Below are 72,089 nucleotides of genomic sequence, written 5' to 3'. Positions count from 1 at the left end.
AGCATCAAACAACTGCTCCTGAAGCAAGCAAACAAATGAATTTATGTGAATTTTACAAGAGGAGTTTTGAGTTAGGACTGCATTTGGCATCTTACTTTCTACTGTCACTATTCCAAAAGCTTAAAAACTAGATTCTCAACCTCAGTCTACCTACTGATACCTCATGTCTTCCGGTTCATGTTTCTGACCTCCATTCAAAAACCCACCCATTTAAAAGTACACAGACTCTACAATTTTAATATCAACAGCTGAAGTAACACCATATTTACCCTCTAAAACTCTATTATTGTAAAAAATAAAAATAAACACTATTTTAATCAACAAAAGAGATGGGTTCATCCAGAAAAAATTGATTTGAATTAAAGTATTTTGTAAATCTATTTGATAAACTGAATGATACTAAAAGATTTTGCATTTCCCATGCTTTTAACTTGATAATCTCAAGCCCATCTGTAAACAAAGATAAATTAATTCCTCGAAACTAATCATAAGAGAATTAAATTCCTAGTAATATATCCATCTACAGGTGTGTGTGCATAAAATATAAAAATATATTCTTTCACATGCATTTGTGCTTTTTTCCTTCATTTTTTTCTGGTTTTGATCAAGTTATTCTAGTGTAATTTCAGAATGAAGATTTATTTACCGTTGTGTCAGTGCCATGGGAAGTTCTCAAATTTTCAAAAACATCTTCCCTCCACTTGACGTCACCAACATGTACACTGTGACAGTTCTGTGAATTTGGTACCTCTTTACCATAAAAAAAGGACTTAGGTTCAGGGACTTACTGACTAAAGTTTCCCGCTTTTACCTGGTTTTCTACAGAAACAAACCTTTTGTGATCATATTCCCAATTTCTATATGTATCTATGTGTGGGTCCTCCCTGTTCCTCAGTAGCTCAGGACATGCTGGCCAGTTTAACTTCACAGATACATACAGAAGTCTCAAAAATAATACATGTGCTTTGAGCGTCACTACTGCATAGAGTGACTCCAGTAGTTACCTTCTGAAACTTCCGCGTGAGCTCACACCTTACAATGCACTTGAGTTTACCTGGGAAAGCCGAGAGGAAGCGGAGAGACAAAGAGCAGGACCCTCCAGTGGGAGGAAAAACACCCAAGTAGGTCATGCGTAAGACAAATATGCAGGAAATCAAGTTCCCCTGGTTCTGGTGCTTGCTGAGTGGCCTGTAGGTGTACACGCTGCTCTTTTTGTTCCCAGTAACACTGCCTAGAAAACAGTGCCTATCAAACAGGATTAAATACTGAACTATCTATCTGGTCTGCCTTTGTTTAGCTGCTGTTTGGTGGCTATGGCCAGTGGTCACATTCCTAGGGCATAACTCAGTTATGGCACTTCCTTTCTATGTGATTCTGTCCTGGACTTCCACAAGTGATACTTTCCTCTTGCACAAAGCTGAGTAGAAAAGTGTTCAGTAGCAGGTGTAGTGTAAATTCACTGGAGTAACCTAGCTGATAATACCTGGTGTTTACATCCTTGAACTTGCTCTGATTGTGGACTGAGAACAACAGAAAGTTTTATACTGTGTGTGGTTATAGGCTGTTAAATCAGTATGCTGCTGGAGGGGAATCTTCCACATCATTTATAAATAATGGCGAGAGATACGCTCTCAGCAGCAGCGGTGTACATGCAAAGTGCCTCAATTGACTTCTGCAGTGTTATACATTTTGCTGCATGATTAATTTAACTCGATCCCCCCTCGTGAACTGTCCACATTGAGAATTACTGCTTTAACCAGAGACTTAGGTATTGCAAAGAACTGCCACCCCAAATCAGCCCTTCCAAAGAATCAATGGACTAAAATACATTTAAATGTTAATTGGGAAACAAAAGAAACTATGAAAATCAGGGGGACAGGATACTAACATCAGATAGCTTCTGAACCATAGGCATCTACAGCAGACTGGCTAGGACCGTATGCTCGCTGCTGATACAAAATGTTTATCTGCAGTCCTGGTGTTTCACAATACATCAGGTTTCAAATCTATTACAGGTCTCCTTCCCTAGCTTTGTACTTTGGTGTTCAGCACTGAAAATGTCAAGTCCTCTACTCCACATGCATCTAACTTTCTGACCCTGAACTTTATTATTCTAGCAAATTATGGCCTACAGCTGAACTCTCCTGAAAAGTCATCATGGAGCTGATGCAAGAAATGAAAGATGTCGAAAGCATGGGTGTGGGCACATAGACTGTAGTATTACTTCAGTAGTGAACAAAGGGAGGAAGTATACGTGATCACAAATAGCCAAAAAATCCCAGTCAGAATAATGAGCAAAATAATGACAAAAAATTATCAGACTTGTCATATCCAAAGAAGTCTGAAATTATAACAATATATTCATGAATTACTCAGATGTTTTGGTGAATGGAATAAAAGTTTATTTCAATAGATGAATGATAGAGGTATTTAGCTGAAAGTTATCAAAGTAGTTAAGTCTTGTGGAGCAGTTTTCCCAAGTAAGAGGTTTACTAACTGTGTATATTTTCCCCCAGTCCCATCCGTACCAGCTGCTATTGCCCAGATCTGCTTGTCTCCTGATTCTCCTTGAAAATACTCAACCATCACCTGAATTACTAAATTGTTTTGTCTAATAAAGATTTCTAATTAATTGGAAACTGATTGACAAAACTGTTAAAAAACGTTGAGTTCCAGCAAAGTATCTTATTAAAACTTCCTGTGTCGATTAATATATTTGAATAAACTAAACTGAAAGTTGGACAACTTCAGGTTGCACTGTCAACTCAGTGAGATGCATTCCTTTCCTTTGCACCTGAAGTTCAGTTGTAAGCTATTCCCGCTTTTCTGACATGGTACAGAAGCTACACTGGGCATGTCTAAATGTCAGTAAATTCATACATTTTCCTAATGTAAGCCAAATTGTTAGCCTTCTGATGAGGGGGGATTATCCAGATTCTGGAACTCCTATACATGAGCAAAAAGAACAAAGATTATTTTAATTGGTGTGTAGCCAACCAGCCATTTCAGCAATCTCTTCCCAAACACTAGCGCTCATTTCCTCATAACAAGTCCTTTTGTAATTGAAGTTATTTTGGCAGAATAGAGAGCAAGGTTCCTTGTTGATCTAGTGACCAAATAAACCACAACAAATGATGAGCTGTGAAACACCACCAGCAGCAATCTCTCCTCCAGCATTTTCTTCCAACATTAAAAGACTGTTCTGCAGCGCGAAGAAAACAAGCCCGTAAGATTATGTGCCATCTCATCACCTAGTCCCTTTGTAGTACCGCTTCAACGTGCAGAACCCGTGGACTGTAAGGTTTCCAGGTGTTAAATGGCCATGCATGTCTGCTCAGGCAGAACCAAAAGGCTGCTCTGCCCAGGCAGTGCCTGGAGACTCGCGGAGTCCCCGGCTGCAGCAGGAGGTGCCTACCCCCCCAAACCTCTACGTGCAAAACGTGCAGGAGCCCAGCCTGGTGCCCACAGGTCGGAGGCCTCGCGTGGGAGGCCAGGCAGCGTAGGCGGTCGTGGAGAGGTGGCTCTTGCCCCACAAACGCCAGCATTCGGTGTGGTCCGTAGCACCCATAGCCCGGAGAGGACGTAGGCAGGAGTCCGGAGGAGCAGCCAGCGGTGCAGCACTGGCAGCAGAAAGGCAGTGCCACCCCTCCTGCTGCACCCTTTTCCCTGGGTGCCCGCTGTCCCCCCTGAGAACCCATGCTTTAAACAGGCACTGTGCTTGCCTCCCAACAGCGGCTGAGCATAATGTGTTCTTCTCCTCCCAACATCTATTCCCATTCTCACCCATTAGGTGTTAGACACCCCACATTTTCCTCTCATCTGAAGACTGGTTTTCCAGTATTTACAAATATACGCCACAAAGAGATTAAATATTCCTTCTTTAATAAAACGTATTTATGCAGAACTACTTGATCACTCAAGAACACTCTCTTAATAGACAACCCCAAGGCTGTTGACGCTATCTGGTAAAGGTCCACATTTGTCTTGATCTGCTTTATGTTTTCTAAATTTTTCGTTGCAATTCGTGTGTTTGGCTGGCAGGGCTAGCACCGGAATCTCAGCTGAACTGCACTTAGCTGTGTTTCATCCCTGGTTCTGACTCATAAAGGCTGTCTGGGAAAGTTTGTAAACATGAGAAATTGCCATTAAAAGTAAGGACCGTATTATCAGTCTTACAAATCAAGGAAGTTCTTGCTGTGTTAGGATGAATAACAAAGGGCATAGAGGTATATTTAGAAAGTAAATGCGTATGTATGATGAGTTACATACATTTCACAAGCAGCAGAACTGAGAAGTTTGTGAAGGAACCAGTTCTCATAGGACTCCACCCAGACAAAGACAGCAAATAAGCAGCAACATACGGTGAACTAGCTAAAGGAAACGAAGGTATACACACCCAACCTGGGTTACTTTCAGCATCTGTATGGTAATACATAACCCAAATTGTTAAATGGGTTTATAGCACTGTGAAGTATGAATCTAGCTAACGAGAGCATTTTGTATTTTTTTGAGGCAGGAGTATTTTATAATGCAGCCATTTACCAGACACTGGGAGGCATGAATGCGTATATGCAGTATATTTAAGCTTTATAGATAAATACCCCATACAGTAGGAATGAAATATGAATTTATTTTTTAATTTTAATTCCTTACGGCACCTTCTCCTATGTCTCTCTCTTGTTTTGCTTTCTTCCTGTACGTTTTGATTGCCAGTCTCTCTTAATATCCGCATTTTGCTTGTTTCTGACGTTCTGAGCAGTACCGCTAGAGAGAAAGAAACAAAAAAAGGGGCCGGGGCGGGGGGGGGGGAGGAGGGAGGGGGGGGGCTGTAGGGGGGTGGAGAGAGAGGAGAAAGAAAAACGAAAAAGCCAACCAAACCCTGGCGCTGCTCCTGTTATCTGGTGCTAATGATGCTGCGAAGACCGGATGCCTCGAGTGGAGCCCGGGAGCTGCCCGGCAGCGGCGGGGAGGGGGCTGACAGGAGCAGCCCCCCCTCCCGGGGCTTATTGCAGCTGCACCGCGGGAGAGGGCTCCGGTCCCGGTCCCGGTCCCGGTCCCGGAGGGGTAGAGCCGGTAAAGCTGCTACCAGTGACAGCAAGGGGCCGAAAACGCGCTAGGAGAGACAGACCTTGAGAGGCAGTCTGTAAACGTGGTTATCACCGTTAATACGTGATAAATAATGCATGGCAGGTACTCGCGTGTTTCCCTTGACAGCAGATGCAGGCTGCATGCGTTAACCCTCAAGTCACGCCGCTGACCTCCTTTTTCTTAAGTATCTGAAGCAGGAACAGATAGCCGGGGGTGTGGTAATTAGATGCTGGGTTACCACTAACGCCGTTTTTCTGGTCCGTTTTACTGTGACCCGCGCTGGGGTAGTTACCCAGTGCGGTTTTAACTGACCATTTTTAGTCCATGTAGATTTATAAAAGCACAAACAGCAGAGAGGCTCGTTTTCTTCAAAATAAGCTAGTTCGTTAATCAGTTGCTGAGGTAAGGATATAATTGTTTTCCCTGATCGGACATAAAAATTCCCAGAAAGCCTCATATCTCATTATCAGCACCAAAGGAAAACAGCAGCATTGTTATTCTATGGATTGCACCTTTTCAGTGGCTGAATTGCCAGCCCGAGGCTGTGTCTGGGTGTGAAGGGGCGGGGGGGAGGGGGGGGGGTGGGGAAGGATTTGCCTGAAGTTCTTTGGTTTCAGGCTGTGCCATTTGTTTTTCTAGAAGACGATAGTGTTTTGGCAGGCTGTTCCAGTTTTTGTCTGGTCAGCTTTATCTCTGTATATAGAGCCCCGTATAGCCACTGCCCGCTGAGTTCTCAGTGAGCTGGTTTTGTTTATGTGCAAAGAAGCCTGAGAAAAATCTGAGAAATTGCTTAGTAAGTTCGCATGGTCAATATGGTGTTCCAGTGATATCTTTTGAATATTTTATTTTCATTCTGTTCATCTTCTTCACCAAGCTGTTAGTTAGTAGCCATTTCGGTTGAATGTTTGTTATTGTGTTTTTCCTTTTTTTTTTTTTTTTTTTTTTCTTTGTCTGAACCGTGCACATTGAAATGTGATTCAGAGTTCAGTTTGCTAATCATTCCTCCCTTGACCAAGAAGTGCTTTACGGAGGCTACATCCATCTCGGTGGTATCAGGTTTCAGTGTGAAAGTGCTACATTCCTGGCTGCCCTGCATTCTCTTTGTGTTTGATTTTGCCTGGTAAAATAGATGGAATACTTAGAAAGACTAATCCCATTCAGAAAAAAAAAAAAAAAAAAAAAAAAAAAAAAAAAAAAAAAAGAAGACTGGGAGAAAAAAAATACAAAAAAAAAAATCAGCTGTTTTTTTTTTTTCCATGCTTAATTCCACTTTTCCATTCACGGTATTAATTGTCATTATTTTTTTGTTGCTGCCCTACACTCATTTATTTCTACCCTTGATTTACTTCAGATTTGATTCTACTTCTTGACTCCTGGTTTTAGCTGAAGAAAGCACTTCTCTAGATCTCAGATATTCACAAAAAGACATATTTTTTTAATTAAAAAGAAATTACTTTGGAAGACAGCTGTAACTTTCACCTTTTGCTTCTTGCTGTAGTTCATGACAGAACTAGCTCACGCTGGCAACAGTGCTTGCGTTATTTCAGAATCTTAAAAGCACTCTGGATTTTTATATGTAATTATTTATTTTTGTTTCTTTTATAATATATAGCTAAGGCCTGCATTTCTAGATGTATCTTTTATTTTAAATGTTCATTTTTTCCTGCCTTTGGTCTTGTTTGTCTTGTCTGGAAGGTATTTTTTGAACATAGGCACTTGAAGGGGAGAAAGAGCATTTGCATCACTGTAGCTTTTTGTCTGAATGCAGTTCCACTGACACAAAACAGTATAATTAGAGTGCCACTATAAAGTGACAAAAATGTTGCCTAATTCTTAGAAGAAAATGGACTTTAAAATAATATTTGCTGTGAACTCCTAATGTGTATTTGAAAATCTGAAGGACCTTTTTTGTAGATAGTGAATTCCTAAAGTAAAGAAACAGGAACATTTAAAAAAAAAAATCCTTTCTGCCCATGTTAATGATGATAGTAACAACAAAAAAATCACTAGAGCATCTCTTTGTTTTGAAAGTTACATCTACAAATTAAGTAGCACCACAGTTTGATTCAAATATCAGAGAATTGCTTTGTTTTGTTTTGCATGCAATGGAATATTTGTGTAAGCTGTTTTTTTTTTTTTCTTGGAAGGTTGGGCTTCTTTTACATTTTAAAGGCTGTCTTATTATTATCTTCTTGAACAGTATGTTTTTCTCTGCTTCTGTATCTTATTTTTTCCTTAAGTAGCCTCATTCAATTCAGAGACACAGTTAAGAACCTGAAGACCTTCAGAAAAGGAGCTCTTTAAATGAGTTATTCTGAATATTATCATATTTTTAAAAAAATGTTTGCATTTCTAAGCATCCCTCCTGGTCTTTAAAAACTGAAGCTGGCATCCATGTTGGCTTGGATTTAAATGGTCCCTGCAGGCTCTTTGACTCAAAGAGTTATTTTATTCATTTGGTTGTTTCTTATTTCTTCCCGTAGGGTAACTACAAACCTAGCTCTTATATTTGTTTACTTGCCTCACTTTGTTAAAAGATTATGTCTTCACCAGCTCTTATGAATTTATTAGTGCTTAAAATGCACTTAAATTGTTGAACTCGGTCCAGTTTTCCTTTATCACCCCATTTTACCTGAAGCGTTTTTTGCTGTGATGGTTCCCCATGTAGCCCTAACCATAAGCTCCCTGAATGCAGAAACGTACCGAGTTAGCTGAACAGAGGATGTAGGGAAGTGTCAAACATTATTTGTCTAACTTTACTTGCTCCTATTAATATATACTTCATTTGTATGCCTGCAGTCCACCTTTTCAAATACAAGAGATTATAACTGGGTACCTTGCCTTTACATCGATTAAAAAATGTCACCGACATTTTCCTTACCGGGGACAAGCCCGTCTCTCAGGCTGCGTTTCCTCCTGCCCTCTCTCCAGTCTCTGCCGCGCTCAGGCCAGCGTTCCCTTCCTGGGGTGCAGCTGGAGGACACGCTGCGTTCCCCAGCCCACCCCTAAGCAGCTCCTCATTTATCTGCCCCCTCCCCTCTTGCTCTTTGCTTCTCCCGGCGGTCCTGCGGCTCACTGTCCCCGCAGTGGTGCTGAGGCAGATTTCTGAGGGGTTCTTTTGGACTACAATTGCCTGAAAAGGCGTGAGCTAAAGAAGAGGGAGACATGGTGCAGGGTAAGACCAGAGGGGAGCGTTTGGTCAGTGGTGTTGAACTGCACCTTCCCGTACCAGACGTCAGCAGCCTGACCTCCAGAGTGAAGCATTTCTTCTAAAATGCCTTCTCCAATCCTGTGCCTGTAGTTGCAGTGGCCAGAGAGGGAGAGCGGGTGGGATAACCGCCACCGGGACCGTTGGAAATCCCAGGACGAGCCTTTGCTCCATGTCATCAGCGTTCATCAGCCTGCCCTCTCCCGGGGCCGTCCTCCGCCGGTGGCACAGCTGCTGCGCCGGCAGCTCCGTCCAACCCGCCAAGTTTCACGGGGTCATAGTGTGCTTCCAACGCATTTAAAACAAATGTCAAAATCTCCTAATCCCTGTTTCCAACCTGATCAGCCCTTGATGTGTACAACATGGCTGTGTTCTGCTCAACTCTAAGGTACTTCATCATTTTATAACCATGAACAAATGTAAGAGATGACAAATATAAGAGAGAAGCAGTGGAAACATGAAGATCAGCATCTAGCTCAACCTTTTTCCTCTCTGGAAAGAAAGAATAGCTTTTGAGGGTTTTTGTTTGGTTTGTTTTTGTAGTAACTATCTATCTCATCTGTGATACTGAAGAAAGTACTGTGTTGGAGAATGGCTCAGAGACAAGGGTCCTGAGCCCTCCGAGCAATTGTATGATCAGAGCCTGCTCTAGCTGCTGATGCTGGGCCTCACTAGGGTTTGCCTGAAGCTGCTCGCAGCTGCTGATACATGAAGAATGTCAAGGACGCTTCAGCCCTGTGTACCGTGGTGTGTTGAAAACAGGTAAGGGGAATTAGGAATAGTGGTCTGAGAAACCCAGTGTTATGGTAACGGTGGTCTGAGAAACACTGTGTTACGGTACTGTCGTGTATTGAAAACAAGTCAACAGGAATCAGAAATAGTAGCATGAGAAACTTAGTGTTATGAGAAGCTTGTGCTGTAAGCTAACTGCAAGTAGGTGGACCGTGCGAATACAACCTTTAGAGCTTAAGCCAATCAGCTAGTGACTAGTAGGCATAATAATTATCATTGTCTGTATAAATATATGTACCCTGGACCAATAGACACACGTTGATTGATGCTCTATCATCCACACCGAACCCGTCTCAATGTGTCATTCGTCCGCGGCTCCGCAGTACTGAAAAAATTTAGGTTTATATTTCTGCCAACATGGGCAGGTTTGAAGTATTTCTGGTGGAATAAGTCTTGGACTAGGTCCTGAGAAAAATCTTTCTTCTGCGTAACGGTAACAGACCCTGTGCTAGCAACAGATTGTTACCGGTGGCAGTGGAGGTCCTGAAGGTTGTTAAGAGTAACTGCTGCGCACTCAGAAATACACAAATATTGTAATATTCATAATGGGCCACCCAGTTCCCTTTTGTATGTGAGCAAGGAGAGAGCAGAACATGTTAAGGGCGAAGATACCTGAATACGAATTGGTGAGGGGAAGACTGTGTGGTCTTCACTTTAAATCCAGGAAGCAAACTATAAGCCCATCAAAACACCAGGACTGTTTTGACTATCTGAAGAGATACTATCAACTTCTAAAATGCTCTAAAATATATACATTTACAGAGAAAGGCAACAGATTTTATTAGAAGAAAGCATAAGGTGTCTGGAAAGGATCTCATGAGGCAGAGGTAGCACAAAGCCTTATCCTGGTCCTGAGAGCACCACAGGAGTCCTCACAGCCTAAGACACACTTGAGGCTCAGTTTATTCTCTGTCTTCAATTAGTTGCAAATTGTATCTGCGTTGTAAGTAACTGTTGTGTAACTCCATGGTAAGTGAAGTTGAGTAGACAAGATGCTGCCATCACTTTTCCCCCAGTTTAGTAGATACAAGCTTGTTTTCTAAATTCTATTATAAACACATATTTCTTCCAGCCTCATCACTTTGACCATACCACGTCTGCTTTTGTGTCTCTCCATTATTTACTTTTTCCCATCACGTCAAAAATACTACTTGTTTTGGTCCTGTGTTGGTTGAGATTTACTCTAGATTTTCTTATATCCTTTCTGTCTGTTCACCTTCTTGGCCTCTGCTTTGTCAGGTGGCATCATCTTTTATTGGATGTAACACCCTTCTGCTTTCTCTTTTGATCATCACTGGCATCAAAGGATACCCCCCACCCCAAAAAGTAAGTATAAGGCCACTAAGTTAATTTATTCCACATCTGTGCTTAAAGCCTCTCTCTCTCCCAGGAAGCATAAATAGTTTGCTAGTAAGTAGGCAGTTAGGTGTTCTTACTTGTATCATAACCATCTCCTCCTGTCTGTTTCATACTTATTTTAGAAGCACTTAGAATTTTTCCTCACTAGGCATCTTAACTTTTTGCATACACTGACTAAATTACAAGTCTGTGTCATACCTTGGGTTGGTTTTATTTTACAAAAAAAGGTCAGTTAATTTATGGTATTAAGTCTATTTGTAGGGAGAAGTGTACTCTCCGTAGTTCTAGTCAAGATTATAAATATTTCGCTTTAGTTCTGATACGCCTGCATTGCTAAAAGATAGCATGTATAAAATACTTCGCTTCAGGCCAGCTAAAGAAAATTATAAACACTTGCTTAAAAAAAAAAACAACCAAACAAAAAAAACCTCCAGAAGTTAGAGTATCCTGCTCCACACCCTCCACTAATATACCCCCCACCAGCCTCCAGCCACCAAAAGTTATGTCACACAGCAAAAGCAGGAACAAAAAGAAGGGTTGTTCTCCTCCCTTCCCTTTTCTGGTCACTTCAGTTCATCCTGAAGCTGATGAGCTGAACGCTCTTTAATTTGAAAGATTTCCATATAGTAAACTGGAGAATACTAACAGTGTAACTGGAGAATACCAACAGTAAACTGGAGAATAAACTGTGGACCTGCTTGCTGTTTTGGTGCTTCTGCTATTTTCTGCATGAGGGAAAAGAAGGACATTCAAAATAGTACCCTCTTAAATGACTGCCAAAAAAAACACACTAGGAGGCTATAGCCATAAGAACAGCCCATTATGAAATAAAGTCACACTGAAAATCAATCATGTTTGATCTGGTATGAGGTTACAATAGCAGGTCAATTATCATCTAAGTAATATTACTTTGTGGTAAAATTAAGGTACCATATCTCCACTGAGAATGTATCTTGAAATGGCTGGGTTCATTATAACAGTTTAATTGCACACCTTTAGGAGCACTAAAAAGAAACACTAGCTTCAGAGAAGGGAGTAGACACATTACTTAGGTCACAGATCAACATTTTGTTATGCATACTTGGCATACTTAGTGAAACAGAGTAACGACCTAGACCTAGACACCACTGTAGCACAGACAATAGCGTACATAGTTTTGACAGTCTTTTAATAGCAGATTTAGCTGAAAAGACAATCACTTTAGCTGATGTAATAATCCCAGCCACATGGTCATCCTCGCCTTTTCGCAAAAAATCGATCGTCCTGCTATCAGGAACGCGTGTGCTGATCCTCATACTCGTCAGCAGCACTGTGTGCGCACCGATGGCTGGCGGGAGCCATGCAGGCGCCGATCCAGCAAGCGGGTGAAGATGGCGGCTGCCACTGTGGGGCTGCGGCCGGGGGCCTGACACGAACCCGAACCCTGCCAGGGGAAGAAGCTCTGACCTCTCTGAGCTCGGCGGGAGCGGGGCCCTTCATCCCAGCAGTGCCAGCAGCCTGTACTTAGGTGAAGCATCAATAGCTTCCCTCCATACGTTATCAATAGCATTCCCTCCATCAATAGCTGCCTCAAGATAACGTTTCACAAGACAGCTGAGCTGATCTGAAAGTTTGCTGCTGCTGCTGCTGCTGCTGAAAGAGGCAGGCCCCAACCCTCATCTGCCCTGGGTTGGTGCTTCTTTCCCTCCTCCTAAATTGCAGGATTTGCCTGATCCCGTCTCCTCAGGGGCTGCAAGGCAAGGGGTGCTGCCCGAGCACAAAGGAGCAGCAGGAGCAGCGAGAGCACGGGGAAGGCAGGGCAGGGCCAGGACTGCCGCTTCTGGTGTCACTGCAGACCAAACATCAGCCTGTGCCACCCTGAACTGTAAACAGGTCTCTGAACTTCCAGTGCGAGGTCATGAAATGCATTAAATTGTCCCATGAAATGAACATTGTAGCACCTGTAACATTTCTTGCACTTCACTATTTCCTGTATGATGGGGTAGGACAAAGTGTTTTGCCGAGTTATTGATTTTAGTTTTTCATACTGTCCCTTTCAGACAAGCAAAGATTTAATGATACAGTTATTCAGATGAAACAACTGGGGAATAGAAAGACGAAGCAAATTGCCCAGAGATTTCAACAAACAGCAAAACTAGAACCCTGGCTGTCCTGCCTTCCCACTCTCCTCTCCATGTCATGCCATTTGCCTTTGAACTCCTGAATACAATTTGCTCATCCTCCTTGAGCATTTCACTAATTGATGAAAGATTAAAATATAATTCAGGATGACATTCACCACTGAAATCTGCCTTAACAAGAGACAATAAGCTGAAACCATGGAGGAAAGAGAAAAAATGCTTTCAGAAAAAATGAATTACAGAATCTGAAAAGTAGTTTAATTTCTTTGTAGAGGACTACTTGCAGAATGTCCCCAAATGCACCACAGTTGTGCAATAAGCGCCACTTGCAGTGACGTTATGATAGTGTGCCATTAGGTTAACAGTGCTAGACTTCCAGTTAGGGGCAAATACTTTGCACTGGCTCTCTGTGAGGCCATTTAAAACAGGTTTAATTGTAAATAGTTACACAACACATTACAAAGGTTGTTATCAGTAAAAATATGTATTCTTTACACTGTCAGCATTTTTTCCTGAGCTAGTGTAATTACAAAGCCCTACGGAAACCAACCCAACCTGTTTATACAGTAGGAAGGAAAATTACATAACCCTACCTAAAAATACAAACAAACAAAAAAAAACCAACCCACCAGAAAACCCCTTTACCAACTGGAATTTTTACAGATGTTATAGCAGTGTGATGTTAAATGATCCAGCATCTAGAAATGCACCCAAGTCAACCTGGAACACAAACTGAAGTCTCCCTTACAACAGGATGCTGTTTAAATGCACTGGGCAGGGAAGAAAAATCTCAGTGAAGGACACCTGCACCTTTAAGAGGGCATCTCTTCAGGTCAGTGAGCAATGTCCTTTGCTATCTCAAGCACATGTCATATGCTCCCTTCCAGAAACTGGTAAAGTTCTGCATTGAAAGTTGCTAGACCTTTATTTTTGCCTCTATAGGGAAGGCTCCTACAGAACTTCTAACTTGGACAACCAGAAACTTGAGTCTGGAAAAGAAATGCGGATTCCCTGGGCCAAAGTCCCTGGCGTACCCAGCGGGTGTGGCTGTGTTGAGGGAAGGAATGAAGGGCAAAGGACAGTTTAGTAAAGGGCGAAGTGTGGTTTACCTTACGCTTGCCAATGTATCAGTCAGCTGGACCTACTCTGAGGGTACATGATCAGTACCCAAGGTAAGGGAAATGGAGGACAACACAATGGAAGTGGAAGAAACATGGGGCCAACAGCATGACTATTTCACTCGCAGTTTTCTATTTAGGTAGTTACATCCATTCTTTTGCTTGTGCAGAACTCCCTTGATATACGGTGTAATTTAAAGCACAGACATGTATAACTGTCTCACAACAGCAATTTCAGTGTTCTCAAGCTCCTAAACACTGCCAGACAAAATATTGGGATTTTAAGGACTGCAATATTTAAATGTATCCTGGTTACATGTCCACCTGAGAAAAAATGCAATTTAAGGAAGGGAACCTGAAGAGGCAAAATTGAGGGTTAAGCAGAAGAGGCGGGAGTGTATGGAAATGATGATCATGAGGAGGAGGTGGCATCCATCTCAGAAGGGGTTAGGAAACCCTATTATGTATTACTGTCAACCAAAAACTTAGGAGTAAATCCATTCTCCACACACGCCTGAATACTGAGGCTACATCAAAAAAAAATAATTATTGAAAAAAATAAATTTCAGAGTATTTTTATTTGGGTTATGACAGTAGAAGCTGATGCTTTAAAAGAAAAGACCAAGTAGCGTAAGTGGGGAAAATTGCCATTCTTCAATGATCTCTTGCATAGCGACAGTAGGTATTCAATGGAAGTACTGTCAGAATCTTTGTAGGTCCCAACATACAGATCCTCAGTGTTATTTAACTATTATTTTGGAAACAACAGCAGTTAACACTGAGATACCTTTGATGAGCTTGGCTGTAAGAACTGTTGCACTTACCCTGAAACACCTAAACTCCTGTGACAAGCAGGTTTTACAGCCCTGAGCTAACTAACCAGTCTTCCCTGGGGAAGGGGAATATCAGACACCTACACAATAAATATTTCAGAAAGCAGCCAGCTGAGCACAGAGTGTCTCATGCTGGTAAAGAGTGAGAAGTGAAGCGTGGGACAAGGAGTAAAGTGTAGGCATCTAAGCTACTGACTCCGTGTAACTAGCTGACGGGCCTGAAATGGCACCTACCTACCTGCTCTTGAGATCTACAAACAGCATCAAGGATTACTTACATCAGCATCAACGATTGGCTTGCCAGTACCAGATGAAACACTTTCTTTTCCCATCCAGTACTTGGCACTCCCTATCTCTTACATTTGCCCTGTAGTTTTATTCCTCATGCTGTCTTCTGTGCTGATACTCTGTTCTCCCATCCACTGTTGGCTTGCACCCAGACTTTCAGGCACGTGAGCTGGCAGTCCACAGACATTAGGAGTGATCTGGGTATGCCCGTGGGATCTGGTCTCACTGGTAGAATAAGCAAATGAATGTCAGATGAAGTGATTGTTACATGCAGTTGGCTCCTGTCTTAATGCACCTTCTTGCTTCTTCCACTGGCTAATGGTTGTATCACAACCCAGTTGTTAAGACAGTCACTAAAAATACTACTGCATAGCAGGCTTGTGCACTCCAGGTCACAGGCTGTCCCTCACACCACTTCACACCTCCGCCTCAAGCTTGGTATGAAAGGGTAATTTCCCCTGATTATGCTAGTGACTGGGCAATGCCAGCAGTGACAACCAAGAGAAACTTGGCTGCCTAGTAGGATAGTGGCAGCTGATTAGCAGTTCAGAAAATGTCACCGGTGTCTTAAGTGGTAGATACAGACACCAAAGAGGCTGGTAAGTGCTAAAGCACCATTTATAAATGCCTTGCACAAACAGAATAATCTGAAAGTTCATGATGCCATCCAAGCCACCGTCAGCTACTAGTTCTGCACTATTAAACCTGACCCGAGTTAATTTTGGGATTAAGTATGAAATGTCACTGCCTCTGGCATATCTGTGATTACCTTCCTGTTCAACTGTACTCCCTGAAGGGTTGGAGAAAACCCTTCCCACTACTCTTAACTCATGAATGCTCTTGGCTTTCAGATACAGTTTCTCCTCTCTTCTTTGCAAACATGGATCCTGTTCACAATCTTGCCTGTTTGATTCTCACAAGACAATCCCTTTTTTTCCTGGGCACTAGGAAAATAAGCTTGAAACATTCTCCTCCTATCGACAGACGCCAGCTTTTACACCTTCCCACTTATTTATGGGTGGTTTCCAGATTTACCTTGGCCTTTCAGATCTCTAATAATCACTTCCAGCCCGGCCATGCAAGAATCCACCCCCCCCACCCCCCCGCCGAGTGCTGAGCAACTCCAGTTGGAGAATACAACCCAAAGCAAGCATAACCTATGCTAACTCTGTGAGGAAGTAAATAACTGCTGTCTTCTTCTGGCTGTAATTTTAAAGATCAACGTTAGGGGTATAGCCCCTGGGTGGATGATGGGTGTCGATGCTGAGTTCCCTCCACAAGGAGCCAGTTGTAGGAGTGGAAATGCAGCACTTCTTCACAAGTGTAGTTGTGCTTCAACACAACCTCCCCGTTGTAGCCTTGGAGCCCACACCAAGCACAGGGAACACTAATGACCGGCTCCAGTGTGTAAACCCGATACTTAGTGGCTCTATTGTGTAAACCTGATTCAATGCAGGACTTGTTAATGACTTCTCCATTGAAGAGGAGATGAGAGATGGATAAGAGGTTAACATCCTGCCCCAGAAAGCACCAGAAGCTGGATGATTGCTCAAGAAGCATGAAGTCAACAAAAAAAATCTGTGGTAACTCAAGGAATTTGCCCCCACACTTGTAAGAAGCATGCGTGTTAATTCACGCAGCAAGGGAGGCTAATTCAAATATAACTAATCACTAGCGGATGGAATAGTAATTACAGATCAATGAGTGTAAATTTAGGTTTTTACTAATCATGTAATAGGATAAATAGGCTGTAGGTCCTTTGGGTAGTGTGCTAGCTTTGTGGAATTAAGCCCTAGCACCTGTCTTTATGAAACTGTGTAATAAATGCGTATCTCAGCTCTGTGTGTGAGATTGGCTTTTTGCACACAGGGTAACGAACCCTGTTTGAGGGACCACACTGTGGTATAGCTAATTTCACTCTAAAGGACAAATTTCATGAGGCAGCTGAGATCTAGTTATTGCTACAACCAACAAGCATGGACCTGTTCTTCCAATCTTTTTCTCACAATTTCACCTCCCCCTAGTTTGTGCTTGTGCTGCTTTTGTGGCACCAGCACTGGTCAGTAATCTATTCTGCAGATAAACCAAGCTGATAAAAAAAGTGGAGAGGAGTAATTATTTGCCTGTCTGGTGAGCTAAATTAGCTCACTAAGTTGTGAGGTAACTATCAAAACTCTTATCAAAGCTGGCATAAGGGGAAGTCTGTTGACCGCAAAACTGAAAGTGGCAAGAGTGGACTAGGATTGTGCTTTCTGTGAAATGCTGTTGCTGGGTCATAGTGGCATCAGCAAATGTCACAGATGAAATTCAGTGCAAAGAAAGACAGAAAAGAGGAGAGAGGAATGTGAACATTTCCTCTTTTGGAGACAACAAATCTTCAGCTGCTAAAGAAGCACTTCCTCGTCACTTCAGGAAATCATATCTATTTTTCCTCCTAAAGGGAGTTTTCTTCAATCAGGTCGTCACTTTGGTGAATATTAGCTCAGAAAAAATAGTTTGCTTACAGGACAGATTTGTATTGTCTATTGCATAAATGTTGCAACCAACAGACATTGCACTTTTAGTGCCATGTGCATATACAATGGATGTTTGAATACAAATAAACCTCCAATATGTAACTAATAAAAGATGGGTAGCACTAATGCTTTTCTAAAGACAAATCACACGAAGCACTCCTGAACTTCCAACAAAACAATTGTATCATCTATTACACAGATTTTGCTTCCCTTTTACAGTGTAAATATGTAGCTTTACATTTGGGTCAACCCTAACTGCCACCGGTAGGGGACTGGAGTGCCTTCTTTCTTCTTTCTGCTGTTTCTGCATCTAAATGATGCAAACATTCAACTAACCTCTGAGAGAAAACTATTCGAGGCAAATTATATTTCTAAACTTTAATATCACAGGGACACAAAGGTGTAAATTACTGCTCTCTTGAAACGTCTTTGCTCTCCAAAAAGAGGAACATAGCAAGGTGTGAATTCTACCCTGATAGCAACTGTCACTTGATAAATGTGAAAGCTGTTATTTTAACTCTGAACAAGACAGTCTGTGAAAAACTTTAACCCGGATTAAAGATAATTAAACCTCAGCTACTGTTGGATAACTTTTCCTTTACTTCTTATTATTTTCCCCAGTAATGGATTGCATTTAGTTATCGTTATAAAAAGTCAGCGAGCACATGAAATCTTAACTGGGAACAGCCCAAGGTTGTTGAAAAAGGCAGAAACAGGTTACCCCAGCACGCAGGCAGATCAGATCAGCGATTTCTCCAAGGCCTGACCAGGGTGCTCTCCCTGTGGAAGCTGAGGCGAGGAAGGGGGTGGTGACACCTTGCTGGACCCATCCCAGTGGGAAAGCGGGAAGGCTGTGCTTCCCCGCCTCAGGACAGCTGGGACATAACATGAGAGCCTAGGCTCAAAGCTTTAGCATGTGCTTTGAGCTCTGTAACTTGGCCTTCTAAAATCCTTTGCTGTAATCTCCCCATGTTGATGAGACCTTACTGTAGTCTATCTTTTGACTCTGGCAGCTATTTTCAGCACATCAGCCTGATTTGCCCTGGGCTGGTTTAACTAATGCTGATAAGGACAGCTAGTGCCAAAAAGCTTAGCAGTGCAATAGTGCCTGATCCTCACATCGGGGCATGGACACCAGGACAAGCAATGCCAAAAATTATTTTGGAAAAAAATGGCTGCACAAGCTAGACCTTCACCTTCTCACAGTTCTAGATGTGGTGCCACAGCAGTTTAAACTGATCTCAGCTGATTTCATGGTTCTGCCCTTTCCCTGCCAGCCAGCCAGCACCCCACCCCCCCCCCACCCCCTTTTTTTTTTTTAATGACGGCTGGCACTCAGGCAAATAAGCAGGAAAACAGTTCAGGGAGCTCAGCTGGCTGAAAACAAAAGATACTCATTTTTGGCTGGGCTGGCTTCCCAAACTGCCTTATCAGCTAGCGTGGTGAGCCCCAGTGCCAGCACCAGCACACCTGTGGGAATATTGAGTTTAGGGGGGGAGCAGGGCTGTGGCACCTCTGGTTTAAATGATCAACCTCCAAGTGGATCCACACCTAACTGGGTGGATCCAGCTGCCTGCCACTGCTGAACAGAAAATGGTCCCGTCCTCCTATCCCATCTCCCCTCTCCTGGCCAAATACCCCCGCATCCTCCCTCGTGCTGGCTCTGGCCTGAATTACAGAGTAAACCGATGGAGTCTGCTGATCCAGAAGAAAATGTGTGCCAAAAAAAAAATGCAATGACAAGTAGAAATCCCGACCCAAAGTCCCAAAGGTACTATTTGCTCCTTCTCTTTATCTTTCTTCCCTATTTTTTTCTCTTGCCCTTCTTGAGACATGTTGTTATCCGTGTTAGGAACTGTATGGCCTGGTGGGGAATTTTCCCTCAGGAATTGCAGTGACTGACCACAGCAGCTCCACCAGTACAGGATAGAAACTGAAACAGAAAATATCCCTGCTTTCCTTGTATGGCATGGTCACATCCTGCGTGATCTGTGTAACGCAAGCATGGATGACTTCCATTTCATGGATTCCGTAGGTCAGGCCCGTGAGTACCTTCACTTGATACTCTTCTACTGTTCCCCTCAAAAAAAGCAAACCAAGCGTAATTTCATTTTGTGGAAGGTCAGGCAGATAAGGAAATGTTTCCAAAGCAGGAACACAAATTATTCACAACCCAAGGTTGAAATTAGAGGATTATTTCCCTTCAAAAAGTAGAGGGAAGTTGCAGAAATATGCAAAACATTCTATTCAGGTTCTGAAAGGTTTAGTTTTGGATATACCTAACAGTCCCACCACAGCATTTTGTAAATATATTTTAAAATTTCTGAATCTGTGCTTTTTGTGTAAAAAAAAAAAAAAAAAAAAGTAAAAATTTTAAAAATATTGATTTTACTGTTTTATTTCAAGCTATCTATAATTTTAGGCTGACAGTGATGTAGGGGTTCTCACACTGAAGTTTTTCTTAACTTTAAAGACGTGAAGTTAATTTTTTATATTAAACATAAATCTTAAAATTCCCGAGCACGAGACAGCATTCTTCATAAAAGAAATGCTGAGCGATTATCCATTTACAAAATGCGGGTCTGGACTGCAGCCCTCTGCTCCAGTGGCTATCTCTTCCTTGTTGACTGGATTCTGCCTTCACCCTGGAGCCTCTTTTGGGCTTGATCCAAAATGCTGGCACTAGTAGAAATCTGTTCCAAGAGTTTTGAACCTGGCCTTTTCCTTTGTGAGTGGTCATTTTCACAGTTACCTTTTTTCCTCATTGTGTTTAATGTTCCAGGAAGTATAGGCAACTCAAAATGTACAGAATGTCACATCCTCTAATAAATCTGGTAGCTTTATGCCTTACTATCTGGACCAACATTTGCAGTGGGGAAGTGGGGACTTTTCGCTTTTTAAAGATAATTATTATTTAAACATTGTACTCTGATGTACTCTTAATCTGCAGGAGCGTGAACGATTTTCAGGACTGTGAACATGACTGCAGCAGTGTTGCTTTTGATTTAAATGAGACCAGGAATAGGTCTGTCTAGGCTCAACAAAGTGTGGACCACGTTTCCTAAATGCAGTACAGTATTTATTTTAATTACTAGGTAGGATTTATTTCACAGAAGGGTGAGCATCTCCATTCTAATGATGAATCATTTTCTCTTTCTGTAATGACTGTGATTGCCTCATTATGCTTTCCATGGTATATAATTTCTGTGTTGACACAAGCGGAGATACAGTAAAAAACCTCACTCATCCAGTCAGCCTAGGATACTCGCATACCTTTAAAGCACAAGTCTCCAGCACATATAAAGCATGAGAAGAAAACAAAATCTTAATGAGGTTCTGGTTCCTTTAGCTTCATCTTACATTCATATTTTATTTCCTTCACAGAAGGGAAAGATAATTCTGTTCTGCCATTTAATTAAGTGCTTGAAATCTCCTGATGTAAAATTCTGTGCTTTACGTATAGTATCCAACATCTTACTGGGTAGATTTGATTTTAAAAGGAGATCTAACAGAGACTTTGAATTGTCACGTCCTTACAAGATGTAAGCGGTGCTTATCTGAACCTTCATGGAAAATGACAATGCATTTACCCTCCTTATCAAAAAAGTAATCCTGAGCTGGCAGGTAGAAGCTGCTGTTTTACTAAAGAGCAACCAACCATTTTGAAAGACGTCAGTGCATGTTCATATATTCGTAATTCCAGCAGAAATGGAGACACCACCGACTTCATCACTAGGATCCCTTTATTGAATGAGAGGTGTAACACCTCCTCTTCAGCTAAGTATATGGGAAAATACCCTTACGAGTGGTTACCCATTTGATCTGTTTTCAACAAGGGCAGGAAGAACTTTGTTTTTTACACTCTCGTACAAGCCGAACGTAAGGATATGAAAATGTATTGTATTTATTATGGGCATCAAAGAAAAATAACAAACACTAATATGATCCCTTTAAAAATTTGTTTGGACTGAGATACCTGGACTACATTGCTTTTGCATCTGTGTGATTATTGGGTTATGGGGACATTTTCTTAATATCGACACAGCTGTGGACCTAACAAAGGAGACGGTACCAATACAACTTATCCCTTTGCAAGAATAAACCATAGCAACAGAAACACACGTACGCCCGCTAACAGCTTCGCTACTGCAGGACGCAGAAGTACGTGCGCAGCGGTACATTCAGAGAGCGCGCTCAATTACGGAGAATGAACCTCGCCCGGCCTGCTTTGTCTTCTGACAGATGGAGCTGGCGGTTTTGTTGTACGGGGAGCGCGAGCCGCGTTCCCCTGCCCTGGCTGGGGCTGCCATTTTGGGCGTCTCGCAGCAGCTGTCCCGGCGGACAGGCCGATGGTCCCTTGCGGGTGCCAAGGGCCTCACCTTCCACTCGCCGCGTTGGCCGGTTTCCTTCAGTTCCCGACCTCCCAGCCCACAGGCCTGCGCTCTGCACCGGGGAGGCTCAAGCCGTTACCCCGGCGTTGCCATGGGGACCGATTAAGACAGGTCCATCCCGGCGCCGCCAGCAGCGGCGCGGCCCAGAGCCACCGGCGGGAGCGGTGCCCGGCCCTCGCGGCGGCGGCGGCGGCGGCGGCGGCCCGCCCGTCACCTCAGCTGCCGCGGACGCCCTCCGCCCGCTCCCACGGGGCTGCTGCCGGTGCCGGTGCCGCTGCCGGTGCCGGTGCCGGTGCCGGTGCCGGTGCCGGTGCCGGTGCGGCGGGGCGGGCCCCGGCCCGGGGTGGAGCGCTCGGCGGCCGCCCCTCGCCGAGGGGCGCGGGCACGTGGTGCCGCGCCGGGGGCGCGCGGCGGCGACCCGCGAGAGGGCGGGGCGGGGGCAGGTGCCGCCGCCGGAGGCGGCGGGGGGGGGAAGGGGGGAGCCGGTGGGGCGGGTGCCGGCCGGAAGTGACGGGCTGGACTGATTTACCTGCTGGGCGGTGCGGGCGAGGTGCCCGCCGGGAGTCGCGGGGCTGCAGCCGCCGGTGCCGGGTGCCCGTCGCGCCATGGAGCCGCCGCTGCTGGTGTCCTTCGTGCTGCTCTGCTGCGCAGGTGGGCGCAGGTGGACGGGACGGGACGGGACGGGACGGGACCGGCGGGAAAAGGGCGGGGCAGGGCAGAGCGGGCGGGAGGCGGCGGCGGCGGCGGCGGCTCTGTTAGGTTGGGAGAAAAGGCGGCGGGAGGCTGCTGCCCGCCCGGCTTCTCCCCCGGTGGCCGCGGGGCGCCTGCCCCGCCGCCCCTAACCTCTGTGTGTGTGTGTGTGTGTGTGTGTGTGTGTGTGTGTGTGTGTGTGTGTGTGTGTGTGTGTGTGTGTTTGGCGGCGGGGCGGGGGAGCTCCGTCTCCGCCAGCCCCTCTCCCGGGCCGGTGTGTGTCGCCTCCCGGCCCCTGCCCGCCGGCGGCCGTGGAGCGGCGCCCGAGGCGCGGTGCCGGGGGCCCGGGCGGGCGCTGGCGGCGGGGCCGACCTGTGCTTTGTTCGCCCGCCCCTCTGCCGGGCGGCCCTCGGCGTGGCGGGGGGCGACCCGCCCCGCGGCGGGATCCGCCTGTCTCGCGTGGTGTGCCCTTCTCCTCGGGCGGCGGCGGCGGGGTCCGTGCGTGGCGGGGTCTCGGCGGTGCGCTGCCCGCCCGGCGTCCCGCCTGTGGGAGCGCCCGCTGCCCGCGCCGAGGCGGCGGTGGGAGCGCCACGCGTGGGAGCCGAAGTGAAAGGAGCAAAAAAAAAGAGGGGAGAGAAAAAAAAAAAAAAAAAAAAGTCGGATTAAAACCGCGAACCCCAACCCTGCATGTGTAATACCTCTTCGGTACCTGGCTCTAACTTAGAGGCGCGCCCTGCTTCGAGAGGGGGAAGGGGCCGGGTGGCTTCCAGAGGGCCCTGGGAACCCGGTTGTCCCCGACTGCATGGCCATGATTGAACTCTGTGGAGAAAACTCCAGAGAATTTGAGGGAGGCCGAGGGGAAAGGAGTTAAATTAGGTGCATCTAAATTCGTTTGATTTTCTTGCTGAGAGAGAACAAAGGAATAGATACTCTCCAACAGAAAAAAAAAAAAAAACAAACAAAAAAAAAAACCACACACACAAAAAAAAAAACCAAAACAAAAAAAAAAACAAAAACAAAAAAAAAAAAAACAAAACCACAAACACCAAACGCGAAAACAAACCAAATGTGGCTGGGCTACTAAAAAGCAGGCAAACTGTTTTCATCTCAAACGTTAGGTGTTATTAGGTTCCTGTAATGAACTCGGTTGGAGTGCCGCCATGTTCACGTTGCCTAAACATACATTTTGAAAAAGGAAATTTCCACTAAAGGCGACCCAAACTTTTGTCAAACTACAAAAGATGACAAAACACTTATCGGAGGTTCAGGCTCACAGTAAAACACGTATCAGTGGTGTCAGGCCAGTTTTTGTTTCCTGTTGAAATGTTAATGCTTTTGTTGATGTCACTGTTGTTTTGGGAAATTACTCATGGGATCAAAATTCTGTGTCTCTAACGGAACGATGAACTCTCATCTCCTGCATGAAAGGGTATCGGTAGTTCTGCATTAACCCTCTTTCACTAAGCAGAGTTAGAAACAAGGTAGATGCTGTAGAAGAACTGTGAGTTACTAGTGTTTAGTTGACAGGGTTTGCAATGAAGACATTGAAACACTTCATGTAACTAAAGCTGCAAAAAAAGCTTGTTGTGAGTAGAATTGCACGTATTGTGAATGTGTTGGATCACTACTAAGATATCAAAGGCTATGACCTTGTAAAGCTAGGAATAATTAATGTACGAGGAAATGTAAAGCCGGAACAAAAATTTACACTTTAGCTCTACTGAAGTCTACAGGTGTCTTCAGACTTCACTGTGAAATTGGGTGACTGTATAAAGAAAGTAATATATTTGAGTTTTGATTTGGAACATCTTTTGCTGGTGATTTGGATGACTGAAAGTCACATACATTTCACAGTCATCCAAAGGAAATGATTTAATAGTCTTTATACCATAGGAGGTGATACATCCTCTGAGCTTGCTTCTGTTTTTTTCTGCATTAGATTGAGTTAATATTTCTGGGTCTGTGTTCCAGATAAATGTTACTTCCGCCACTGAGGGGGGCGGATGTCAGTAAGTTGCTGTTCTCCATAAGGACCAAACTTATGGGAAGCTAAATTTTGTGCTGTTGGCAGTGGAGGATTGCCTAGGTGCTGAAGTCTTCACTTGGGTTTGTGGAACTGGAATAATTTGCCATGTTATTTTAACACCATATGCTATTTTCACAGCTTTTTTTTTTAATTCCCCTGTAAGCCTCATCTTCCTCGCTTCACTATCACTAAAGGTAGAGGATTCAAAATAACTGATTTTATATAAGTAAGGAGGCTTATTCTGACTGTACAAAATACACCTTCAGCAGTCAACGAGGCTATACCATTACATGTTGAAATAGGAAGGCGTTTGGATTTAAGCTGTTCCTGAACCCTGCTTAGGGGTTTAATCCCCATGTTAAGGTCAATTTCACAGTCATAAATAACTGAATTGTGAACTTCCCTTTCCCTTGCAGGAAGGGAAGGGTTCATCCTTGAGCATTTCAGGGTACTAGGGGAGAACAATTATTTTCTGTTCCATCTCTGTTATTAGTAATTAATTAATTCTAGAGACTGCCTCGGTATTACATGGCTGTGTAACTGGTAAGTAACTTGGGGCAGTTTCTCTTTGAATTGGTGCTTCTGGAAGATGATCACAGAACAGGCTGGTGTAGTGAAATTCAGTCTTCTCCTGTCTTGAAGGTTTTTGGTATGAATTTATATTTGGATAGCTATTTCTGCGCTCATAACAGCTCTTCTAATTGTGCTTTTTATCTACCTAAAAGTGCACTCCAAGCCTATTGTGAGGGAGAACTTGATGCCTGTCTGAAGGGTCTGTTGGTATCTATTGTACATGAGTATTATCAGTCATTTTAAGTAGTTGGGGATTTCCAAAATGTACAAATTCTGTTTAACTCAAATGAGCATTGTATAGCTGTCATCAGCAAATCCTGGATGAGGATGATAGAAATGATGTGCCTCTTCGGATCTTGAAATGTTCTAGCGAGATAGCAGATAGTAAACTGCTTTCCAAAGGGCAATACAGAATTGGGGTCTGAAGATGAAAGCTCAGTTGTGATAATGTCCTGGGTTGAGTGAGTGGTGGAGTTTTTTGGTGGCAGGGGAGGGGGCTATCGGGGCGGCCCCCTGTGAGAAGCTTCACTGTGCTGGCACATCATTTTGTTAGGGCTTATGGATGTGTAAAGTGGTGTGAGGTTTTTCTGGTTAATTCTAAGTTTTCCAGAATGCGTGGTTGTCTTAAGAGCTAATGTAAAGAAAGTCTATTGTTTCTTATTGTTAGTGGCACTGAGCACATATTTGCCTATGCTGTGACTTCAGGGGCTCATATATTTACGTATTAGTAACTTTTTCCTGGATATACTGTATTGGGAAAATCATTTAATTCCATTTGGAGCAAATTCAGGTTTGTGCAGGATTGTAGAAGACTGAGAATAAATATAGGTGCCTGACTTGTGATCCTGATTTAACAAATAAGATAGTGACTTGCCGCTGTTAAACTTTTAAAAATGTGTAGTGGCAGAACTCAAATTTTCAATAACTATGAAATGTTAGCATAGCCAGATTAGTATTTATCTTTGTATAGGTATAAAAAAGTGATTACATATGTGGTGATCCATTTAATTTTCAGAAGATAAGTTACACAAAATAGTAATGCTGTGCATCTAAATGCTCCAATTGAGGATGAGAGTTTGAGTAGAGTTTTAATGTGCATAATTAGGCAGGAATTTCTTTAGTCTGTAGTGATACCTCTTATTGCTGCTTTTGTGTGTGTGGCTTTTTATTTTAACAATAGGAATAGGAGGTAATTTTGTACTGTATTGAAATTCTGCAATGTGGGATGCTTTATTAATAGAATACTGAGCTTTTAAATAAAAATAAAGTTAGGTATGCTTTAAGAACATTCTGTGGTTACTGCCCTATCATTAAACTTGCAGAAGTATTTCCAATAACATGCATACATGCAGGAGCAGGACCTAATGCAGACATGGTAAGTCAGTGTTTGGTGGCTGGTACACTTTGTCAAATAATAAGGAACTTAAGCCTGTTCATGTTTTTATGCATGCAACAGGATCTTACACAAGCTTAAATTAGGAGAAATTTGACTACCACAGGAGTTAAATGATCATTCCTATCCCAGCCTCTTAACTGCTAATCCTGGTACACTTCGTCCGTTATGGAGTAATTGTAACAAGTTGCAGGGTTCACGTTCTTCTTAAGTGTCCCTTGACATGAAAAGTTAACTGAAGTTCAGGACTCCTTTCCTAGGTTTCCTGAATCTTAGTGTTTCAGGAAGGATGAAAAACTAACCAGAGATGACTTAATCAGCTAGTTACTGCTGTGATGTCGACCGTGAGATTTGAATTAGTAATTTTACCTTAACTAATCCGTGTTTATCAGAAGGCATTTTATGCATTTAGTGTGCTGCTGCAGAGATTATTATAGCTTGTCACTTTGGTCTCCTATGCCCCCTGCCCCAGACTGCCCCTGTGTTGCATCAAACTTCAGCTGCCTATCTGTCTTCACGTCCAGTGCTTGTCACAGCCTCTTCCAAAACCAAGTCTGCTTAATATAGAGATGAAACTGCCACTCCTAAATGACTGGTTTACCTTCTATTGCTGTTTTACAAAAAATACATTTTCATATGAGCGCTTGTATGTTCTCCTGCTGATTCCATTCATGCTTTGAGAAATTCCTTGTAAATATTTTAAAATCTGCCTCAGTATTGGAGCATTTTAAATCTCATTTGCCACAGTGCCTACAGAGATTTGTGCAAACTAGGGAACTTGTTTTTGGGGCCAGTATTGTTTCATCATACTTCCTAAGTTAGTATTTTCTTGCTTGCATGCATTCTTAAGTTTTTAATGGCAGGGATTCTTTTCTTGCTCTTGTTGCAACTCCTGGTTCATTTCATGGAGCTTTTAGATGCTGTGTGAAACATTAGGGAGAAATTTCTACAATTGTGTGGCTCACTGGCTTGAAAGAATGTCCCCACCACCCTCCCTTACACTGGTTTAGTTGCTCTTCCTTTTTTTTTTTCCCCCACCCCCCTCCCCTTCGTTCTTTTTAGGGAATTCCTCTTTTCACTAATTTGTGTCTTTCAGGGGATGGTTATAAGAAGAGCCACTTCAGCCTGTTGCCATGGGAGTAAGTGGCAGTGAAGCTGTAGTTCTGTGGAAACCTGTTTCACTAGGAGCTTGAACATAAGCAGGTCCTGCATCCTGGCTGGTCATTCCCTTTACTATGCAACTGCCTTGATTTTGTGAGTGCGTGGTGAATGGGTCTGAGTTGAGGCTGCTTAAAGCTTTCATTAATTTTTTTAACCGGTTAGATTTCACAATTTGAAACAAGAAAGACTTTCGCCAGCAACTTGTTCCTGCCCCATACCAGGATGAGTCACAGGAAGGATGGCAGAAGAGCATTAAGAGGAAACCCCATTCTGCTTGGTCAATATTCTCCCTTAGGACAGAAATGTCATCATAACCTTGGCCTGGGGGACCATAGCTGGGGAGTCCGAGTACATCGCTGAATCAGGCAATCTGTTGAATGGCTGGATGTTACATCAAAGATTATTTTTGTGTCCCATTTCATGTCGTACCTGGCATTCATCTCATGGTGAGCCAGTTCAGGGAGTTTCAAAATCAGAAAAATACTATATTTTTGTAAGGTCAGTTTTCTACCTGTTTCTTTTCCTGATCCAACTCAATGAGATCAAAGCTGAGTTGTAACAAAAAAGAGTCAGCTGGACCCTCAGACTGATGTGGGTGGAGTATATTACCTTTTTTTTTGTCACCTCTTAATCAGATTGTATATGCAAAACTTGTGATGAGATAGGCAAGATTTGGAGCTTTATTGGCTGTAGGCTGGAGCCATTCATCCTTCAGCTACTGTTAAGAAGCATCTGAGGTACTTGATGGTTACAAGTTTTGCAGTTCTACTTTCTGCTACAATTTTTTTTTTAATAGGTATGTTTTTCATGCCCTGTAGCTAAAATCTACAGTTGGTATGCTGAAAGATGTTCAGTCAACAACAAATATTTGGTATGCATAGCAGGAAGGATGAGAATTTCATAAATTCACAACTGTTTCAACTTGTGCAGAGTAAGTTTGTACAGGGAATTGAAATTTCATATGTTCACTGATCCTGTGTTTTCAGTTCTTCCTTTTAGATGTATTAACAGCTTCAACTACAAGGAATGTTTCATCTCAGTTGTTTTAAGGTGTGTGAACATGTATTTTAAAGCCTCCCTAAATTTTTAAATGACTAGTTAACTTTGTGGCTATTTAGGGTGGATATTTTTAATTTTTTAAGCTTATTCCTTTCTGGCTGTTTCTTATGGATTGGGGGGGTGGGGCAGGGCAGGAAGCAAAAGCAGGCAGACAGCAACTTCTTTCTGACATTGTGATGCTTCACCTTTTTATTAAAAAAAAAAAAAAGCAACAACAAAACAACCCAAAACCAGAAAACCCAACCCTGAATGAAATAATTTTCAATCTTAACACAAAACTTACGTGTAGTAGGAAAAAGCGTTGCTTGTTGAATAGCTCAGAAGATCCAAACCTCCTTTACTCGAGTGAAAATAATATGGCTGCCCAGTTAAGTGTTTGATTGTACTTAACTCCCTGATGCACTGACACATGTGCCTAATGCATTCACACTGCAAAAGAGCTACTTCATTAAGTTTCTTTTTACATGCCATCAAATTGTCAGGAAAAAAAACTTGCATCTTGTGACTTGATTGCTTAGTGACTGTATAACCTTCAATATCAGTTTGTAATGGGAAAATAAGTGACTTGCAGGGCTAAAAGCAAAACCAACCCATGTAGTTGATGTAGACTTGGTAGAGGAGAGGCAGGCTTTTGTGTAAGTCATGTCAGGATCTGGGTTCTGATATTTTTCTTTTCGTTTGCTTTAGCGGAAAAAAGTCTTTGTAATGGTTGGCCCTCATTTAATTTTACACTTCTTAATACTATTTCTGCATGCTTCCTTAATGACTCTTAAGTGCAGGCTCTGAAGGGACAGCTTCACGTTATGCCTAGCCGCATTACAGATGTGATGTGGTTACATCTGGTGTGACTTCATGGGTCAGTCGAGGTTGTTGCTACTTCCAGCGATGGTGCCGGGTTCCTTCCTCCTTCCCTCCCTCGTGCCAGGGCAGCGTCTCACAGCTCTGCCCGAGTCCCTTTGGCTGATACAGAAGAAAACATTGTTTTTTCAGCGGATGCTGTTTTCCTCTCGGGTGGTTTCAGCAATGCAAACCGCGTTCTGGCAGCGCAGTGCCGCGCCGCTCGCTCCCAGAGCGGGCCGGGGAGGGGGTAATGCGAGATGGCTCTCTGCAGGTGGGGGCTCCCTGGCAGCCTGAGCAAACCCTTAGCAAGGCGAGGGCAGCCTTTCAGCTTTTCGGTTTCTGGCTTCGTGCTCTCACCACATACCTTGTGCTTGGGGGGACCCACGTTTGGACAACTCCACCAAGAGAGAAGAAGCAAAACTTCGTATGAAGCGTAAGTTTTTTGGGGGAGTCAACTCTTCTGGCTTTCTGCCTTCTTGCATAAAGTGTTACACTGGTGTAGAGGGAGGTGATGGGACGGAACTTGAGGACAGGAAGGCAGGACCTCTGCAAGTCCGAAGTATTCTAGTTGTCATTCCCTTAATACTGCAGGTTGAATTAGGTCATGCTGGATCTTTTAAATGTGACCAAGCATTGAAACTCAGAATTTATAGTGACCTTCTGTAGATGTTGGGCTAAACAGTACTCCTGTGTTTAAACTTAATTCCAATTTGTGTTACAATATCTGCTCCCCCTTTATGTTCCCCTCCTCCAAAAGCATATCCTTTCCTTCCGTAATGAGATACAAATGATCCCTCTCTCAATTTGATAAACACTAAGGTCATCAACTGCTGCAATTGCTAGGATACTTGGCTGATGACTTTGGGTTTAGCAACAAAAAAGCTTAAAGAATGTGCTGAGCAAGTAAGGAGCGCAAGGACAGTTGTGAAAGGAAGGGGATGTTGGGTAGAATATGAAGGCAAAGGGGATGTCAGGGAAGAAAGGAAAGTTGGGGGAAAGTAAAAGTTCAGTAAAGTTTAAGCTTGTGATTTTTAGGTTTTCTTAGTTGCATGACTATTCCAACTGATCTCAGTGAGTTGCAGTTGGGAATGAAATTAAGCTTATGATATGTATTTGCAGGGTTGGGGTCATTTGTAGTTTTTTTTATATGAGTCTTAAAGTGAAGAATTTTTTTATTAGATTGGGAGCAGGAGTAGCTTCTAACTTAATCGTACAGTATGTTTTAAATGGGGGACATGGGCAACAGTGCATGAATTAGGGCTAGGTATTAATTCAACACTGTCTGAGAACATCCAGACTGAAAGAGCGCTTTTTTTTTTCTGTCTTTGAAGAAGTATGCTTAGCCTGTTTCCTGTTTTAAGTGTTTGTGGTGTGGTGTTTTGTTTTTTTTTTTTTTGTTTGTTTGTTTTTGTTTTGTTTTTTCCTGTGTGATTTGACAGAGGATTTTGTGGATTCAGGTGAATTCTGATAGATACTCAGTATAGTTACTGTTGAACAGATTTATTTAGTCAGATTTTTCAGACTAGACCAATGCAGGATTGCTTCAGCTTTGACTTCTGTTCAAAGCAGATCAGTTTAAAGTGATGGTTTTGGTATTCTGAAGAGGAATAGAGCTTTTTGAGCTGTTCTGCAGAAATTGAGGCTTAGTGTGGCAAAACTTCCATTTTTGGGACTGGTCAAACTTCAGTGATTGATGGAAACCATGTTTTTCTGTGAGTCTGGGGATCAGACAGTAGAAAGGAATGTAAGGCTTAGTAGTGGAGTCTTCTTTAATTGTGGAAGCAGATGAAAGGAGTCAGAAATAGGCAGGGAGAAAGTAAATCCATGATTTGAAGAAGTAATGTCATACTGGTCACTTTAACTGTGAGACTGTCCACTAAATGTGTCTCAGAGGAGTGGTGCTTCCACCTCCCATTGCTCAGAGGAAGTGAAGTTTGGAAATACAAACTCACTGTTTTGAGAGCCAGCAGCAGCAGAGTTGACTACCCAGGTGGTCGAACTTTGCCAGGCTTATTCTGACATGGATTCCCCATGCCCCTCCCCAGTATTTTGCTTTAAGTGCTCCTGCTGTTTCATCAGCCTTCTCTGCAGCACCTTCCTGCATGCACATGAGTCTCTTAGCTGCACCACCTGTGAAAAAAAGTGTCCTGAAACTTAACCAGGTCAGAGCTCTGGGAGTTTGGTCATTCAGCTTCATGGTGCTATTGGTAAGGCAGCTGAGATGAAATGTGAAGAAGTGAGATTTAAAATCTTGTAATGGTTTAAGCCCAGAGGGCAACAGAGTGCCACACAGCCACTTGTTCACTCCATCCACCTCAGGGATGGGGAGGAGAAAATACAACAAAAGGCTCAGGGATCGAGTCAAGGACAAGGAGGGATGGCTCACTAGTTCTGGTCACAGGCAAAAGACAAACTCGATGGGGGAAGAAAAAGGACATAAATTTGATTTGAACTCCACTACCACTTAATTTACCAATCAAACAGAGCAGGAGAGTGAGAAATACAACCACATCTTAAAAACCCCATCCCCCCACCCCTCTCTTCTTCCCAGGTTCAGCTTTGCTCATGATTTTCTTTAATTCCTCCCCACCAGCAGCACGGAGGGGCAGGGGAGGGAGGTTGTGGTCAGTTCATCACCAGTTGTTTCTGCTGCTCCTTCTTCTTCAGGGGGAGGACTCCTCACGCTCTTCCTCTGCTCCAACGTGGGGTCCCTCCCATGGGAGAGTCCTCCACAATCTTCCTCTGACATGAGTCCTTCCCCTGGGCTGCATCACTTCCTGAGCTGCTCCAGTGTGGGTCGCTGCCATCCTTCCAGCAACGGACACCTCCAGCATGGGCTTCCCTCAGGGTCACTGACTTCTTTGAGTGCAGCCACCTGCTCCAGCATGGGGTCCTCCACGGGCATTTGTTCCACCATTGACCTCCATTGGCTGCAGGGGAACAGCCTGCCCTGTCACCATGGGCTGCAGGGGAACGTATGCTCTGGCACACCTTCCCCTCCTCTTTCTTCAGCTGACCTTAGTGTTTGCACAGGTATTTTCCCTCACTCCTCTTCCTCCTCTCAGGTTTCTCTTCTTAAATACATTATTACAGAGGTGCAGCCACCATCGCTATTTGGCTCAGCCTTGGCCAGAGGTAGGTCTGACTTGGAGCTGGGGAAACTTTGAGAAGCTTCTCACAGGAGCCACCCCTGTAGCCCCTTCCCTGCTACCAAAACCCCAACACATGCCTCTACTAACATATAAAATACCAACATATGAAACTCAAGCTCTTTTCTCTAGGAATTGCTTTGTGGATTTAGTTTCCTAAACTATTTTTATATTTAGTTTGGAACTAAATGGAGTAGGAAGGGGAAGACTGTTTGGAGCAAGGACGGGGAGTGAAATCTCACCTCTGCTTTCTCTGGTTTCATAAACTGTTTTCTCTGCATAGTAGAAGGGCTTTACCGAGATCTGTGACTCTCATTAGCTTAGAGCGCACTATCCTGGGAGGTATAAAATACAAGTGTGAACGTCTTTTGTGTGAATGTTAAATCTCTGTCTTTGAGGATTAGTCAGTGTTCTGCCTAGTGGATTTAGGCTAGTATAGAGAGGCAGGTTTTCATCTTCTTTCTAACCTTTTTGGATTGGACCTTTTTGAGGTTTAAGTAGAGGGATATGTTAATGTCAGTAGCTTTGGAAATGTTAGATTTGGAAGTGCTTGATGCTTCTGCTAAGATGGTGTGGGTTTTGGTTTTGTGATGTTTTGTTTTTTAACTACTGTGAACTGTGCTTTTCTATGAAATTTGTATTGTAGCATTGTATGATAACCACAGCTAGTGTCAAGCGTGGGAAAAATGTGGTCTGTGGAACATGTGAAACATTAAATGTTTAACACTTGATATTAGCAGGACAGTACTTTGTCAGAAAAAGCTTTGCAGTTGGCCTTTATCAGCAGCGTCTTACCCTAAAAATTGTAATTCTTAGCAAGTTCTGTAATTATTACATACTAAAACAAAACCTGCTCTTTGGATTCATATCCACTATACATTCAAGTGCAGTAATGTGCTGTTTTTTCTTCTCTTGTTTTAGTCACTGCTGCATGATTATCTAGCTTTAGTTAGGCATTGCCTGTTGCTTGCTTATTCCTTTCCCTCATCTTATGCTTATTCTTACCTCAGGTGAGGTTTCTGTGAAGGTTAAGTGTTCTTCACTACCTAGGTGCCTGACTAAATTAATAGGACATGTATTGAGCTAATACGTATTTTGGATTCTGTCCTAAAACATTTGATGAGAGTATCTGTGTACTTTGGCTGTAAAAGAATTTTTGAGTTTCATTCTCACATCAGAAGTCCCCAAATACGTCGATCTGTTAAAAAAAATTAGCTGTCTTCCCATTAGAAAGTAGATTTTTGTCCTCCTATTAAACTACTGCTTTTCTTTATTGCCGTTGTTCCTTCAGTGTTTACTAAGTTAAAGAAGGCTCTTTAGCAACCTTTTTTTGTGGTGTTCCATGTCATGTGTCCCATTGAAAAAACAGTGAAGTTGTGAAAATAAATTAGAGCTGACTGAAAAACTGGAATTGACTGTCTTCCCTTCACTCTCTGTCCCCTCAAGGTGCTCAGTTTGAATTTCCTAAGCCTAATATAACTTCTACAGAAACTAAGGTGGGGTTAACTCAGCCTTAATCTGTGTTATACTTCATCAAGACCAGGGACACTGTGTTTTCAGGATCTTTTGCAGCATGGTGATGACTGACAGAAGTTGTAGGGTTTATGACATGTGGAAAGTTAGATGCACCAAAGCTTCATAGCGTTTTTGGCCCAAGTTCCAGAAAGCTATGACTGTAATGGGGCCTTGCTCTTGCTGTTGGAGGTAATATGCTGGAAACTGAGAACCCAAATCTGAAGCTAGGGTTTTTTTAGCCTTTGGGGGTTTCCTCTGGTAAAGCTCAGGTTTGGTTTGTGGTGCAGTTATGATAAACTGTGGCAAAACAGCATAAGGAGACTCTACAGTTTGTGGCCATCTTGGCTGTGCTGATGTGACTCAGCTCCTGGGTGCTGTGAAAGTCACTAAAATGTCTTGTGGAGATTTCAGCCACGAAGGAGACTTATGTTTGTCTTCTGATTGTGCCAGTAAACACTGGGAAGTCTCCCTCAGCTAGGCCCTCCTCAGTGTGTACCTGCATTGGGTGCGTACTCCCTACTTGCCAGGGGTGTAAATTTAAGTTGACTCCCTCAGTTCTACAGGACCTAATTTCAGAAATGTGGCTTTTAAATAACACATTGTAGAACTTCTGTCTGAGTGGAGGTGGGAAAGGGGAGTGTTAAGGAACTTTGCTCTATAATACCATTAGAGGAAGCTGAAAAAAAGTAGATTAACTGTGGATGAGAGGCATATTCAGAGGTAAAATGGGAATGGTGTGGGGTTGGTTCTTGAGTCTGAAGTTTATCAAGTGAAAAGATTTGATCACAGGTACATCTAAAATCTGTATTTGAAAGAAGAGTTTAAGCTGAAGCATCTCTTAAGTCAATCTTACAGCTTGTATCTCAAAGCACTAATATACGTTCCTGGTTATCATTGTTCTTTACTTCTAAAGGCCTCGTTCTGTGAAGAAAAGCATTTAGGTATTTACAGCCATTCCTTATTTACAAACAGGTACTGGCAAACAAGGTGGTTTTCGGAGAGCCTGCTAGTAAAGTTGAAGTGCTGTGCAAATGCAGGTTGGGGATGGGTCACGTATGGCTTAAAGTACAGCAACATCACTGAGCTCTAGTCTCACCCGATGCAGCAGCAGTCTGTGCTGCTTTGCAGTTGTGCTTCTTGGTGGCTGCCATTTCAGACATGGGTTTGAACCTGGCGGCCATCCTGCCTCGGTGGTGCGTCTCCCCTACGCCTGCTCCTCCGTGTGTGTGCGCCAGCCGCCGTGCTGTCTGCTGTTCGAGCCGAGTGGGATCCTGTCCCGGGTGTCACCCAGCTAGGCAGGGGCTGTCTGCTGGGTTACATCGCGCTTCTGTAGCATAGCGCTGTCTGATGCCAGAAACGTTCATGACAAGTTTAAATTTACACCTAAGTTTGTGTAAACCAGCAATCCAGAATTTCAGCGTATCCTGAACTTGTAAATTTTTTCATTTAATTAAGATGATATTAAATGTGTAAGTAATTAACCTAGTGAAAAGTTGCTTTCTCTTATTTTTTCAGTGTAGATCACAGCTCTGCTAGTATCTGTGTTGGAATGGAAAAGGCTTTGTTCTATTAAAATTTGTCTACTTTCTGTGTTGAAGATTCTTTTATAGTAGAAAACAATTTCCATCAAATTCTATCAAACATTCAAATTTCCCTAGATTATTCCTAAAAATATTAATAATGTCGTTTGCTAAACTGTTCCACTCAAGTGGTATTTGAAGGTATGTTCAGATATTCAGAAGGAAATATATACCATTTCTCTAAAGATGGTATACTAGTTTGTAACCCTTCAGAAATAGTACGAAAAACTTCTTCAGTCATGGAGATGCAGTTTGCAGTGTTCTTTAGGGTCAATTTCCCAGAGAAAGAGTATTTTATTCCACATTAAGAAACTTAAATCTGAATGCTCAGAATCCAAAATGTGTATTAACCTCTTACCCTCTGATATAAACTTCTATAAGGGATAATACTTATTACTCTCCATTGAGGAATAGTGCTTGTCTCTTCTCACCCAGTCCCAAAGGTCCATTCTTCTCTTTGCCCCAATGAATATGGCACGTGTTCTCCTTGCAGAGTATTTGGAGAATAGACACTTATTTGGACCAATTGCACTTCTGTGTTGATTGTTTTCAGTTGTTTTTTGAGAATCTGTTGCATGCTTCTGAGTCTAAGCTTTGCAGTGATTTGTTTGCTGCAATTAAACATTACGTATTTTAATGCTAAGCATCTCTGAATAAGTGGGGTAACTGACTTGAGGGATCTTCATCTTTCTGGTGTGTTAAAACAAATCTGAAAAAGGCCCAAAATTTTATTCACGCTAACAAAAACAAATCCAGATCTTCACTTAGGTTGACAGAATGTCTGCCTGTCATGTACTAGCAGTTAGATACCACAGTTGATCCACTCGTGTTTTGAGGAGCATACTAAGGGGGTGAAAAGAAACTGAGTCTTCCTGATTTGAGTGGAAACTGAAGGAGGTGAGGCTTGGGAAAGGTTGGAGAAAATGTCACCTTGTCACTTTGTATCGGCTTCGTAGAGATCTTTAATGCAATTACAGAATTGTTTGTGTTGGACGTGACCTCAGTCATCCAACCTTCTGCTCCAAGCAGAGTCAACACTGAGTCATTTGTTCTTGACTCTGTCAGCTGTCACTAAATCACCTGTCCTATTTTCCTTTTTGTTTCTTTACTGCTCATGTAGTAGTAGCAGCTTTTCATGTTGCACTGAAGCCCCTTGCTTCTTTCAACTTTGGTTGTGTTTTGACTTCCCTAGCCAGGGACATTGCATGCCTTAGCAATATTTCTATATTCCTACTTTGGCAGACTGTTCTCACTTCCTCTTCCTTAGGCTGAGCTGCTGATGGATCTGCTTATTTTCCTGAGTGTTGGGATGTACTTTTCATGTGGCTAGAAGTAGTTGTCCTTATATACCTGCCAGCTTTCTTGAGCTCTTTTGCCTCTCAGAACTGGGTCTCCAGAATTCTACGTACTGAGTAGGTCGGCCTGTACTTCTGAAGTGCAGGGTCTGTACTGCATATGCCTTCCTCACTCCTCGGGTTTTTAAACTCCACTATTTTCTGGTTACTACAGTCAAGGCTGTCATTGATCTCATCCCCAACACATTCTTCCTTTTTTTGTTGAAACCAATTCCAAGAAAGTGTCAGATGGGTTGACCCACTTAGCATCTGTTTTTCCCCGAGATCTCCCAGAAGCCTCCTGGATTGTTTGTGTCATGCTGTGTTGCCCTTCCAGTAGATGTCATGGAGGTTAAAGTGTCCCACAATAACCAGTCTCTCTGATTTTAGAGACTTTCTGGAATTGCTGAAATAGACATCATCTGCTTTCTTACTCTAATCAGGTGATTTGTAACAAACTTTGACTGTGGTGTTGCCCACACGGATCTCTCCTTTAAACCTGACCTACAAGCTCTTAAACCAGCCTGTTGTCCAGTTGTAGAACAGCTTTTTGTGTTCCAGCTGCTGCTTCAGGTAGACGGCAATTCACCGGCTGTTCTTTCCTTCCTGGCTTTCCTAGAAAGCTTGTGTGCTTTCCATAGCATCCAGGACAAAGCTCCAGTCCTGAGAACTATCCCATGTGTCTCAGTTGCTCCGGTGTCATAGTTCTGTGTACAGGTACTTGAGGTCATTCCCCTTTCAACATGTTTTATCCTTGCCAAGGTCTCTCTTCCTCCCATGAGCCTGACCCATGTACTTAATATTTCTGAATCTCTGTTTTCCTCCCTTAGCTGCAAAATTCTATCACCATTCCCTGATAGACATCTCGTTTAAAGTGCTTGTCACCAGATTTGATGAGGATGTTCCTAATGCACTTTGTCAAGTGGATTCCATCTCTAATTTGGCAGCCCTCATTTCTCAGGAGTACTTGTGGCCATAAAAATTGAAACACTGTCTGCAGCACCAGTCCTGCAGCGGGTTGCTAACTTGCAGGATGTGTTGGAGGACCCTCAGCAATTTCTTGAACATGCTGAATCTGGCCAACCTAGCATATCTGGCAGCAGATGTGTGTGTTTCCTTTTCAGAAGGGAATCTCCAACTAGTATTACCTGCCACTCCCTCATTGCTAATGCTCAGTTCAAACCCAGCTAGCTCTGACAGCTACTTTGAGATGCTTGCTGCTTCTGCCTGTCATTCTAATGTTGACCAAAAAAAAAAAAAAAAAGAGAAAGAGGAAGATAGATTCATATGTTTGTGTTCTTAGTGTACGAAAGAGACTGTGGAGCACTAGTATAATAAAAATGTAAGGTTGGGGGACATGCAGTAAGAAAGGAATTGAGATTTATGAAAAATCGATGAGACTTAGAAAGCTCAGACCAATGTTTGGGTACTGCTTATATCAGCTAATGTGTGCTGCAAGCTTCACATTCAGGAATGATTGAGAGCTATCCTGAGGTTCACGTGCTTCATCTTCCATTGACATGTTTGTGCAGTCCATGTACATGAACATACTATTCACTTCAAAAGCTTCAATTTTTGTAACAGTCTTCTATATGGGATAAATTCACTTTAGCCTCTTGGGTTCTGCTTTTATTTGGTTTATGGCTGATATGTTGTTTCATATGTTTTTAGATTAGAGAAATGAGTGCTGTAGTAGAAGCTGAGACAGAACTGCTATTTGTGGCTTTTAAAGCACTTTAAGCAAGCTGCCAGGTGATAGGCAGGACTGTTGGAGCCTAGTTTCGTAGGAATATGTCTCTGAAATGTGTTACTCCCAGCTTTAACATAATTTTTCTTCCTTATTCCCAGTGTCTCTCAGTGTTCTGCTGTCTGAATGAAAAACAATTTGTGTAATATCCACTTTGAAATTATACTTGCATGGAGTTGCCAGGCAATGGAGAGGCAAGAGCTAGTTGAAGAATCTAATGCTTCTTAGCTATGTCAGAACAAACTAATAACTTCAGGGACTTCTGGTTGCACCGGACTGTTATTTCTGCTTTTGTATTTGTTTGAAACTACCAGAGAGATGAACAAGTAATGGCCCAAGAGGGAAAGAAATAAAACACTGATTGTACAAGTCCTATTTGTTTAGAAAATTAGTAAAAAAAATATCAATCACCATATGAATACTCATATGTCCAGTTTGTTTTGGCCATATTGTGTGTTTCAGCAGATGTCAACTAAAAATTAGAGGCTTCATACTTTTCAGAAGTACAGGTGTGTCATAGCATCTCCAAAGTATGAATTCTGTTACCCCTTACCCAGTGTGAAGAGGCAGATGACATTATGCTCCTTTTACCTGAATTCCCAAGAACCTTGTGAAATTCTCAGCAGGTCCCCTCACAGGGAGGGGAAAGCAAATGCATGTTCTGTGGTCATCTGTTGTGGAACTTTGAATGTCAAAGTCACTGTTACTGGGGATGCTGTCACAGAGCAGAAGTACTGCTTCAGTGATTAACTCTTACTTCAGAATGAAAGCTTTTAATTTCCCTAGTTACAAATTTGAGACTTTAAAGGAAGTAATGTATTTCATCATCAGTCACTAAGCTGTATTTGCCATCCCATCTCAATCCTTTAATACAGTAAAATGAAAATGCACAGATGCAATTTGAAGATGAACTTGAGAATATTGTATTACGATTTCCTAATGAGGCAGCGGGGGAGGGGGGAACAGAAGAATGTGGAAGTCACTGGAAAACTGATAAGGAATTTGTGTTCTTTGCTACTGTGCTTTATGGAAACATGAATGTGCTCTGAATCTACCCATTTCTAGAGGCGATGGCTAGTAGTAATACTGTCTTCGTTTATGCAAAGCTGACCAGATTTAAGGGTTGCACTAATATATTTCACTAGAAAAATGACTTTTTTTAAGAGGTTTAGGATGACTAGATTTTCTCTTGGAAATCTGAAAAGATCCTTTAGAAGGGGATAGCATCTGTGGCAGGTCAACCAGTATTCACGGAGATCAATATAATTTAGGAAATAGTATTAGTACAGCCTAGTAGCAGAGAATTAGTGGCTCAGATATGTTTACTGTGCTCATAAGAGGTGATACAAACCTGTTAGAATTATCTTTGAAAAGATGTGCATGGGTTGATGAGAAACACTGCACCTAAATCTCTTTCATACCTCAAAATGATGTTTCTTAGGGTTTGGGGTTTTTTTGCTTTGTTTTATCTTTCTGGAATGAAGGTAATGTCCTGCAAAGTAATACCATGAATGGTAGGAAGCTAAATAATCCAACCTAATTTGTGTGTTTGTAATTGACAGTTGTGAAGGTCTTTTCTTGCATGCTTTTGTCTGGAATTTAGTATGTCAGGTGCTTTATTTTTATTTTTTTTTTTTTAAATGGCTGTTAAAGATCCCTGTGTTTTGACATCAGGAAGAGGATCCAAAGATTTGATGCAGAACAAAATTTCAGTAAGGTAGAATTGCACACAGGTTCTCTACTGTGTGGAGAAGTATAAGTTAGGTAATAATTTGAGCTAGTGCAGAAGTGCAAGCTAGAGCATAAATGCAATGCTTATAATAATTTTAAATTTAATTTCATCTGAGGGTATGATTCTGCAGATGCATGAGAACATTCTATCTTCACACTGGCCACTCTCGCGGCCTTGCATCTGTCATGGCTGTGGTGATACCTGAGTGACTGTCTAGCTATGATGGATAGCAATCAACACACATAAAATGACTGTGAAAATCTGAGCTTGGTGCCCAGCAAGGTGGGAAAAACCGTGGATGTACCAAATACCGAACCTGTTTCCATAATGAATAAAGGGAGCTTTACACTTCCTGACTGTGATGTATGGGTCTGTATGCTTGATCAGGGAAGCCTATGTTTGTCGTAAAATAGGAGGAATCTTGCTGCAGGCCTTTTAAGTGAGTCTGTGTCACTATATGGATTCCTTATCAGGGCTGAATTGAGAAACACTTGTTTGAAAACATGTTTTGCTTAGAGGCATGCAGTTAAGGATTACACAGACTTTTTTTGAGGAGTAAGACAAGCAGAAAGGGCGAACAAATCTAAAAAATTGAGATTTTTGGAAAGGATTCATTTGACCACTCCCTGTAGATAGAAGAGGCCTTATACGTCAGGGCAGCATAACTTAACTTCATCTAACCCAGGACTTCGCAACAATTCTGTCCATCCTGGCAGACTTCATCACTGTTCCATGCTTTCATTTTATAGTGAGACAGTAGTGGTAAAGTTATTACCTAATAACTTGAACCTGCTGCTGAAAATTTTTGGTTTAACTTTGTATGGGACTTGAATTGTACAAAAATATTGTACGGTTTGAAAGATGTAACTTTTTGAAAGGTGCCTGTTGGATATGATTCCAAATGAATAGTACATGACTTTGTATTGTGTTCAGTGATATACTGCATAGGATCTCTTAAGGGGTTACAACTCTGTCTAATGGCATGATTTCTAGACAAGAAAAATATATGATGGATTTTTAAATATACTAGTATATAATAGAACACTTATGGTGAAAATTGCATGTGAAGTGTTTTTAAAACATAAAAATATATTTTTATAGGTCTAACAAGAAGCCTAAGTATAACTTCAGCTGAAAAATCATTTGAAACAGCACAAGGAGAGAAAGTTACATTGCCATGTACTTTTGTACTCTCAGAAGAAGATGAAGGTCCACTAGATATTGAGTGGGTATTGATACCAGCAGATAATCAGAAGAAGGAACAAATAGTAAGTAGAGACTTTTTTGGACAGTGTTAATTCAGTTGTTTGAGTAGGTCAACAGATGAACTTTGTTACTGACATTTTGAAGTTCCACCTTTTCAGGTTGGGATGCTTGTGATCTTAAATTACTTTGAAGCACCAGTCATATCAAATAATCTGTTATTCCAAAACTTCCACTGTAAATATGAAGTATCAAGAAATTTCTCACTATCAATTTGTCTTCTAAAGAAGAACTCTCAAATTAAATACTCTTCAGTTCCAGCAAACAAATTATGCCTTTCTACCTGGCATTATTTTCCTGATTGAAAACTGATTTATGAGGATTTAATTTTAAATACATTAGTTCTTTTAGTTATTAACTCTTCCCTTTTTTTGGAAGGCTTATCAATAAGATGATTCCTTTTAATAGATGAGGTTTACATAATGAAATTAGAACAGTTTTTCAGTTAGAAGTCAATGGTGGCACATTGCTCCTTGGGCAGGTGTTTAGTTGGATTATCCTCTAGAGTGTGAATTCATTAAAGTATTCATTAGAGGGTAATATTTTGAAGATTGAGGTATTTGGCTATGTCATACTTCTGGGACTATTTAAAACAGTAGAAAGAAACTGTCAAGAATATGGACACACTAAATTATTTTGAATGTTTACACATCAAGTGGATTTCTGAATCATATTTCTTTTTTGTTATAGATAATTATGTATGCTGTAGACAGGATTTATAATCATTATTATGCTGCTATGACTGGGAGGATGCAGTTTACTAATCCTGATCCCAGATCTGGTGATGGTTCATTGGATATCCTGAATTTAAAGTCAGCAGACACTGGCACATACCAGTGCAAAGTGAAGAAGGCTCCCGGAGTTCAAAGCCAAAAAATACAGTTGACTGTACATGGTAAGAATGCTTTTCTTGAGTTTTCAGTGGCATTTTTGTGTTTATTCCATCCTATCTTTGATGTCTAAAATCATGACTTCTGTTGGGCAAAGTCATACTGAATCTATGATGATGCATCCATTATTGAGGCTTTGGGAGGGATGGACATCATTTTGTTCATCATGAAGGGAATAATGTTCAGAATAATGAGCATTTTAAAAAATTCTACGCCTGGTTTGCATTTCATAGAAAATCTTTCCAGGCATAGAAATGGTTTGTTTCACAAGCTTTGTCTTTAGCAAAATGGACTGACAAACTAGAACACAAGCAGTAAGCATTTTGATTGTGACTGTTATTAATTCAATGATACTTTGTTTATTAGTAAAGCCAGCAAGAACTAAATGTTCCATTGAAGGATCACAGGAGATTGGAAAAGATGTCATCTTGAAATGTGCATCACAAGAAGGATCCCCACTTTTGTCTTATGACTGGAGGAGAGTATCTGGCACACGGGAACTTCCTGCCACTTCTGTGCTGAGTACTGTCAAAGTTCATTTATTACTCTGAAATACCTAAGAAAGATTGCATTTGTATTTTTGGCTTATCTTGACTAGTGAGCATCTCATGTTTAATATTAGTATAGAGTAGCCAAGGTAAGTGTCACTTCTGCCCTATCACTGGGTACTAAAACTGACTTTGAAACAAGTTGATTATCTTTTTTTTTTTTTTTTTAATTCATCCTGGGAAATGTTTCAAGCTTTAGGATGAGATTCTTACCATTAGTCTACAGAATCATGCTTACCTATGTCTGAGTGTTGTGAGTTCTCTTGCTTGCTGGTTTTGGCCGCTTTTGTGCTCAAGTGGGCAGTAGAGAAGAGTCAGACCAGAGTCTAGACGAGTGGTTAGAGCTGCCTTCAGGGAAGTGGAGATAAAAGCTTGGATTTTATTAGAGGTTGAACTGAGGCCTTTACTTGATGAAATGACAGAACTTCTTAAAAAGGGATACATATCTTCAGAAGAAAAGTTGTCAAGAGTAATGGAGAAGGCTTACCTTCTTCATACAAGAGCTAACATACAGAAAAGAGTTATATATTCTTAATTTTGATTGATGGATTCCAATTCATTGTAGTGGTCATATTGGATTTTTATTGCAATAACTTCATTGTGGAAGGTTAATTTTGTGAATTTTGGCTTTGTGAAAGTTATTCTAGAATACTTTCTGGAAGAGTTTTGCTCCAGTACTGGTTCTTTTTGATCTTCTTTGTGGTTATGGAAACCTTAAATCTTGAGATGGTAGGGTTTCCTTGGAGATGAAGCAGTTTAAGAATCTGCTTACAAATTAGACATTTTAACTCAGGTTGTGTAGGACATACAGGACAAAGTTGTATCATGTGTCTAAGAGTAGCCAAATTAGATGTCTAGGTGAGAGAACATAAGTTGTGTGGCTCTTCCTCATAGGAGTCTCCTGTCCTCCCATAATTTATGCCTCAGGAAACTCAGTTGTGGCTTCAGTTTAATTGTTTTAAAACAAAACTGACTTCTGTGAACTTCTCCATTTTCCTTTAAATGTTTGTAGTCTATTAGAATCTGTAATATCTTAGAACACAGATCTCTAAACATCAGCTACATACGAAGACCCTCATACTGTTCATAATTTTGAGCTTGCCTCCTGGTAGTGCTGTTTGATGTATCTTATTTCTTGCTTTGACAGTGAACAGTTGATCACTTAATGTCCTTCTCTGTACCACTCAAGACGTTAAGCTTCGGTTACGCTCCTTTTTTCACATCCCAAATTTGTCTTATGGTGACAAAAAATTCAATTGACAATATCAGTTCTGGGCAAGAATGAATGAGGAATTATGCAAAAGTGGCACGTAGCTGGATAAAGCAAGGTTTGTTTGGGGTTTGTGAATGCAGGTTTAGGAGCACTGCACATGTTCTCCAGAATCTACACTCTACCTAACTTGTTCAGCAGGAGGAGCTATGATTTGTGTGGTGCTTTGTTCCTGTGATGTAGTCTCTTGCAGTGCTGATGGCAAATCTATTGGCAATTACAGCACGCAAGCCAATTGAAGTTCATATAGTAAAATCTCATAAATGTAGCTGTCCATGGCTTTGAAGGCCTTGGGGAAATACTTTGTTTTCACTGATTAGCTATGCTGACAGCCTAGGAGACAGACTTAAGTGGTCACCCACTGGAACGCAGTGTTCAGGTTAGATCCACCTCGTGTTGAACATGGGTTCGGCAAGCATCTCAACTGATCGAGTAGAATCAGTTTAGACAGAAAAATGAGAAGGAAGTACTTCTGGGATGCAGTTAATCTTTTGTATCTTAGAATTCTATGTTAGGATAAGAGAATTGGCCATTTTAAGAATCTGTTCTTATACATTGACAGAGCGTTTAGTCTGACTTTAATATTAAAGTCAAAATCTGTGGAATCAATTTCTAACAAGGTAAAGACTTTTAGAAGTAATAGTATTTTGCAGCACTATAGAATTTTGTCTTTATTTGGATATTTTAATGTGGCATTTTTTAGTTAAGATATCACTTATGTGCTGGATTAGTAATTCTAGAGTATTGATTTGGAATTAAACTTTGGAAAATAGTAAACCTCTACCTTTTGTTGTTTGTAGATAAAAATACAGGCGAACTTCTGTTGAAAAATGCCTCTCAAGACTATTCTGGTACATACAGTTGCGTTGCCTCAAACAGAGTTGGCACAGATGAATGTTCTGTTGAGCTGAATGTCACCCCTCGTAAGTGTTTGCTGTGTAACGGTCACATAGTGTTTTGTGTATTAAAAATGAATAATCTTGTTTTTCTAAACTCTTAAAAGGTTAAAAAAACCAACCCTGTTGTGTCACTGATGGTTGCTGCTTCAAGTCTTTAATTCCCAAAATGCTGCTTTTTACGCAGAAAGCTGTAACTCTTATTATTGTTTAAAATGCATGTGATTGAAGCATACTCTGTGATTCAGTGATACACTGTTAACATGGATCACGTGGAAACATACTGTTTTTAACGTTAAGAGAATAGTAGTTGGTTATATAAATTTGACGCTTAACAAGCAGTATTGTTATTTATGTATTCTAGCTATAAATACAGCTGGTATAATTGCTGGAGCTATTATAGGAACTCTGCTGGGTCTTTCTGTACTGGCTTTTCTTGTCTTCTGTTGCTGTAAGAAGCATAGAGAGAAGAAATATGAGAAAGAAGTACATCATGATATCAGGTAATGACATCGCTAGTTTCTGAGCAGTATTATTTGAAGATTAATTTTCTGCAAGATCTGTAGCAGTTGAGATTTCTGTCTTAATCTGGAAAGTTTATTAACATACTATCAGCTTGTCAGAGAACTTTTTGGTTTGAATGTGGTGTGGGTAGTCATATCTAATTTCAGTAAAGATTTTAAAGGCACTGAACACTTTATTTTTGTTTTTTTAAATTAGAAGTAATATGTGCACCTTGTTTGGTTACTGTGTCAGAATAGAAAGAAACAAACTGAAAATTTGTTTTGTAAGCACCAGTATAGTAATAGTGATTGACCTCTTGTTCTGTATCTGTTTGGTTTTGTTTATTTCAGAGAAGATGTTCCACCTCCAAAAAGTCGCAGTTCAACAGCCCGCAGCTACATAGGCAGCAATCGTTCTTCTCTGGGTTCAATGTCTCCCTCAAATATGGAAGGATATACCAAGACTCCATATAGCCAAGTCCCAAGTGAAGACTTTGAACGTACTCCTGCTCAAAACCCAACCTTTGCACCTTCAAAGGTAGCTGCACCTAATTTAAGTAGAATGGGAGCTGTTCCTGTGATGATTCCAGCACAAAGCAAAGATGGCTCCATAGTATAAAATATTATTAATTTAAATGCTGTTTTTTAAGTGTTCATTGTAAGTATTAGAAAAAAATACTGTGTTCCATCCCTCATTTAAGCAATGGCATGCAATTTTCCTTGAAGAAAATGAACAAGTTAGTTTGAAAAGCCACCAGTTCTCAATTTTAACTTTAAACTTATTAGTATATGACAGTTGAACTATTTGCTGAAAGCATTGAAGTTCCTAAATAAATATCGGGCACTGAAGGTATTGGGACCTCTGGTAGTTTGCTGAAGAGACACTGGCAGCTGATGTGCAGTTCTGAGTAGGTAACAGCGAGACACAAGTGAGAAGTAACAAAAGCATTTTATATGTAGACCGTGAAGTTTCTCAGAGTTCCTGAAACTTTATCCTCACTTTTGGAATAACAGAAATATTTGAACTTGTCCGCTATCTGATGTAGTTGCAGGGGGGCTGAAATACTGAGGATGACTTTGAGTTCTTTACAAACTGAGCAAGCAGTTCTTTAACCTGTTAGTGTTTGGAGCACTCTTGAACTCTTATTTCAGGGGCTACCAGTTATTTGACTGGTTCAATTGATTTAATGAATCTATTCTGAATTTAAAATTTCAGTGAGTGGAAACATGACAGGAGACCTTGCAAACTATTTGAAACGTTAAATTTTTCTGTAATAACAAGTTCTAGTCATGTCATACAGTTTAATACTTACGCTATCTAATTCAAGAGGTCCTATCAGGTGGTTGGTAGTGGTATCTATGCTTTAAAAATCTATAGATCAACTGTTACTGTCACAGTAAGAATGAACATGTATCTTTTATACAGGTTTTAAGTTAATTGTACCTTACATTTTCTGAAGCCTGTTTAGATTTTAAGGCAGTGCTCTTACTTTTTTCCAGACTGATTGCCTAGAAGCTCCATGGGGGTTTTAATGAAAGCTGCTAAGTTACTGGTATTTGATATCTGTCCTCTTGCTCTAACATTGCTGTGGAAACCTCTTTTCCCGTATACATGTAAGCAGTAGTTGGCCTTTCCTTAAGATGATAGTATCTTCCTGTATGAATTTGCAAGGTGTTTAAAGCTCACTTCTTGCCTCTTCAACAGCCCTGAATATTATAAACAGACATTTAGGCTTTTAAGAGCGAGAGTTTCATGCAGCCAGAATCTGAGAGAAAATAGTTATCCAGAATTGTTGATACAAATCTTGTTTCAATATTAAAACACCTTCTTCTTAGTGAGCTTAAAGCATTACAGGAGGGACAGAACAGTTCCTTATCTTACTTTCACACATACTTAAGGACTTTTGATACCTTCTGATAACTGAGATTATATACCTGTGGAAGCTGGATTTAAAGCTTAGTGCAGCTTGAATCTTTGTGGATTTTTTTTTTCTCTTCCTTCCTATTTTCTACTGTCTTCTTCATCCTTTTCTGGGAAGGAGGGGAGTCCCTTCAGCTTATTCTAGCTACAGATGTTAAACTGCAAGGTATTTTGGAAAACTCTAAAGGCATATAGTATGTGGCACTGATGTTGATGAAGGAAATATCTGAATAGCCTGTTGAAAGATGTTAGGATTATTTGTATGTAGGAACAGTGCGAGAGAGAACATTTCCCCAAACTTCTAGGTTTAGTGTCTGCTTTTTTGTAGTTGCTTATAGTTCTGTGATAAATTCTTTGGCTTACTACTAAATGCTTGTCCTACCTGTAGTTAGGTGCACAATTTTGGGCTGGCACTATTAATGTAAAGAACATACCCTTCATACTGAATTTAAAAACTTGAATAGTTATTAGGTGTTCTAGACTTACACTTTTACACATTTGGGACTTTTTTAGATTGTAAATTGATACTGTTAGAGATCAGATTTTTTTATCTTTCATGTGTGCCTTGTCAATAAACTTTGACTGATTGTAACTTCAGTTTTTATGAAATTTCTGGTGCCTAAACTTACTGTTTGAACAGGTGCTTAGATGATGGTACAGTTCTTAAAACACTGACACTGTGATCTGATTTCTTGATTCTTCTGTACTATTTATACCTCTTCATGCCTATTTTTGGATGTGACTTCAGTGTCTCTCTCTGTATTGTTCTGTATTTCAAAATGCTGGTTACTCCCTCAATTGCTAATTATGATCTAAGTGTTTCTATTCCTGAACACTGTTCAGTTGTACCAATGAGGTGGATGATTGCCTTTTACTTGTGTGGTAAATAGGTTTAGTAACTGTGCCAAACATATGCTTATGAAGAACAGTAGCTGAGGGGACATCTTGCATCCAATTATTGTGATAGAAGAGACTTCCTAGATTTTAATCATACACTAATTGTTTACCTTGAAACTAAGGCCTTCCTTAATTAAAAGGGTATAGTTATAAATACATGTTGAGTACAAAACTAAACTGAATCACAGAGTGAGAGATAGCTATAAACCTAAGCAACCAGGCAACAAACCTACTGAATTTGGTTCTTAGCCATCTGTGAACATAAGTGAGATTAGATGTGGGTTTTGTTTTTTGCTTGTTTGCTTTAGATTTTTTTTTTTTTCCCCTCCACCTGTCCCCCCCCGCCCCGGTTTGGCCTGAGACCCTGTACTTACAGTCAGGTAAGCCCTAGGACACTCAAGAACAGAAACCTGTCTCACCGAAGCCTACAGAGCAGAGTTTACACATGCTTAATGCTCTGTCAGCTTGTACAAAATAATAAATGGACAGAACAGAAGGACAGCATGATGTGCCCTCAGACCCTAGCTGTTAGGCTTAGCAGCCTTGACAGTGTCTGTCTATTTATGTAATTGCATGGAAAATAAAACAAATAGAATCTGACATAGTCCTTATCTGAAATAAAGAATCTCTGACTTGGGGTAAACTTTGCCTCAAGTTGCTATCATCATGCCTTTCTGTTATGATACAACATTACTATGAAAACATAATACGGCTATTATACGTTATTTCTTTTGTCAGTAGATTGTTCACTTACACTGGATTATGATTCTCAAAAGCAGCTACCGTAGTTTATCAATGATTTCTAGCTGTGTAGGAGAGGAACTGGTTAAACACGTGAGGTGTCTGATCTTACAGGTAACTCTGCTAACAGAACTGTCTTAGGAAGTAATGGCAGCTGATGTACCAGTTAGAAGGTGGCATTTTTAATGTCTCATTTTATTTAACAAAAAAAAAAAAAAAGGGATTGGGGGTGGGGGGCATGGTACCATTATGTAAATACTCTAAGTGAACTCAAGAAGCCTCTAGTTAATGTCCTGACTGTAAACTTGCCTGTTGAGGACTACTATATATATAGGAGAAACCCCTCAATTTTAGCATGGTGTGAATAAAGTGTTAGACTTGTAATACTGTAGAGGTTACGTAACACTTGTCCATACATTTACAAGCGTTTTCATAAACTTTCCAAAATGGATATTTAAAGATACTTGTGTGAAACTTCCTTACCTAAAAATGGATACTTCTTCCAAAGCTGTGTAGTGCACAGAACTGTCTTGTTGGAGGGGTAAAACATAACTTTTGAAAGAAATGTACAATGCATACATCTTCATCAACTCTGATAGTCACATTCATATTAGGTGTATGCTTCCTGCTTAATAGTACAAGTAAGACTTTTTAATTGCAAGTTTTTCTGTAATGCTGAATACTGTATTATTACTGGTTTCCATTATAAGATTTTGGTTTTGTTCTTAACAGTGTATATTCTGGATCACTTGGATCTTTGTTCCAGTCTAAAGACATAATACTATTTGTGTCACTTAAACCTTCTTTTATACACTTGATAGGTGCTTTATGGGACAGTTTGGTTATTGGTCCTCTGGCATTGAGGTACAGCTCAGTTGAAATCAGAGCAATAATATTTCCTGGAATCCAAAATGTTACGATGTTACGTTATACTTCTCATGCACAAAGCATGGACTTGAATATTGATACAAATTTCAGTATGAGGTTTTCTATTCACACTTTTGGGGGAATGGTATTTTAAAATGCAATTATTGTGAGTGAATTTGTAAAAACAAAATCCAAAATTTTAAAATGCTGTAGTTCCATGACAGACTTGTGTACTTTTTTGAAATAAAACTGTTGCAGAAAACAGTAGTCTGTCTTTATTTTAAAGCAGCACTTGTGTATGGCTTCAGCTTTCTCTTTATGTAATTGGAAGTGAACTAATAAATATGGCTGTGTATACCACACTGGTATTAATAATTTTATTTCTTGCTTTTCCATCTCATCCCCTTCCCCCCCCCCCCCCCCCCCCCCCATTAATTTCTAAGGGAAGTAAAACTTTAGGTATTTTAAAACATGCATTTATTTGTGGTTTCTAATTGTAGATACACAGGTGTAGTGATCAATTTCAAAAACGTGCCAGAGTAATCTCAGCAGTTATTCTGAAACATAAGTCTGGAAAGGAACTTTAGTTTAAATTTCATCCCTCTGTTTTAGGCAGAACCGTAAATTCCTGAAGCTGATAAATTACTGTCTTTTGACATTCAAACAAGCAGGTTTACAGCACTCAGAGCATGTTGATAAAAAGCTTGGTTTTATATTGTCAGTTAACGTGTATCATCTTTGATTCAAATGATGTTGACTTGGGATACTCGCCACCCCTTAGCCTTGCAAACCAACTGAATACTGTCTTTGTAGTTTTACAGAAGATTAATGCAGTTTCTCCAGTGTTGTTTTGGGCACATATTTAGTTTTATGAAACAAAGTCTGGCATGGGTGCTGCATTAATGGCATGCATTATATTTATATAATTGGACGCCTAATTAGCTTACATTTGTTCATGTTGTATGCATGTATTTATATGTTATAATATATGCCTATCTTCATATGTTAATGTGTACCTGTGTCATGCTAGATGTTTCAGTCACCACTTTGTGGGTATGTATAAAAAAAACCTGTTTGATACATGCGTGCAGAGGCATATGAAGTTAAATGGAGTAGTGCTGGAAAAACCTTTAGGATTTTTTTTTCCTATTTCAAATTAAATACAAAAGGAAACCTAATAAAAATGAATGTTTGGGTTTGTCTCGATTTGTAGAGCTCTAAGAAACCTTTCTACACCCTTTTAATGTTAACGTCAAGACAAGTTCAAGACTTCTGTCCTTTCCTAAGGTGGCAGCTTTGTCACAGATGGCACTTGCATGCCTTGGCTGCCCCAGGTCTTTTATTTGGAGATGAGATGATTCTGAATCAGAGAAGCTGAGTACCTCCAGCTTGTCTGTGGAAATTCCAACAAAGCAGCTAGTGCTTTCCTGAGAGTGTCCTGAAGGAACAGAGGGCAATCATCATGCGGTAGTTCTATAAAACTTTTGCGGTCCTTATGTATGTGTCAGACAATGCCTTGGATAAAGTTTCTTAAAAGGTCTGTCTTCCTGATATTTTCCTCTGAACATCTTTGACTGTGTCCTTTGAGATTATTATTTCAAATTTACTTCTCCAATGGGAGAAGCTTGGGTTCTTTCAAACTCTGTGATAATGCTGATAGGCAATTAATTGCCAGGCTCTTTTAAAAACTAGTTAATGATAGTGACTCTAGCCTTGCTTTCTTGTGTATAAAAACCATAGAACAAAACCGAAAGAGCTTGTAAAGAAAGGGGCAAAAGCAAGAGTGTAGTGAGAGATGCTATGAATGTTGCCTGCTTTTCCAAGCCTCAGCTTACTCTACCTTTTACTTGTGGGATGACTGTAGATGATTGCTCACGTGAAGACTTGCATCTTAATGTAAAAATAATGTTACAATGATTCTGTTGATTTTTTTAACTTGCTTTAGGCTTTTTGCAGAACGGTACAGGCTCAGTTCTCAGGAGAAGAATATGAACCTTTTATTTTATAAAATAAACACTCTGGCAGAAAAAGGACCAAGAGGATTGTCCCTGCTTCTGACTTCCCTTCAAAGTCAAGTCTCTGGAATAGGGATCCTTGACGAATCCTTTGATTTTCACAAAGTTGTAAGTTAGTGTCAATTTTGCCCTCTGAGTTGGAATTTTGAAGAGTTCAGCTTTCAGCTGCTGAGTATTGACCAGGTCGCTTTGAATATGCAAAGTCAATAGCATTTAGTGGCAGCAGCTTGCTAGCTGGGTTGTCATTTTTAGTGGATTAACACAGTCACCTTTGGTCAATGCTATCCAAAAAAAAAAAAAAACCCCAAAACCCCAAAAACCCCAAAACAGATGAAGGACAGTTCTACTGTGTTATTCAGGAAACATTCAGAAAGTTGTGCAACTCATAAAGGAGCCTTGTATGGTGCCAGGATTGCTAGATGGCGGGAGGGGAGTAGCTTTATAAAGAAATTGAACATGTTGGTTACACAACTTGATTATGTAACAATTTTAAAACATGGCAATATTAGAAGAGACGTTAACATCTGAAAGCACATCATTTTGCCTTCAGTAATCTAATTTTTTCTTCAGGGAAAAAACCTCTGGGGGCTCTATGTCCGCTGGGAAGCGCAGAAAGCTATGTGATGCAATGACAGTTGTCCCACTTCTCCAGGCTGGATGCTGTGGTTTTGTGAGCTGCAGGCAGGCAGGATGAAAGTTGAGTGCTGCACGTGAAGGGCATTGGACTCTTCCTGGAGTATTTTTACTAATTGCAAATTGGGGAGAGGAAAGCAGCAAGTCTGATCAGTTTGTGTTGAGTTTTATAGGATGGATCTGAATTCTGGTAGCGCAAATGAACTGTCACACTTCTTGAAGCCTTTCCCTACTCTGCTTTCCAGCAGCATCTGATTTAGTGGTTTTCAGTCTGCAGAACCTTTTTGCATTTAGAGTTGCTTATATAGCCATTCTTCATTCTTATACAGCATATCTTTATTACTTAAATTGCAGTCTTGTACTCCTCCTACCATGCATAATTTCTACATGTGATGTTTTTGGTTATATTACTACAAACAATACTCTATAAAGAAACAGTCAGAAGCAACTGTATACTAGAGTCTCTTGCACACCCCAGACAGGGCAAATAGGTTCTTGGTGCTCTGGGCACAAGCATCTCCTGGGGTGCGGTGGTCACTCAGGTTAGGTAGCAACTCATTCAGAATGTGGTATCAAGAGTAGTAAATCAGATGGTAAAGAGCTATACAAGCAATTTAGTACCATTAGTATAATAGCTTCCAATTATGTCAATTTTGCAAATTACGTTCTGTATGAATAAAGGAGAAACTTGAGATCTTGCTTCTTGTGGCCAGTTACTGCTGTACAAGTGAAGTAACAACTTTCTGTAGCTTATGATTTGGCCTGCTCTGTGACTTGTAAGTGGAACTGTTATCCCATACAGGAATCTGATTCTCCCTATTTCATAGCGCTTGGTAGTATTTCACTTGTGAAACATCAGTCGGGATTAGTCAAATTTCACAGAAGTTAAAGTGTGCAGCAGAGCATCCATTCTTGGTGTTTAAGGTCTCTGATTGCAACCACCACCGGCATCAACTCACAGATGACTCGCTAGTCATCTGAAGGGATGGTGTTTCTAAGTAAATATTTGCTGAAGCCAAAATACTTGTGCTATGCCTTAACTGTAGGAGATCAAGATAAAATTATTACTTAGGATTTCCATTTACCAGTAGAATAGCTCAGGTGGGAGGAAAACATACCCTTAGAGCAGAAATAAAGGCAACCGGTGGTAATACATAAAACTACTGAATTGTTTGTGACTGTTGAAGATGGTGCCAACTCTGGGGCACAGCTGGTGGTTTGTGGAACATGTCAAAAAGCTTATGTTGTGGCTGCTAGCACTGAACTACTTATCTGGATAAATAAAACGCCCTTCCATGTCACTTCAAATCCTGTAACTGTCAAGACCAGGAACAGTTCATCTCAGCTGTAAGAGCTATAAGAAACAAAATAAAGCTTGAAATTATTTTAATATATTCCCTGTTTCTTCTTGGTACACAAGAAAAATTACAACCTACTAAAAGGACACAACTTCAACTGAACTGTTTGGTCTTGACCTGGTTTTGTCCTTGTATTCTCTAATTCAATATGAAGTTGCTTAGGAATTGCAGTATTTTCTTTTGCTTCAGACTTCGGTTGTGGCTTAGGTGACCTCTTTATGTAACCTATTTAATTTAATTACCTTCTATCCCTGTTTAAGATGAGAAAACTCAATGTGTTTAAAACATGGAACTTAAAAAAAAAAAATTGTCCCATACTGTCTTCAGCCCACTCAGAAAAAATGACTTCATGGCCAAATAGGAGTGCTTTGTATTGAAACAAAGGAGTAAATTTTGTGTTCGGGAATACTGAATGCGCTCTTGTAGCTGATGCTCAGGCACTCTCCATCCCTTCCTCTCTGTGGCCAAGCGTGACCCTCCAGCTCTGCGAAAATTGCAGTGACTTACTAGGAAATATTGTGTTTTCCAACAGAAAACAAAATAACCCTCATAGGTGCCACAAAGTTATTTTCTTATTCTTTACTTGGGAAAATAATTTAGGTAAGAAAAGAGTTATTGTAATCTGCATCAACAAAGATGTTTTTCCTGTATAAACTTTGACAAAAAGTTGTAAATTGTTGAGAGGTCATTAAAGGAAATGTGCAGCTGAGACATGACTAATTTTTGATAGGTTTTAACAGTTGTTGTGAGAAATGCTATATTTATATTACCTTTGCACATGCTATTGGTATGCTAGTACATACTTTTAAATCCCTTTAATTTACAAAAAAAAAAAAAAAGGTGTAACTGAAGCCTGATTGATTAGTATGGACCAGAGCTTAGAGTTAGTCATTAAAATGTCTGTTTTCCTCAGGCTGACGTGAAGGTCGCCAACAAGTTTTCTTCATTTGCAGCTCAAGAAAAAAAAATTCCTCAGACACATCATTATTGTATCTGTTGGTTTTCTTTTAGGAGCAAGACAATGAAAATTGTGATTCTTGTACAGATAACATACAGTTCTGATCACACTAGTCTTGCATACTTGAAAGGCATCAACATTCTAAACTTCAATTACATGCTTTTAAAATCAAGGTTATGTTACTACTTGAAGTATTTTAGGTGTGTTATTTAAATATGATATATGTATATCAGTGTGATTTTTTTTTTTTTTTTTTTTTTAATAGTGCATATACTGGGTAAAGCAGGCAGGAATCTCAGACAACCCGCTAAAATCCTTTATTCCTAGATGAAAGAGCTGGAAGGAGTGTTAGAGTGTTTATGCTCAATAGTCCTTTTTGTTGCCTGAATTAGCATATTTCCCTGCCCCTGGAGTTACCTGGGCAAGCTAGGATTTTAATCAGCACTCTTGAGTGGGGTATCCAGCTGACAGTGAAAATTGGGTCATTATATCGCACATGAGAATTTTATTCTGACAAGATCCCATATCTGTGCCAACCCTATTAACTAGTTAACTTGCTGCCAGCTTTACAGTTTGTAACGTGGAAGGGAAATTACTGAACATGGAAGGAAGCTTAGGACATCCTTAATGGTCAACATGGCTATCTGAATAACGAAGTGGAGGATTAGGGTTGGTGTTTTGGCTCTGTCATGATTTAGCCATGTGATTTTTTTTTTTTTTTTTTTTTTTGACATTGACATCTTATTCCTTGCCTTCCACATCTGCTAGAATGGAGGTAGTTCTGTTGACTTTTAGAGATTTTTAGAACTAGAATTTCCCATTGCACTGTTATTTTTTAAAAGTTATCCTGATGAGTCTTTTTGGTCTTTACCAGATGTCCCTCTTGTGCTTATTTTCACTTCTTTCGTAATCACAAGCAATTTTCAAATATATGTATTTAAAGATAGTACCTTGGTTGTTAGAACATCTGTGGTTGTCTCTCTTGTCTTGTGCTGTTTCTTAATTCTGTCCAGACAATAGTTGCTCTTTCAGTACTTCTAGCGCTACCTGGGTATTTCAAGTTGTAGTAAAAGTAGTAGTAGGGCAGATCTCATTAGGCAGCTTCCTGTGGGTGAAGGGTTCCCCAAAGCTCATTGCCGATGCAAGGGGAAACGTGTTTCCTCCGGAGGCTTTGTCAGACGTCCTAGCTTGGATGCCTGCTTGGCATCACCTTGGAAGGAGGCGGCTTTTCTCTCCTTCCACTCCACAGCACGTAGGAGAGAGTATTCACCTGGACTGGCATCCTTCATCCCTCAGCTGGGTCACTTGACACTCCCTCACCATCCTTTTCCCTGCTGCTTACTACTGGTGTGTTGGAAAGCATTCTCAGGATAACGTCATCCATCCTATTTATTTTGCAAATACCGAATCGGGACATGCTGAGTACTTCTCTTCATCATTACTGATACTGGGGGTATCTGGCCTGGATGCTTACACTGCCAGGCTGAGATTCATAGAGAGATGTAAAGCTCCTTCTTGTCGTCATTGTATTGGCCGTGCCAGCAACAATTTACTCTGTGTTTGGCTTTTTATACAACTTTTCTTGGCCTACAGCTTCCCACTTACATTGGTGGCTGACCTTCTTTTTATTACATGCCACCTTTTTATTTCTGATTTCTGGATTTATTTCACCACTGAAGCAGGATGGATTTTTAGACAATTTTTCTCTTTAAGTATAGTATGTTGCTTTTGTAGACCATCATTCCTTTTACTGGTCTTTTCTATTGTAGTTTTTTTTCCTAACCAGTTTCACTCATTTGTGTCTGGTTTAGGCATTAGGCAATTTAAGCTAAATACACCATATATTTTGTTTTAGTTCGGCCTCTGTTTTTTCAGTTTAAACATAATAAGATTATAATTGCAAGTACCTGGGCAGACAGCAGTTTCTCCTTAATTGATATTTTTCCTTGCAAAATCCGAAACAGTTACCACATCTTGTTTGTATGTTACAACAATGATGGGTAGATTTTTTTTTTGTTGTTTTTCCTCTGTATCTAGCTGCATGCTAGGGTTCACTTGCCAGACTGCCTTTTTTTTTTTTTTTTTTTGTTGGTAGGGGATTACTTAGATGAGAAGGAAATAAGAAAAAAATCAAAAGTGAAAGTATCAGGACAGTGCAGGCAAAGGAGAACAGATTATGTTGTATTTGTTCCCTTTTGCCCTTCTAGCTCATTTAAGCGTCTGGTTTTTAAAAACTTTTTTCAAACAACTGGGGGATCAAAAGCTCTCACCTCATCCCAGCTCATCTCTGCATGTCATGTAGCAGACTTTTTTTCTTAATAAGCAGGGTGTGTTAATTGTCTCGAGTCATTCATGAAAGTGAGCAAACAGGACGTGCTTGGTGGAGAGCCCCTGCTCGCACGCCTGCCTTATTCCTCGGAACAGCTGGGTTTATAGACGCTCTGGCATGCTAGAGCTCTGTTTCGTTGGGCTTTTCCAGTAAAGTGGGATAGCATGAACTGTGTGGGGAGCAGCTTAATCTTCACTCAGAAGGCATGTGTTTGCTAATTATTAACTAGTTATCTGTTCAAAGCTGTTAATGCAAGAGTTGGGAAATAGGAGTGTTGTGTTAGCTGTGGTGCAAAAACAGGAATACAAACAGAAAGGACACTTCTTGCCTCAGTGTTCAGTCCCAATTAATTTGCCTCTTTACATACTTATAAGGAATGTTAACAATAGCCAGAATGAAGTTGTGAAACAGATTCTTATGCTAGATAATAGCTTTAAATAGAAAGAAGGCAAATGTGGTCATTCAGTGCCGAGCAATACTTGGTACTGATTTGAGTTATGCTTCCAAGCAAGGTTTAGTGAAGGTACTCACCTTGTGTTTACTGCCGTGCGTGACTGGAAGTTTATTTGATGTGTAATTCTAATTGCAGTGTGACAGTTTGCAGGGAAGAAAGTGAGATGTTAGAGAGGTAGCCTGAGTCAGTTCTTTAAATTACTGGTTTTACGGAGAAACTGTTGTGGCATTGAGGCATGTTTTAAAAATCCATGAGGACAGGTATAATAATACAAAACCCTGTAATAAGCTGAAAAGGTGGAGTAAGAAAATTATATGGTTCCAGTAAATGCAATATATCCATATATATTTGTGGTTTATTAATTAGAGTTGTTTTCTGTTAGAATATCGTGTTTGGAAAATTAATACTGGTGATTGCCAGCAGGGTTTGAGTATAGGCAACATATAGAAAAGGCAGTTTTGCAGTATAGAGTGGCAGCAAAAGTGCTTAGTTATAATTTTTCTTGCAATATCAGTCTTGGAATATTAAGTCAAAGAATACAGAGCTGATAAAAAAACTGTAACTGGAATAAAGAATTATTTTTTATGATCTTTGTGCAAAAAAGTATCCCCAGAAAAAGTCAGTAACAGTAGTCAAGAAACTAGAGCTAACTTCTGAGGAAACTGAAACAACCAAGTATGCAGATTGGGATGAGTCACTGGATTCTTTGAGAAAACTGAGTGTTTATAGCAGCAAACAACAAAAATTTGTGGTTCTTTGATAATTCAAGTTACTCGTTAAAAACTGAGGAAAGAGACATCTAAGCAGACATTGACAGATCCTTTAAAAATTGATGTCAGTATGTATGTGCTGGGAAATCCACGAGGATTTTCAAATAACCTAAGTGAAGGTATTGAAAACTTGCTATTAAGTTAAGCTTACAGTCATTTAAAGTCCACTGATAAATGGAGTCAATTTGCTACACTGGTTTTCTGCAAAACACTGGTATAAACCCTAATCTGAATGACAATAATCTGGGGGATGATTGGAATTGTGCATTTAATTACTGCATATTACAATATCTAGCCTCTTGTTAATATAGATTAATGATATTCTTTCTTTTTATAGTATGACATCGCACACAAGATTGGTGACATAACAGTGGTATAAACATGAAGAAACAGGCATCATTTTTGCATGACTTTCAAGTATGGTGAAACTGAAGTACATTATGAAATGAAGTGCTGGTTTTTACTTGATCTCACTTTAGATTCAAGATTATTAAGTAGGCTGTATTCGGTTTTGTAAGTACCAGTTTTTCTTTTATGTATTTTTAATGCAACGTTTACAAAGTGACTACCAACATTTTTCTTGCTAGTTCCATATTTTGAAAAATGTGTACAACCACTCCTCTCTCTGCCCCGCTCCCCCCCCCCAAGATTCAAAAAATTGTGACATTAACAAAATCAACTCAGGTGGTAGAAATATAGCCTTAAGCAGTGGGGCACTGAAAGAGATTGTAATCTGAAACAGAGTAGTTCTGGGTTTTCCTAGCTTTCTGGTCTGCTGATTTGATAGGAAGTGTATCATCTGTTCAGTGCTGTAGTGATACCAATGAGGTCTTACAACCTGTGTGTGAAATGCGCTGTATTATAAGATTGTGTGTATTTTGTAACACTTAATAAAACGTACTTGAACGTTACAGTTAATGCATGCTTCAGCATAATCTGTTAACACAGGTGTTGTGGTAATTCATGTCAGTGCACTGCCTCGTTCCTCCTGCGCCCCAGTTTGCCCTGCGGGGGACCAGGGGGAAGAAGAGCGCGCTCTTTCAGCCAGGCTAGTTATGGGGCCCTTGTTGCCTCCTGCGGCGTGGAGACTTTGGGTATTGTTTTAATGATGAAAATATGTAAGGATGGGACCATTGTAGACTGTTCCCGTGGATGGGAGCTTAGTAATTCATTTTCAGAGCCTGGTACCCTGCTGGTACTTCGGCATTTTTGGTAACTTGTTATCTGTCACAGTCCATGTAAATCAGAGCACACTGAAGGACACCTCAGCATTTAGGAAGTAACAGCAAGCATATGCAAACTTAAACCTGTCTTTGATTGACTACATCCTTCTGTGCTCTTGAGAAATACCGGGTGTATGTGCACATGCTGGTTTTTTACTGTTGTAAATATGTAGATACTAATTTAAACCTTAATCCAGTGATATCTGTTATGCTGTGGTCTGTAGGCAACCATATAATCCATTGGTGAAATTGCTGGTTATAATGCTGAAAAAATGTTACTTATGAAATTATTTTTGCTTCTGTTTTTCAGAGGAGTGCAGATAATTCTAGAATAAACTCAAACACTTTTCACCAAAGGATTCATATAACTGTTTTTTTTCACTGCATATCAAAAAACAAGTAAAAACATCTAAGAAAATAGTAATATCTTAATGGGAAACATGGAGAGGAGGGTTTCTAAATTTCACAGGTTTAAATAGCCAATTTAAAAAAAAAATCATTCCAAATATAGTTTAAGTTCAGTATTATAATTACAGAAAAGATACTTTACCTTTAAGAAGCACTTGTTTTTATGCCAAAACATTACATTCCTCATTCTTTCCTTTGGCTCCATGCTGCCTAAACTTGTCTGTGAATGAATCTGGCAAGTAATTAATCAGGGTAAAATTCCATTAGGATCAGTACAAAAGTTGCCTGGTCAAGAAGCAGCAACTGCCTCTTTAGTGTATGTTTCATAAGGTAGTGATTTATAGATATAACTTACCTTTTTTGCTGAAGAAGTGTGCTCCATAAAAGAAGAGTGTCTTTCCCTGCCAACCCACCTCCCCGCCCCTCTCCCCCCCCCAAATGATCACCATCATCTAAGTGCATAATTGCTGGTGTTTTAGGAAGGGAGGAGAAAAGTAGGAATTATTGTGCAAGCTTATATAGCTTTGTTTAAAAACTGACTTTTGAAAAAGAACTATTTTTTGCAGAAAAATCTGGAAAACCTGATGCATCAAAGTATGTTCTTGAAGGAATAAATGAAATAAACTATCTTTTGTACTCAATTTCCTACCCAAATTATCTTTTAATATGTATTTAAGTAAAATAGTTGTATGTAACAAATGCTGTCATTTAAGTTAAATGTGTGTCTATTTTGCAAAGAAATTTGAATTTAGTTTTTTTTCAACTAGTAACTGCACAAGTACTTTGTCATCTGTCTAATGAGTTGCTTGGCTGATCTACATGTTCTAACCAGATGGCCAGATACCAATACTGAGTCTTTTGAAAGGTATTGTGTGTTGGCTGTTTAGCCCAGAAGCCTACTCCAGTAAGGTCAGCAAGAAAGCGTTAACTTTATGATGCTGTGGCATAAGCAGGGTACAGGTTTGAAAGCTTGTCTGAGGACACACAGAAAGTCTGAAGATCGAGTCTGACTCTGTCTGCTTTCTGCCACCTTTCTCAGGCTTGGAAGATACAATAACAAAGCCTGGAGGTCATGCCTGTATAGATTATTGTGAGCAGGTGGCTGTTTAGGACTGATTGTAGATGTCAGAAGGCATTTTCATTTGGTTATAGATGAATTTTTCAACTGTTTATCCTTTGCATCTAATACGCCGAATAGCTTGGTCATGCATAGTCAGTGGGTGGAAAACACCCTGGCTCTTGTGCCAACACTATTAAATGAGAAGTAGTAGTGTGTTTCACATACCTTAACTTCTTGCCAGGTTTTACTTTTCACAGGAAAGTTCAAGCAGGTGCTTGTTTGGTAACTGTGCTCTTGTCCACACCCCAAAATATCTCATCTGATGTTTTATAGGCAAGCTGACTGGCCTGGGCCTGGAGCGTCAGACAAAGCCTAAATGTTGCCTATCCTCAGTAGGCTGCATCTTTGCCACAAAACAGATAAACTAACTTGCAGTGCCTTCCCACCACCCCTGCCTAATATGTTGTTCTATTGTTAGATTGAGCTGATACTTTACTCCATTTAGTTCAGACCGCTTCAGTTTAATTTCTCCAAAAGCCATTGTAATTACAGATGTCTGAAGAGTAGCACTGTGCTCATGCATTCTCACACTTACCGGCATCATCTTCGTGGTTACCAAGCCTTGCAGTCACGTAGAGCTTTAGATTTGATGTAGGCTTTGGAAATTGTATGTTGCAAGCTGTTACCGAGGTTGGTTATGTGGGTTTGGACTGCCTCGGTGGCGTCTCGCACGCTGTCTGGGGTGTAGGGCGAGCCAGGTAGCTCACCGGAGGAGCTTTCTCATGGTCCAGGGGCTGAGTGGGATTTAAACTCTGCCCTACACGCAATATGCAGCAGGCTCAGAAACAGCAAAATCTATGCCAGCGCAAGGCAATTTCACATCGCTACAGCTGTATCCATGCCTGAATTTATATCATTATATGTATTTGCATACCACTAATAAACCTCAAACTGTGACTCTGGAACATGCGTTTTGAAAGACAGAATTCAGCATGCTATAGAAAGAATTGGCCCAGCCTGTCTGGCTCTTGGCTTTTCCTTCCTGGCCTTGGGCTATCTCCTCTCTTGTCAGCTGCCATGAGCCACATCAGAGGCACGATACAGTTTAAAATTAGCTGTATATGGTGTAGTGTAGTTTTAACTCAGGTATGTTCATCGCTTCAGTTCAGCAGGTGGCTGCACCAATATTTGTGCTGACAGCAGAGGTAGGAGGCAGTGTGAAAGTAGAAGCAAGGATCAAAGTACAAGAAAAAGGTGGACAGCTGCTTTCAGCAGTAGCGCTAAAAGGGCTCAAGGCACTCGAGTGCCCTGCTCGGAGCAGGGGGTTGGACCAGGGAAATTCCAGAGGTGCTTTTCAGATTCAGCTTTTCTGTGATCCTGTGAAAAAGATGCATGTACCCAAATTGTCTCTACATCAAAAAATGGTGATCCTCAGCTGCCATGTAAAGTTGAAGGTGCTGTAAGGCTTCCAGGCACCTCACCTTTTGACGCTGATACTTGCAGCCACCTCTAGCCTCCTATCCTGCTCAGAAACCTGTTAGTCTGAATAGGATGCACGGCTTGCATTGTATTGTACGTGCATCCCATTGTCAACCACGTGTATGAACCTTCCATAGGTATCCAGAGTGTGTTCCCAGGGCATCCTGCTCCAGTCAGTGTTGGGACAAAGCACACTGGCAGCAGTTACCACTTTTAATACATAAAGGAGATGGTAGTTGATAATGCTGGTGTTTTCTTCAACTATGAGCTTGCAAAAATGTATGTGGTTACTTTATATGACTCTGAAGTAATTCTGAGTCTCTCCTCTAAGGTATCCTGTGAAACATTCACTGGCAAATTGCCTTTGGCCACCTTCAGTGGCCATGCAGATGGGTCACTGGCACTGCAGTTATCTTTGCAAGCTCCAGGTCTCCTGTGTTACTTAAAAAATATAGATGGATCAAATACAAATGAAGTAGAAGAGCTTACTTTAATCTCAACTTCAGTAACGTGTGGAAGGGAAAGAGGGAAATGATTATTTAAAAGGAAACACCAGCGTCTTTCACTGCAATTTGATGCCCTGTTCAAAGGTTACTTCTTGAAATCCGCATACCCAAGGCCCAGCTCACTGGATTTTAAGATAACTGTTAACATGATGTAGCTGTGACTTTTGTGTGGTTTGTTTCAGTTCATTTGTATTCATATGACTTTCGTTGTTTACAGAAAAATGTGGTATGTTAAGAATCTCAATTTTTTTTAATTGCTTGCTTATATAATATAATGCAGGCTGCGTTAATGTTCAGGAAGCAGCTAGATATGAACAGGAGCCTGACCTGATGCTGAATACGCAGAAATGTTTATAATGCACTGTATGTACTGTGTTCTTTATAGGTAATTCTCCAGTTACAAAGTAAGTGGCATTAATTACAAGTATCACATAAGCCATGACAGCGTTGGCTGAAAAAAAAAATAATAATGGAATTACTGTCCTCTGCATTAACACTGGGTCATGCTGCATTTTACACCTGTGAGTGTCTGCCTTGCCAGTGTCTGTTCTCCCTGTCCTCATGATTGAGGCATCATTAATGCAACAAGAATTTGCTGTCCTTACCGCAAAATCACGTTCCCCTTACGTGTTTTGCTCAGCTTTGAACCTTTTTCCATGTGGTCCTCTTACCAGAAAACAAATTTTCCCGAAGGTTCTGATAGTCCTACTGCTGAGGCTAACAGAGAAGAAAGTGGTAATTCTAATATATCTCACATCATGCACTAACATGGAAACAAAGTGCCTGCAAGCCTTGCAGGACTCCACAAAGGAAGCTATATGTGAGTTGCTGAAACTGGGAAAGAGAGTACTAACACACTGAAGCCTGTCCTGTGACAGACAGAAATGTTTTATACTTTCAAATCCAAGTTTTCATATATTTTTTTATCATTTAAATTGGGAACTGACATTTCCATGATGGGAGTGCTTGGAAGAAGCTAGGCTAGTTTCAAACCTTAGAGCAGAATTTTATTAGATTGAGTGTCTTTAACAATAAGCTTTGCCAGTCATCGTCACTACGTATGAAAGCCTTGGTCCGTGGCAGTCGCACCCCGGCTTAGCTGTGAGGACACCATCCCAAACCACAGACCGGTGCCCTGTGGTCAGCAGTGCCGGCCGCGGTCCCGGGGGGTTTTAGTCCCAGAGGTGAGAGTGTGGTGGCTTGAGAGCCCTCGGGCAGGGACACCAGAGCTGAAGTGGGCAACTTCTTTTCTCTGCCCTTCTGCCTCTCCCTCAAATCAAAAATCTCGGCCTTTTATAAGAAGTTTGAGTTTCCGGGCAGTTCCCAGCCCTCGGTCTCTCACCCTGGAGTAAGTGCTGCAGAAAGCTGGGGAGGTAGGGGGGTTACTTTCCTAGGACATAGCAGGTGTCTTACATTTTGCTCAAGGTGTTTTTGTTTTTTTTTTTTTTTTTTTTTTTTTTTTTTTCTTCCTTGGCTTTTTTCTTATGTTCTTAAAGCAAGAGGAGCCTTTTGTCATCTATCAGTGTTGTATTTCAATGACCAGTGTTGCACCATTCAGTGTTTGTCATTCTAGGGCCTCTGCTTTGGCTCCAGTGCAATAAGCTAATGAGGATGGATTAAATTAATTTGGGTAGGCTTTCACTAGAGTAAATTTTGTGTCTGTGTACAATTTCTACTACACCAGCAGAACTATCCGGCAGCAAAAAGGAGCTGGCGGGTAGGTAGTATCTTCAGCTGCTCCATCTAGATACAGAAGAGGAGATGTTGTTGGGAGGCACCTGTGCAGAGCAAAGGGGTGGTAAGCAACAAATCTGACTTGATGTCACAATACAAATTCTAATGGCAGAATCTCTGCAGAGCTGCTATTGGCCTAGTTTATGTGGTAGTAAGCAATGGCGATGCTAACGTAAAAATCCATATTTGTAGTACGAAGAGCCACACATACTTTTCTGCATATCTGATCAGAAGAGAAAATGGCAATAATTTATTTATGAAAGTTTTGATACATGTAAGAAAGAAACTTCTTTATTCTTTCAGTAAGGTTTTATCAGTTTATTTGATGATGAAAGTGATTTTTTTTAACGTATGTTTGCAACAGCAGTCTCCTAATTTCTGAATCCTGTTGACTCTCATGTGCCAAGCAGCTCATAGCCCAGGGCTCGATCACAACCGAGCGGCTTGATGGTACCACTGGCAGATACCTGGATGCTCTGTGGTCTGTCATCGGGGGCACTTGGGCTCCGGGACTCAGAGGTGACCTGAGCACCTTGTTGGAGAATGCAGCAGTTGTACTTACGGCACACAGGGGACTAAGGGAGGGTGTATACAACTAACAGCCTCTGTCTTTCTGCTGTGATACAGCCCCTTATGATAAGCCTATGTCCCTGGCTGCACAGACTTAAACCCACAGTACCAAGAGCACTGTCCCACCAAAGCTGCCCTCTTGTCTCCTGTGGCACATTGTTATTATTATTATTTGTGGAAAGAAGTGAAATGATCATCCACAAAGAATCGGTGTGGGACTAGAAGGGAGGATGACGGTTTCCCCCACGCAGCCCGGGGTACATGTATACTTCTAAGCAAAAGAAGAATGAGCTTGAGCACTGGATCTCTGATTGCCTGGGGTGGGGAGGAAGCTCATTCACTCCCTAGTGCTATTTTGGATGCTCCAGCTGGTTTCCCCAAGAAAACTCTGCTATAAAAAGGCATCAAGGTGGACAAGCTGTAGTCAAGGGAGCGGACCTTTGCCCTCTCATAAGCTTGGGACCTGGCAATCTCATCTTCCTTCTGGCTTGTCAACCGTGAGCTTTTTGGGGGTGCCAGGAGTGCCAGGAAGGCATCAGGCGGGTGTGCTGGGCTCCCGTGCCACCCACAGCCGCGGCCGGAGGGGACACGGGTGGCATGGGCTGGGGAGGTGGGTCCTGATGGCGTGGGCCCAGAGGGTTTTGAATGCCCTCTGGTGGCAGAGTCTCCCGTGGAAGTGTGCTTGTTTGCTTTCCCCAGGCGCCCTGCCCGCCGCCGCTGTGGGGGATGGAAAACTCACGGTTTGCCTTTTTTTTTTTCCTCTTTGTAGCAGGGAAGTGGCTCTCACGGCACGGAGCTCCAGGGGGCCGGGGAAAATGTGGGCGCTCAGAGCCCCTTTCGCGGGCTCCTAGAGCAAGCCCGAGTGTTATCTGACCTAAAATAATGCTATTACTATTCATAAAATGCATTTACACAAGTAAATTGTTGTCCTATTATATTACATTAAAAAGCCATATTTTGGCATGTCAGTGGGTTGCCTAAAGCAAGGAAATGTATGGAAGAAGATAAACAGTATATTGTGTGCTGATATTGGTGGCGGCTTCTCTTCCATTGTGTCCCCTGAATGTACTGGGTTTGCACTGCGCTTTCAGGCAGAAGAATAAGGATTATGTTTGTCCTGCTGTGAGATGATTCATGTATGGGGAATGTGCATATTCAGAAAGAGGGAGATTTCAAGAGTACATCCCTGAACAGAGGCTTGGGATAAGAATCAATAATAACTATCATCCCAGCTGAGCAGGGAAAAAAAATATTTAATGAAAGGAATTTAAACTAAAGTTGAAATTTTAAGCAGTTATGACTGCTTGTCTAACCATTTCTGCCAAAGTTGCTGTTCTTAATTTTTTTTTTAAATATGTGTTTTTAGATATAGTTTCTTCTTTTACTTTAGATAATAGATACATCTTTATGTACATTTATATTAGATCTTTTATTTTATATGTATGTGTATATATTTTCATGATATGCATTCCCTGAGGTGGTTTTCCAATTTCATTATATGATTTTGCTTTAGTACAATGTCAGCACTTACATAATACTAAAACAGGGCTGGATATTTAAAGTTAATATATCAGGGACTAGATATCAAACCGTTACTTCCTTTATCTAAAAATGTCTACATGTGAGCTAATATTTAGCAAAATGTGTTTCCCAACTTTTATATTATTCATGCTTTCTCAGAGATGTTAATGTAACCCTGTAATTAGCATGAATTATATCCAGCAATGAGCACTGTAGGAAGTGCATTTTATGTTTGTTACTTGTTTTTAAGGCACAGTGGAAATTCATAGGCTATAACGAGCAGTGCATTTGAGTATGGCTGATTTTCTTTCTGTACAATTAATCTATTCTGAAGGGAAAGGGAACATCATGCTTAACATATTTCTTAGTGGAAAGCCTTCTCTGAAAGATTTTCTTTTGGATATAAGTGCCTAATTTCCAAGTAGCATGTGAAGTTACTCTTAAACGGACACTTTCAGAAAGTCTGCATTTGAACTCTCTCCTCTGGAAAAAAAAAAAAAAAAAAAAAAAAAAAATTGACAGTACCCAAACATGAAGCTAGAAACAGTTCCTCTGCACAGATTTCAGCTCTTGTCTTCATTGTGAGCAACCCAGACATGACAACATGGTTCTGGTATACAAGCCCTGAAAAATAAGATTTACAAAGCAAAACCACAAATAAGACTGCAGTTGTCTTTAGCTTGTCAGTTTGATTTCAGTCGAAGCGGATGGAGGGCAAGCGCTCATGCTGCTGGAAGGCTGCTGGGAAACCTGTGTGAAGGTTGTTTGTGCTTCTCATTCGGGCCAGGTAGCCTCACCGGAGAGGCCCCTTCTTCCAGCCACTGCAGGTGCCTCGATGTGACTGTTGGTCATGGGTGCTGGGCTGGTAGGAATTGGTGCTTTGCTTCATGAACACTAGTACCAAAGGAAACGCATGGCAAAAAAGCATCGTCATCTTCATCACTGCTAACTGCTGCATGGGAGACAGCCTCCTGGACCCTGTTGCTGTTCTCCCTGCTGGTCACTTCCCCTTTCCTCTCTTTACCTTCCTGTCACTCCTTTTTTTTTTTAATTTTCCCTGTCAAGTGACATTCATGATTAGAGTCAATGTATGCTGTAAATTATCGATGTTGCTAATGAAGCTCTGTTCCTGTAAACTTGTACCCATTTCATTTCTTTTAGATTTCTGTTGGGGTGCAACTTGTGAACAGGGTAGGCATTGAATCAAAGGGAGATGGGGCTACAAAAGCACGGCACTTTTTTCTGAGGTCCATGATGATATTTTTTTCTCATTTAATTTGATCGAGCAGAATTGAGAAACAAAGCCAAATCCAAACCGTTGTTGCTCAGGCAACAAGATGTTGCTAAGAATGAAAACGGCAGCTTCATTAAAAGAGATGCAAAGGACATACTGTAATTGCCTGTGAAAATCTGCATTGATCAAATTCTGAGATCTAACCTGGGTGCACTACGAAAACATCAATTTCAGTCAGTTTTGCTACAGAAGCCGGAAATCTTGCCATAGGAAGTTGATTTGCATTTGCTTATGTGCATTTGAATGCTGCTGCTATTTGGAAGTTACTATAGGGAATTTCCATTGACTCTACAATGTATTTTGGCAGACACAGAAGAGAGAAATGTGGTTAATAGCCGCTTGCCAATATTCAGTTGTGCTGGATATATTGTACAGCTATCTAAGAAATCTGACAGGCTTCATAAAACTATCCTGAAGCTAACTAGTAATGTCAATGTTTTTTAAATGGCTGTTAATGTTGTGGCTGTACATCATCCAGAAACTCATGTGGGGACCAGCACCCCGTGTATTCACTAGATATGGCAAGGTGTCATACCCATGAATGAAAAACTTTCTGAAATCTAAAAATATTTTTATCCTTTTATCTCCTCTGTACTTCTCTGTTCTTAGTTTATAATCCTGATTTATTTTATGGATTTAGTTAACCTATGTAACTGAATAGAAAAGAACACATGGCAAAACTTTCTTCCTTAATGATTAATTTTGATGTTATACATGCTTGATTATGAAATGTCACATACAAATATGAAGAAAGTGCTAGATTCTGCAGTGTTATCCTATCTCCTCATATTTGATATTTTTTCCACTTTTGTCTCTAACTGCTGGAATTATTTAATGAAAGGGCAATATTGGGGGGAATATTTGATTAAGAATATGAAACAAATGTAAAACAGTTAAAAACCACCACATCATTTTATATACCCTCCACACATATTCACATGTACAATATGGTTACCCTTTATGTTGTAGTTAAGGAATAGGAATGTAGTAAGCCAGAAACCTACTAGTGTTCTTCTTTCAGATGCTAATTTGCTGAAAATGTTAAACATGCTTACCCTTATCACTATCAAATAACATGCAATTGTTATTCTTATGGTAGGGTTGAGTCTAAATGTTCCGGCCTAGACTGGCCTCACTGTATTAGACACTACAGGCAAACAGTGAGAAACCTGTCCTAGCACGTAGACCTTGGAGTCTAAATAGTAAGGACAACCAAATGCTGAGAGATGAAGGGGTGGGCACATGGTTGTCTTTATTTTACAGAGGGGGAACTGAGCCAGAGTTTGGTTACATGAGATACAGATCGAAAAGGTGCTCTGCGACAGAAAGATAACCCCAAACCAGGTTTCCTGTGTCAAAGTCCAGTACATTCACCAGGTCAGCATTCTTCCAGCAACGACAGCTATAGGAGTAAAAGAAGAGAAAGTATACCTAGGCATTAGTTGAAATGACTGACAGAATTGTGAGTCATTAGGTAAAAAGGGGAAACTGGAAGCTGGAGGATAGGATTATGGAAAAGCTAAAAACAAAGCTTTTAGCCTACGAAGTCTCCCTTCATATATATTTAAGGTATGACTGCCAAAATAAAATATTTATTATAGGTTTATTTCCAGTAAGAGACTTTATAAAAATGTGTGGATTTTATTTTTTTCAGTTTTATTTCATCAGCTGGTGGAAAGACTGTGCTGTCTCTCAGTTTCCTGAGATCAAAGTGTAGGCAGTGTAAAATAAAGTAATCTGCCACTTTGGAATAATTTGCAGCAGCAGGCATTCCCAGTGCAAATCAGACGGTGAATCAGTGATCTCAAAAGAGGATTACTTTGGATTAGTTGTCCAGTGAAGCAGGCACTCTGTATAATGCAGCAGACAGCTCCAACATGAGCCAATTCATTGCTTGCTTTGTGGTTTAGCTTTTTTTGTTTTGGTTTGGTTTGGCTTTTTTGTGTGTTTTGTTTTTTTTTTTTTTTTTTTTTTTCCTAAAAACCCCATTATTTTATCAAATGGATTTTCATACACAAATCAACAGTATTTTGATGGTGTTTGTGTCTAGAAGACAGATTATGTGACATACTAATAAGCAACTGAAAAGTAATGACCAGACTTTTGGGAGAGGGAGGAGGTATGGTAGAAAGCAGCCTATGCTGCATTTTGATGGACAGCAGTTGCATGTAGGTTTAAACGCTGCTTTTAAGGTTTTGTCTCAATTGTCCACTGCAGATTACAGCTTGATTTGTGAGACAGGGAGAAGACAACGCTATCTGGCCAGGGTTCAGTCCCACTGTTTCTCTAGTTTAAGTCTTCCATATTTTAGTGATGTGTGAAGAAGAGCTTTATTACCATTTTACTGATAGTGTATGTTGCTAAACTAATCTGCCTTTCAGTTTAGTAGGATTGTCATGATATAAGTAACAAGGTGATTAGAAACACTATCTGTCCATATATCAGCAATAGTTTCCTGTTTCTGTAGTTTAATGTTTTACTTCATCAAGCCTGTAGCTGTGAGGTCATTATTTTACACAATAATTCAGTGTGTTGCCTCCCTGTTGACCTAGGTTCTCGCCATTTATTAACAGAGATAAAATCATTATTGGCTGCATTTCCCACTGCATGAAGTTGGCTTGCTGGCTTAAGAAGCACTGTTTACCCAGAACCAGTGTCTGGTAGGAGTGTAAAGGGGTGGGAAGAGAAGTGAAGAACAAGAACTCACTTAGACATCATGCACTAAGAGGAGAGAAATTGTGAATATTCTGTGTATTAAATGGTATCTGTTTCAGTATGCAAGAAGACAATCTCTGAAGGAAAGCTCAAATTTTCTGGGCAGTCTAAAATCCACGAGGAAGAAGAGCAGAAGTAGCCAACTGTTATTGTAATGATGGAAATAAACATGTGCTGAAGTTTTAGATCCAGGCAGCTTTACATTAAGGCAAGTCCAGATCCAGCAGTACTGTTATCTCTTCTATTTAGACAGTAGCATCTCCAGACCATAGTCCTGGCTGTACCCTCATTCCCCTTGACACACCAGGGATAGGTGCAAGCAAGATAAAACTTCAGAATTCACTGATGAATAGCAAATTTTCACCATTGTTTCTGTGTTCAGAGCAAGCTTGAACAAGCTCTGGGAAGCTTGGTCCCTGCTCCGGATAAAGGTCAACCAGTTGCTTCTGATTCAGTCCCAAGCTCATCATTCTCTCAGAGGTTTCCTCCCCCCATATAATCAGCTTCATCTCTCCCTTGGACTCTGCAACAGGCTAGATGTAAGCAAGGAGAAGATCTCAATCACTCTTGAAGCTTCTTTTGAAACGGGAGGAAGGGTTGTTTCCCTGGTGCCTACTGTTCTAGGTGAGACACCAGTTTCACCAATGACCAAAGTAATATGAAAAATGACAGGGAGACTTACACCTCTAAACTGCCACGATGGAATGAGGTCAAGTTTGGCAAAATGCATTACATCAGCTAGAGAAATCCTCCT

The 72,089-nt window shown here is 40.9% G+C and overlaps 1 protein-coding gene across 2 annotated transcripts; it reads left to right on the top strand.

Moving 5' to 3' along the window:
• Positions 1–22,235: 22,235 nt before the first annotated feature.
• Positions 22,236–59,743, top strand: CXADR (CXADR Ig-like cell adhesion molecule). 2 transcript variants are annotated; one of them, XM_042788849.1, is made up of 8 exons: positions 22,236–22,364; positions 41,614–41,780; positions 42,466–42,670; positions 43,032–43,187; positions 45,284–45,406; positions 45,744–45,882; positions 46,234–46,420; positions 59,163–59,743. In XM_042788849.1, exons 1-8 carry the CDS (start codon positions 22,319–22,321, stop codon positions 59,202–59,204), a joined length of 1,065 nt encoding a protein of 354 aa, XP_042644783.1. In that variant the 5' UTR covers positions 22,236–22,318; the 3' UTR covers positions 59,205–59,743. The 2 variants fall into 2 exon arrangements, with proteins under 2 accessions (XP_042644783.1, XP_042644782.1); XM_042788848.1 differs by lacking the exon at positions 59,163–59,743 and having other exon boundaries at positions 46,234–50,670.
• Positions 59,744–72,089: the final 12,346 nt, after the last annotated feature.

This window comes from Tyto alba, unplaced genomic scaffold (assembly GCF_018691265.1).
Source record: "Tyto alba isolate M040663 unplaced genomic scaffold, T.alba_DEE_v4.0 Super-Scaffold_14, whole genome shotgun sequence".
Classification (NCBI taxonomy): domain Eukaryota; kingdom Metazoa; phylum Chordata; class Aves; order Strigiformes; family Tytonidae; genus Tyto; species Tyto alba.
Note: the sequence above shows the minus strand (reverse complement) of the source record. Positions and strands in the feature narration are given on the sequence as shown.

What these genes read in the sequence shown, in the direction of transcription:
- CXADR (XM_042788848.1), top strand. Translation starts at nt 22,319, where the DNA reads ATGGAGCCGCCGCTGCTGGTGTCCTTCGTGCTGCTCTGCTGCGCAG. An exon ending in AATACAGTTGACTGTACATG is followed by an intron (nt 42,671 to 43,031) that starts GTAAGAATGCTT and finishes TTTGTTTATTAG; the next exon opens with TAAAGCCAGCAAGAACTAAA. An exon ending in GAAGTACATCATGATATCAG is followed by an intron (nt 45,883 to 46,233) that starts GTAATGACATCG and finishes TGTTTATTTCAG; the next exon opens with AGAAGATGTTCCACCTCCAA.